Source organism: Juglans regia, chromosome 4, assembly GCF_001411555.2.
Source record: "Juglans regia cultivar Chandler chromosome 4, Walnut 2.0, whole genome shotgun sequence".
Taxonomy (NCBI): Eukaryota; Viridiplantae; Streptophyta; class Magnoliopsida; order Fagales; family Juglandaceae; genus Juglans; species Juglans regia.
This window is the reverse complement of record NC_049904.1, coordinates 17356729-17428817: the sequence shown is the minus strand read 5'-3', so window position 1 is coordinate 17428817 and position 72089 is coordinate 17356729. Positions and strand designations below refer to the sequence as shown.

At 37.9% G+C, this 72089-nt stretch overlaps 3 protein-coding genes across 3 annotated transcripts in view; 2 read left to right on the top strand and 1 right to left on the bottom strand.

Annotated features, from left to right (window-relative positions):
• Positions 1-9152: 9152 nt before the first annotated feature.
• On the bottom strand, positions 9153-11045 carry LOC108986027 (berberine bridge enzyme-like 21). The gene has a single exon (XM_018958519.2). The coding sequence runs from the start codon at positions 10976-10978 to the stop codon at positions 9356-9358; it is 1623 nt and encodes a 540-aa protein (XP_018814064.1). The 5' UTR covers positions 10979-11045; the 3' UTR covers positions 9153-9355.
• A 40078-nt stretch (positions 11046-51123) lies between these two features.
• Positions 51124-53339, top strand: LOC108986025 ((S)-scoulerine 9-O-methyltransferase-like). Its single transcript, XM_018958518.2, has 3 exons — positions 51124-51879; positions 52280-52344; positions 53017-53339. Exons 1-3 carry the CDS (start codon positions 51150-51152, stop codon positions 53314-53316), a joined length of 1095 nt encoding a protein of 364 aa, XP_018814063.2. The 5' UTR covers positions 51124-51149; the 3' UTR covers positions 53317-53339.
• A 16504-nt stretch (positions 53340-69843) lies between these two features.
• The window catches only part of LOC109018241 ((S)-scoulerine 9-O-methyltransferase-like), a 23720-nt gene continuing 21474 nt past the window's right edge, over positions 69844-72089 (top strand). Inside the window, exon 1 of the mRNA XM_035689197.1 lies at positions 69844-70604. Coding sequence (XP_035545090.1) covers positions 69875-70604 — 730 coding nt within the window. The 5' untranslated portion in view covers positions 69844-69874. The remainder of the gene's footprint in view (positions 70605-72089) is intronic.

Genomic DNA, 72089 nt, shown 5'->3' with positions numbered 1-72089 from the left:
AGTAATTTCGCTGCTATCATTCTTTATGGTATATGATAGATGCACTAAACAAATATAGTAATAATGTTGTTTCTTTATTTTAGCAATGGAGTACTGTCAACAAAGCAAATACATCAAATTTAATGATACACCATCATGTAGATTCTCATTCTTTTCATCGACTATCTAAAAAATTGGTAACGTTATACTAGTCCCCGTTAAATATTAACATATCAAAATTTCTGATTGAAGTTATAATATAGATTTTCCTTTTGCAGGAAGAAGAAAGTACTAATAACTATAATCTGACTCAATTGTATGCTAAATCACATACAAATCATGATGGTATTTGGATCAGTCCCGAAACAGAAGTAAATTATATAAATTTAAGTTTTTTATTTGTATTGTCTAATAATATTATTTTTGTTATTTATACTATCTCTAATGATTTTTTTTATAGGACAAGATGGTATCATTTAAGGAAACTATTGTGGCTCCATCTGATGAATCATCTGTGAATGATGTTCAGATCTTTTCTCAAGTTCATGGACCACGTTATGGATGTTTGAGGGGCTTAGGACGTTGTGTGAAGCCTTTCTTAACATCATCATCCAATTCTCAAGTTAGATTGAATAATAACTCTCTGGAATTAGAAGAAGTAAGGCTCGAGATAAAACATTTGAGGTCCAAGCAAAGAAAGTTGCAGACTCAATTAGATCAAGTAGCAGATATGGAGACGAGATTAGAACAAAACATGCAGAAGAAGCTGGAAATTCAATCCCAAAAAATGTTCGAACATTGGCAGTCAATGATGTCCCAAAACTCTATGCCACCACAATCCTAAAACTTATTTTTTTTAGTTGTCTTTTTATTATTTTGATTTGAACATTTGGACAAATGTGATATTTTAATTACAATATTTAATATTAGTTTCATATTTTGATTTAAGAGTTTACTGTATCATGAATACTGTTCGAACGTAAAATACCCAGTTTGAATGGAAATATGCAATTTATACATTCGAACGCATTTTAGCTTCCGTTCGAACTAGAAATCAAACCATTCGAATGCCTTGAGAACTGTCAATTCTATTCGAATATATAAATTTTCCGTTCGAACAAACAATATATAAAATTTTATTCAAACACATTTGTCATAATTCAAATGTACTATACACCGTTCGTACAAAAACATTGAACCACCTGTTCGAACAGATATTTTCATTTCAAATGTATATAAATCGTGTTCGATCAGATTAATTTTTTCGAACAAAAATATATCTATTTGAACAAAAATAAATTGTTTGAACACTTCATCCATTCGAACGGGATCAAATGAATTCGGTCGTTCGAATCAAATTTCAATAGAGTTTGAACAAATACCCTACCGTTCGAAGAAAAGATATTCAATTTGAACGATTTTTTGGGATGAAAACTTTTCGTCCCAAAAGAACTTTCTCGTTCAAACGCTATCAACCAGTTTCGTCCGATTTCATCTCTAAAAGTATTTTTTGGGATGAAATTCAATCCCAAAAACCTTTTGAGGCAGACCTTTCGGGACAAATTAGAGACGAAAATGTTTCATCTCTAATACTCTTTGGGATGAAAATGCCTTTTTTGGGACGAAATTTATCTTCCCAAAAAATGCATTCTCTTGTATTGAGATTAAATATTGTGGTTTATCTTTTTTCAATTTGATGAACTTTTAATCCCATCCAAAATTAGAGAGAAACGTTATTATTAAAAGGATAATGCTATTTAGCCCCATGATTTTGCTCCCCATTTTGACTGCTGGTGTATTTTATTTTATTATTTTTCTTAATAGTTAAGGAAGTCACTACTAATGAATTTGAGTATTAAAAAAAATGTTTAAAGAAATTACTCTTTGAAAGAAAAATGATAAAAAAAAAAAAGTGCAATTGCACTAGTAGTAATTTTGAGAGGGCAAAATCATGGGATTGAGTAGCAGCACGCTTATTAAAATTACAAAAATGATGTAATCATCTTATGCTTTGTCCAATACTTTGTCCCATTGGACAGTAGTTATATATTTTTTATTTATTTATAAGTACTAGTAGTTTTAATGGATTAAGTCATAATCATTTTTTTGTCCATGTTTTTAGTTTTTGAATTGGTGTTTTCTTTTGTGCACATTGTATGCACTTGGATTATGAAAAATGATTTGTGCAGCATTAATTAGGATGTGTAAGTCTCATGTAGTTCTTTTGAAAAAAATAAACTATGCAGAACTTGCATACTAATGACTGTGTTTAGCATCACTCGTTAGGCTATAACCTACTAATAGAACTATTATATATAATTATAAAATAGTAATATATAGTATTAATATTCTATTATATATTGTCAATAAAGTTTGTTTTAGTTATAAGAAATGTTAGAATATTACCATACTTAGAATATATTCACAATATTCTAGTAAATATGGTAATATGACTTATTCAGTATTCTCTATCAAACCTAATTTATTGTGTAAATCAATAAATATTTTTATTATTTCTCAAGTCTTATTTTCCTATAAATAGTGACATTTTTTTTTTTTTGATAAAGAGCTGAGAATCACCTGTTCACAAGTGACCCCATCACGATTTTATTAATAAACCCTCACTTATGGCGGAGGAAAACCGTGGTTACATGCCAATACCTGGAGATACAATATAAAATTTCGAAACCAGGCATAAAAAAAACCTGGTTTTTTCTAGCGAAAAAAAAAACAACAAATCCTCACCTGCAAAAAAAACCATTAGCACAACAAGCATATACAATAAAAGCTAACCAAACCAACACAACAACCAAACAGCACATGATTCTTAACTCTGATAGCACCGCAAAGATGGTAAACCAAGTTTATCCAATCCAAGTAAACCTCGAGGGATCCTAGGCAAATCTCCAACAAAATTTCATTCCATATTAAGACCAGCTGCCCCACTTCGAGCCAACCAGTCAGCAACTTTATTACCTTCCCTATAAACGTGCCTAACTACGCAAACCATCGAATCCATAAGAACAAGTATATCCTCCCAAAGATCTTCCAAATACCATACGAAACATCTTCGCCTATTCCACCAAGAGATTACCACTTGAGAATCTAATTCTATTTCCACAAAAATAATCCCTAGATTTTTACATGCTTTAAGACCTTGCAACAACGCTAACAACTAAGCTCTATTATTAGAACCGAAACCAATATAAGAATTAAACGCATGAACCAAGTGGCCTTGATCATTTCTAATAATACCACCCACCCCTGAAGATCCTGGGTTTCCTAGGCTACTACCATCTGTATTCAATTTAAACCACCCTGGAGAAGGTTTTTGCCAAGCCACAATTTTTAAAAACTACCTCACGAGGACTTTTGACGTAATTTGCAAAGCATGTAAAATCTGCAGTTCATACGTAGAACATTTCTTAACCTCTTTCATGTCTTGACAAATAGAGCTCATCCAATTTTTAATCGTATGCCAAACCACACTAGCAGATTGAATACGCCCCTCCATACGGGCAGTGCATCTTCTACGCCAAAGATGCCAACTAATAATCAACAGAAGTAACCCCACAAGAATCCCCACTTGAGAATTAGTTGACGCACGTCTTAACTAGGCCGTCACCGTTTCCATCCAAGTATGACCAAGAGGTAGACCAAAAATATTACCACAATAACGCCATATGTTAAAAGCAAACTCTCCTCCAAACAGAACATGATTTTGATCCTCATACTTACCTACTTCACAACAATCACAGCGAGAAACAATTGGGATCCCAATCCGTCTAAGACTATCATCAACACTCAAAGCTGTATTCCATGCTCTCCACATAAAAACTGAAATTTTAAGAGGCAACAACCTATGCCATACCCAAGGATGCCAATCCAAACTTGAACCTCTTATTCTAATACAATCCCATGCTGATTTAGTAGAAAAATTACCACTCTCGTGTTTAGTCCAGATCAACACATCAGACCCCTCCTTACAACCAGCCAAAGCTTCAATAATATCATCCACATTATCCTGACCTACAAACTAGATCAAAAGGTCCATATCCCAACTATTATTCAGCATACACTCCTTTACTTTAAGCCGCGTATTCCCCACCATCTAGAATTCCTCAAATAAAGGACCCCTATCTCTCCATTTATCATACCAGAATAAAATATTCCCCTCCCTCACTTTCCATTTTGAATTATTTAGCACATCAGGAATACTCTTAATTATCATTTTCCAAAATCTCGATCATTTTTTTGTATCAATGAGAGACCAAGGTGAAGATCCCACATATTTTCCTTTAAAAAAATTTGCCCATAAGGATTTACCTTGAATTAAATTCCATGCAAGCTACATATGCAATGCTTTTTGTATATCCTCTAATTTACGCAAACCTAGGCCCCCTTCCTTTTCTGGCTTACAAATGTTGTCCCATGCCACCCACTTTTTTTTACCTTTACCATTTACCTCCCCCCAGAAAAATGTATCGTATGAGTTAAAACTTTAATAATAAATTGAGGAACCTGCAAAACAAAAAATAAATTTAAAGCCATACTAGAAAGCACGTGCCGAAGAAGTATTAGACGGCCACCTGATGAGAGTAGCTTCATTTTCCAGCCACTAATTTTTTTCCAAACTTTGTTAACCATCTCCTCCAAATGTACATGTTTTAGACGCCCCAATACAATCGGAACCCCCAGATATTTAAAGGGAAATGAGCCTTCTAAGAACCCTGTCAATCTTTTTAGAGCTCTCTTACTAGCAACAAAAATTTTTGAAGAGAAAAATATGGCTGTTTTTTCTTTATTAATCATCTGGCCCGACCATGCTTTATACTTTTCAAATACCAATAAAAGTTCCCTAACAGATTTCTTACTCCCATTCAAAAAAATCACAATGTCATCTGCGTACATAAGATGAGAAATCTGAGGAGTACCTCGATGTTGGGAGAAATGCCCAATCTTGTTTGCCGCCACACTCTGCTTCAAAAGACGAGAAAGGACTTTCTGAATAATAATAAAAAGATAAGGCGATAATGGATCCCCCTGACGTAACCCACGACCACCTTGAAAAAAACCTCTCATTGTTCCATTAAGCATTACAGAGTACCAAATATTCGAAATGCAAGCACGAATTAAATCACAAAAAGAAGGAGGAAATCCAAAACAACGACAGACCTCCAACAAAAAATTCCAATCTACTCGATCATATGCTTTAGCCATGTCAACTTTAATCATAATATTTCCTCCATGAGAAACCTTGTTAAGGGAATGAACCATTTCTTGAGTAATACTAATGTTCTCAAATATATTCCTCCCAGGTATAAAAGCTCCTTGCTCATGGGATATCAATTTGGGAAGAAAATCTGTCAAATAATTTACTATAATTTTTTAACAAATTTTATAGAATACCGAACACAGACTTATCGGCCTAAATTTATCAAATCCCGTTGGCACATCTGTGTTCGGAATTAGCACAATAAAAGAAGCCGAATAGAACCTCAGAAGTTTTTTAAAGATAAAAAATTCAGAGACAACTGCCAAGACATCCATCTTAATCACCTCCCAACAACTTTTAAAAAAACCTGCTCCAAAACCATCTGGCCCAGGAGAACTGTTTACAGGAATCGAAGAAAGAGCCTCCTTTACTTCATCCAATGAAGGGATACGACAAAGACATGTACAATCCTGTACATCAATAACCGGCAAAATCAAATCTAATAAATCTGGAAGTGCTCTTGACTGGTTAGTATTTTTAAGAAATTCCGCAAAATACTCAACAGCACCATTATGAATTTCTTCTGGTGATTTGAACTCAACTCCATCCGGAGTTCTCATTTCTTTAATTCTTTTACGTCTTTTATTAGCTAACCACACATGAAAAAATTTAGAATTACGATCACCTTTCATGTTCCATTTTATTTTAGCCATTTGAGCTAATCTAATATCTTCCCTACGTCTCCAAGAGGACAACTCAGCCGCAGCCACCACAAGCTCCCTCTCGACAACTATATCCCACTCTCTTTGCACGCACCCTTCAAGACCCTCAACCTTCACTTCCAAAGATTCAATATGAGCATTGGTCCTACCAAACACCCGCTTATTCCATTCACGAAGAGCCACCTTAACCTTTTTAAGCTTACAAGCAAGATTAACAAGCCCCGTCCCAACCACCGGCACAGACCACACTTGCTTTACAAAATCTATAAATTCTGGATGCTCAACCCACATTTGCTGAAATCGAAATGGAGGAGGACCATAGGAATAAGGATCCTTAAGAAATTCAATCAACATAGGACAATGATCTGAAATCGTCCTTGGTAAATACGAACAAGACGCAGTAGGGTACAAAGACATTAAATTTGCATCCAATAAAACATGATCCAGCTTAGCCCAAGCTCTAGCTAATCCACTCTGGCCATTACACCAAGAAAATTTACTACCTTGTGCACTTAAATCAATTAAACCACTCTCATGGATCCATCGGTTAAAATCATCCATCGCCGTTATTGGCCTAGAACGACCACCCATTCTTTCCAAATTTGTACGAATAATGTTAAAGTTGCCAGCAAACAAACAAGGATCCTCATTCATACTATTCCACCTCAAGTCCTCCCATAAAACCCGCATGTCCATCATATTACACTTTGCATAAATAAAGTTACCCAAAAACTGAAACTAACCCTCAACTATACTTAAAGACAAAAACTGCGAAGTCATCCGAATAATTTGTACAGTTAAATCATTCATCCACAAGACCCATATTTTCCCACCAACTTCTTCGTTAGATATTACATTATCAAAGTGAAGAGCCCGCATGTAAGATTGAGCTTTAACAAAATTCTTGAAAGGCTCCAACAAAACTACCATCTTACATTTCAACTTTCTTTGCAAACTTTTTAAACGTCCCATAGATGACCCGAGTCCCCTGATATTCCACACCAAAATAGAACCTATCATAAATACAATTTTGTGGCTCGAGTAATCACCCGATTAGAACTCCTAATTTTCTCAAATTTTTTTTTCCTATATTTCCTCTTCCCAATTTCTTCCTCTATTTCTGATTGATACTCCTTGTCCTACGGAAAAACTTCCGCATGTATATCAGGCTCCGAATCCGATAATGACCCTTCTTCCAAACAAAACGCATCATCTTTCCTCTGGGCCTCCTCTTTATGCTCTGTTTCCACCTCCGTAGCATTAATATAAACTTCCTCAACCAACATTTCCGTAGCCTCCTCTGCCTCTCGCATCACGGCATTTGTTTGCAGTATTACCTTATTTTTCCTCACCTCTGCAGAACTCTCCGTATTAACAGCCTCACCATGTTCTGTATCCACTACCAACTCTTCAATCAACAAAACAGATGTAGAGGCCCCGATTAACAGATTAACCTCCGAATTAATATATTATGCATCTTCTTGTTCTCCAGTAACTATAGGTAACGTTAAAACCTTGGGCTCCTGAACCAACTTTGTTTGGTCGTCCACCCCAGGTTCCTCAATAGCTGGTTCTTTAGGCTCTTCCATTTCCGGTTCTTGATCACCAACTGTTTGTTGTTGCCAAACCCAAGTTTTATTTTCTAGTCTTTTTTCCAAGCCCGACAAGTACGCACTTTGTGCCCCTGGATTTTACATTTAGAACAAAAAGCAGGCAAAGTTTCATACACAATATCTTGCTTACGACTAGATCCCAACCCCGGCGTTCCAATCCAAAAATGAGAAATAGGTTCAATGGTAGCATCCATCTCCACACAGATATGCGCACCATCAGTACGAGTCGCACAATGCGTAGGATTATCAAGCCTAATAAATCTACCTATAGGAGCTGTCAAGATTTTAAGCAAAGATTCATGATAAAAGTTAGGAGGCAAACCTGTTAATACAATCCACACCGGAACAATTGATGGTTCTTCCTCCTCCTTAAAATCTAGTGTCCAGTGGAAGGCACGATATGGTATTCCATCAATATCGCAAACCTCCCTTGATAGTGCTTTCATGCAATCGTCCTCCGAAGCCATACATACAAAAATATGTCTCGGACGCCTCATGGTTGAAATGACTGGAGTACCTTCCAGGCTCCATCGATTTCGAATGAAGCTTCTGATAGCATCCAAAGACGGCCGATTGCGGAGGAACTTCAGTACTATCGAGAATCTGAAAGGTTCTGCCGAACGAATTATCTTCTCCTTGGAGAACTGAAAGAAGAGTTCTCCATCCTTAGTTTTTGGCGCACGATGAGACACAGCCAACTCAGGAAGAGGCTGAGGGACCATAGAGACTAAATCCACAAACCGTTGGCCAACGTCTTTAGCGGTTGCCATATAGCCTTACGTGAAACTGGAAACAGATCCTTTCAGAAGTTGCAAGAAGAGTTTTCAAGAAGTCCGCACCATTTCTTGGAGCATTTCTTGGAGCACTAGATGCGCGTACTTACTTGATAACTTTTTATATATAAATAGTGACATATATTATCTATTCGATCAGAAAGTTGGAAAATAGCAAACATGTAGTCTACTCCTAAAAGTGTCACTTTCCTTCTCCCTTTCCCTTCTCTTTTTTATATTTTATTTTATTTTTATTTTCTATATGATAGTTGAGCTCTCTGTTTTTTCTTTTTGAACGGACAAATTCTTTGCTAGCTTCCAAAGGCATGATGATGGAAAATACTCAATATTTTTTTTTGTAATACTATACCATATTATAGAGTTTAACTGATGTTAATCTCTGTTTTCTTTAAAGGTAATGCTAGGTTGCCGCCAGCAATGACGGTTGGGCGTGCCGCCTAGATAAAATTTATTTTTTTTATTTTTTTTTATTTTTTCTTTTCATATTATTTTAACATCTTTAAATATTTTAATATATATATCAATACATTAATTGTCATTTAATTAATTAATAATTAAAAAAAATAAAATATATAAACGATCATAATAAAAAGATAAAATAACATTATTCTTTCTTTAAATGGGTAACCCCGAACTTTTATGATCGTCTGAAACCAATGATAAATAAATCATTATACCTTACAAACTGACGTAACAGATATGCATCGGCCAATAAAAGAAAAATTAGATGGTAGCCTGCTTGACACATCCATTGCATTCCACGCTGGAAAATTAATATATTATATATATTTAGTAGGAAAAAGAAAGAGAATGACTTGTAACAAAAACATTGAGAAGTCAACAAACAAGTTCCGTATGCATTTATTATTGATGTTTGACGACGAGAAATACAAAGACAATTCGGGAGGTGATTTTCATGAGTTGGGACATTGAAAAATGATTTTAATTATCATTGTAATAGCAAATTACATAGGGACAATACATATCTGGAATATGATCTGAAGATCTGTGTGAATGATCACATCCTATGCCTTACCTTGGAAGAACTGGAATGCTCTGCTCATTCCAGAAGAAATTTTCTGGATCAACTGCAGTCTTAACTTTCACCAATCTATCAAAGTTTTCGTTGAAGTACTTGACCCCATAGATCTTTCCATCTTCATAGCTATTCTCATCATTCTTTTGGGTACCAATGTCAACGTCTCTGTAGTTGAGAAATGCACTTCTTGGGTTCTTGGACACAAATGGAGTCATGTAACTAAAAAGCTTCCTTATCTGAGTTGTGTAATTCTTGTCTGCTTCAATCCCCTCCACTTCCCAATTTACAGAGTACTGGATCTTAAACAGATTTCCAGCACGGTGTGGAAAAGGCGTTGCAGAAGAAGGGATTTCACTCATTTTTCCGCCATATGGGTTGAAAACCAAGCCTGTTTTTCCAATCTGAATCATCTTCTTCCATAACCATTCCAACCCATCTTTGGAAATCGGGGTCTGCACATAATCCGACTTCCTCTTCAAGAAATTAGCAGAGTCAGGATTTCGATCGAGCAGGATATCCGGGGATGTCCCAATGTCGTAATTTGCCCACCAAAGAACAGATTGAATCCAACTCGTTTCATTGACATTTTCCTTCTTCAAACCCAATTCGGGAAAGTCTTTCTCCAACAATGACACCAGTTGCTCTGCATTTCCAAGAAATAGGGTCACGATTGAGGCTCTAATAGTCATGCTTCCCCTCTGCACCCTGGAACGCACGGGCTGTAGAAGCATTCTCATGAAAAGGTTGTCGTCTGTGATGGGAGCAACCTGCTGCCACTTGTAAACAATGTCCGTAGCGTTCTGTTCCAAGGTCCTCTCTACCCGGAAAACCGTTACCGTTTCAGGAACAGGAACCAGATTAATCTTGTACGAAAGTATTACTCCAAAGCTTCCTCCTCCTCCTCCTTTGATAGCCCAAAACAGATCTTCCCCCATCGAATCCTTATCAAGAATTCTACCTTTAACGTCGACTATCTTGGCGTCAATGACTAGATCCACGGACAGTCCATATTTACGCAACATGTTACCGTACCCTCCACCGCTCAGGTGCCCACCAACGCCTACAGTAGGACAAACACCGGCGGGGAAGCCATGCACTTTGCTCTTCTCCCAAATTCTATAATAAAGCTCTCCGAGTGTGGCGCCGGCTCCTACCCAAGCAGTCTGTTCCTCGATGTCAATACTGATGGACCGGAAATTGAACAGATCCAGGATGATAAATGGCACGTCGGAGATGTAAGATAAGCCGTCGTAGTCATGGCCGCCGCTCCGGATTTTCATCTGAATGCCAATGCTCTTGGAGCAAAGCACAGCAGCCTGTACATGGGACTCCTGTGTTGGGGTCACAATGGTCACTGGTTTTGGCGTGTAGGAGGTGTTGAATCGGGAGTTTCTGATGTAAGCTCGCAGCACAGACGTGTAAGAAGCGTTGCTTGGAGCATACACAATCTCAGAGACTTGGTCTGGCTGGTCTGTTTGCTTTGATAGGCACTGGATAAGCGCATCATAAACCGAGTCCGAGGTTGCCTGCAGTGAGGGAGAGACAGAAAGAAGAAAAAGAAGCAGAGAAATTACGAGAGGCGCAAAAACATAATTCGAAGAACCTGATTTTCTCATCGTTATAACCAAACTGTTCTTGTTTCTGTCTTTGAGCTTGAGAAATGAGAACTATACAAGGCATTATATACAGACAATGCAATGGAAACTGCAGAGTTTCTTCCTGCTGAGACTTACCGCGTTTTGACCGAACATATCAACGTTGCGTTTCCATTCGGCAAGTCAGCAATTGTCATTTTCTTTACTTTTCCAATGTTGAGGGTTTCGACTTTTCAATTCACGGCATAGGCTCTGAATTTAAACTGTTTACAACCATAAGATACAAAGCCGACATTAGGCCAAGTGCTACGAGAACGTACGACTTTTTGCTTGGTGAATCTGATTGAATGATTTGGCTAAACCGTTACCACTAGATCAGTTTCCTCCAACTTTTGACAACGTTTTATGTTTCTTTTTTTTTCTTTTAATTTTTGCTGTTATGACATCTTTATATTAATACGTTTAATTGGTCAGTTCATTTTTATAATTCATTTCAACTCATCTCATCTCATTTCATCTAATTTAATAATAATCATTTTTATAAAATTTAACACAAAATAAAATAAATAATTCAATTTTTTTAAATCTTAAAATAAAATTAATATTAAAAAATATATTTTAATAATATTTTATTCAACTATTAACTTTAATTTCAACTCATCTTATCCCATTTACGAAAATAAACGAGACAAATTGTTTGATCAAATTTGATGATTATATTTGAACGAGATGTAGACATATAATGAAGGGCTATAGCATTTAGGGAAATTTGAACATAAATCCCTTGTGTTATTGGCCATTTGAGATCCGCCAATGTGCTTTTTCATGTTTAGGATTAACGCTATTAAATCATTTGGATAAAATATTCTCTCTATCATATTTTTTGTAAACATGACGTTAAGCTATTTTTTCTTATTTTTAAAATTCAAAATGAAAATAAAGAATCTAATAATATTTTTATTAAAAAATCAGAAAAAAAATTAAAAAAAAAAAAACAAATTGGTAGTTTGCGCGAGGGGAGACCTCCCCTGTGTTGGCTAGCCAAGAAAAACCACTGTGATGGCCGAATCTGACCAACTTGGCCATGTCAAAGTTGGCTGACAACCACTACGTGGCTAGATTTGGCCCCCATGCCACCACGAGATGGCCGAATGCAGCCAGCCCGGACTGGCCCCCACCTACAAATACAAATACAGAGAAAACAAATGTATAGAAATAAAGGTCAGCTGTTACTTCTTTTGCGTAGAAAAGCAGATCTATCTTCGGTGCATGCTCTGTCCCCCCTCACCTATACAGAGAAAAGTAGAAGTTGACAATTCTAAAGTTTTTCTAACGATAAAATGCATTGCACTCCATGCTGAGATAGTGAAGAAACGGAAAGGGATATAAAATTGACTCGTAAAGAATATTATATTGAGAAGTCAATAAACAAGTTGTAGTACATACTTTTTTTTATGCTTACTATTCCAATAAGAAACACAAAGAAATGGTGTACTGCGTGAGTGGAGCTATGGAATACTGCGTGAAACATATTTTTTCCGAAGAAAATGTGGTGAATGATTTTCTTGCCAAGAGTGCAGCTGATAGTCTAGATTTGGATTGGACAGGTGAAAGAAATAGATTGCCCAACAATTTAAGAGCCATTCTTTGCATAGATAAACTTGGTTTTCTTTATTTGTGGATCTTGTAGTGTTTTTCTAATAAGTTGCATTTGGTTTATTTGTGTATTAACTTTATATACTTGCGGTTTCCTTGTTTTTGTTTTCTTTCAGGTTTTTAGATTGGTTTTTTATATGTTGATGTAAAAGGTTGTTGGCTAGGATTAGATGATTAGGACCTATTTGAATTATTAGATGAATGTAATTTATCTTTATCTTTACTTATAAATATTTAAATTCAAAGATAAATAGATTAATAGATAAATATTTGTCTTTATCTTTATGAGACAAACCTTTATCTATGAATATTTGAATTTAAAGATAAGTAGTTAAATAGATAAAGGTTCAAGAGACATTTGATCAATATTGAATGTTCGAAAAGAAATGAGATATTAAGTGCTCTGAAAAGAAGATTCAAAAAGAAGATATCAAGCCTAAAGAATTTTGAACTATAAAGAAGTTATCCAAAACATAAGCTGAATAAAAATCAGTTACTGCAGAGAAGAGTTATCGCAACATGTCAACAATCCATTAGGAGACATCTTTGTGACACATTCTATCCGTCAGTGGAATCCGACTGAAACTGGAACTTTTTCCTATTAGTTTATTTAATGGATTCTACTGGTTAAGATTATTAGAGATTCAGATTTATATATTTTCTATAACACTTTCTAGTGCATTGTTTGGTGAGAAAATTCCTTAGTTAATTTTCATATTTGTGATCTCTCTTTGAGTGTGATCGTGCTTCGAGCGTGGATGATAGTGTGATTGGACTTCAGCCCCTATAGTTCTAGGAGGAAAGACAATATTTGAAGATCGCCAGAGGTTCTGGCTGCTACTGCAGTAGAAGACAAACGGGTCGTTTGTCTGGGCAAGTAAGAGAGTCAAGTTGCAAAGGTTTTGTAATTGATGAGTACTAGTAATTGATTTTCAAATAATAAGATTGACATTCCTGGATTTGGTTGTCCCGTAGGATTTTACTTCTATAGAGTTCTTTAAAGGGTTTCCATTCTATACCAATCTTAGTGTTATGAAATTTATTTATTTTATGTTATTGTTTAATTATTAAATTAATTGCATTCTTGAATACTAAACAATTTGTTGAGTGATTTGATAGATATTTATGATGTATTACAGGAGTACTTGGGTTCATTATATATAATTGGTTAAGTACTTTCAATTTGGGTATTGTAACACCCGGACCCAATCAAGCCCAATTTTTTTTATTTATTTTAGTTCATTTTATTTTATTTTATTTCCTTTTTTCTTCACACGTTTATTTTTTTTTCCCGCATGTTTTATTTTGTTTTCTTCTCTTTCCGTATTTATCTCTTAATTCCCGTAAGTTTCCTCTCGTCCACTCCATGCACACGCACAGCACATCCGCGCACACGTCTCTCCCTCATCCCTCTAGGGTTTTCTCATCACATATATACTTACGCACAGATACACTTATCCCTCGTGCATGATGAAGCCAAGCTGCCGCCGCCCTCTATTCATGACCTCAGCCAACCAAACTTCCCAGAGCATCTGCCCTCCTTTGTTTACCACGGTCATCACCCAAACTCCTCCTCGAAACCATTTCCAGCCACTGGGCATCAAAGTGAGCCCAACCCGAGAAGCATTTGGTTGTTGTTCTGTGCTTTGTTCCTTAAAAATCAACACCCGTGTGACCTCGCCATCTGTGGAAGCAACCTGGGTCGTCCACCGCGCGTAACCATCTACCCAGACCGCCACAACCGTAACCAGCCTTGTAACCACCGTGTTTGAAAGCCACCAAGTCACCTGCAGTCACACGGTGAGCCTATGTTTTCACAACTAAAAACAGAGCAATCCTCATTCACCCTCCCACTGTCCAACTTCAGTGCTGTCCTCACCACCGCGTGAAGCCTAGCAGCCAGTTTTCCTTGTGTCAACCACGGGACCACCGTGGAACAGCCATTGCCTCCACGTCCAGGAAACGCCTAGCAGCAGCAGTGCACCGCAGCAACGCCTCACGTAAGACTCTGTTTTGCACCACCGAAAGCAGAGCACCTACTTCCCTCCATAGTGAACCGCAACGCCGCCGCCCAACTGCTCAGCCTCAAGTGGGAACCTCCAAAACACGCCGGTTGTGCACCCAGGTCCGCCGCGTCCCGCTCGGTAAGCCACCGACAGCACCTCCATGTCACAGTCTCTCGGCTTACTCTATGACTTTCATTTTTTTCTCCTCTTTTCGTTGGTCTCTCTCTCTCTCTCTCTCTCTCTCTCTCTCTCATGTCCGGTGCTCTGCCGAGATCACCGCTGTCTGCCTAGTCCCTCGCTTACGTCGCACGCCACCGCTTGATTTTCCTCCGTGGGTAAGCTTTGATGTGCATGCTATGTGATTTACGTAGTTTTCTTTTGTTAGTTTTCAAAGAATTAAATGAAATTACTGTAATACCCTTTACTACATGCTTTATTAATGGGCTTTTAAACTTTTATTATGTTTTAGTACGTTGTTATCTAATTATGGTTACAGAAAATTATTTTAACATGTTATTAAGTAAAATTTTATTTTTAAAGTAAATAATATTGGAGTAATGTTGTTTTTACACTTTAGATATGATTTAGTCTTTTCAAAAAATAGTTATGGTTTACTTTCAAATATTTTGGGATAATTATATTATCTAGTATTAAACTTTATAAGTTGTTTTTATTAATAAATAAGTTAGACTTTTAAATGTTTTTGAGTCGAAGTTATCAAATGGACATCAACGATTTTAGAAAGGGATGATATATTATAAGGTTATGAAATTTTAGGTTTTGAGGAATTAAGTAGGTTATTTTAGAAGTTTAGGATTAAATATCGTAATAAGTGGTTGATTGGAATTTTACGGGAATTACTTGATTATTTTATAGGTGACGATTGTTAGTTGTTCGACATTTTGAGGAAATTTCTGAAAAGCTAAGAAGTTCAGGTAAGCGGGGTTCCTATACTAGACTTTGCATTAAAATAAAATGAGCTGAGGTTATTTTTGAAAAATATACATATTTGATTTTGAAAAGAATTGGAACTACCTCAGTTATTTGTTCTGCATTATGCATGAGATTCTGTTTAAGAAGAAAGTATTTTCTATCATGAATGGTGTATACATGAGTTTATTTTTGACATTTTGTTTCTGAACTTTGAAAAAGAGAGCGAATATGAAATTTGAGCATAAATTATGGTGTGATATGATTTTGTTCTGTTTTGAAGATTTTTGTTCAATACTCTGTTTGGATAAGACATGATTTCTGAAAACCTTTGGCATGACTCTCTGATTCTGAGTTTGATCTGTTTCCGCTCTGTTCAGTTATGACCTTGCCACGGGTGATAATAGTGGCATACGGCCCAACCACAGGTTACAATAGTGGATACGGCCCAACTACGGGTTATAATAGTGGATACGGCCCAACCACGGGTAATAATAGTGGATACGGCCCTGCCACGGGTTATAGTAGTGGTCTCTGTTTTGAGTGCACAACTTGGTGACAGAGTGTTTTATGTTCTGCTTGGCTATCCGCAGATGCACAATCCTACCACGAGGGTTATACATGGCCTCTGTTCTGATGTGATGTTCTGATGATGATGATGATCAGTTATGCTATGCCAAAGAATACTTTTGAATGAAATTATTTCTAAATCTTCGCTCTGATATTTTGATAACATATTTTGCTTCCGCACTATGAAAATGAAAATGTTTTGTTATGCATTCTGATTTCTGTAAATGCTCATGTTTACACACTAGTATATGTTCTCTGGTTACTGAGTTTTTGATAACTCACCCCTTATCTCCATATATTTTTCAGATAATTTTGATGGTTCAGCTGGAGAACAAGTGCATAAAGTTTAGTAAGGTGTAATGATCGTAGTGGAATAAGTATTTGAGGGTACAAATGCTTATTTGAGGGTCGTAGTTAGTAAACTGATTTATTTTATGGGATTTTCTGAATTTTATAGTTGTGTTATTTAAGTTAATTTTAAGTATTAAGAGTTAACTCTCCGTGATATGAACCCGCGGGTATGAAATCCCTTGAACCCACAATCAATTTGAAAACTCCCCAAGAAAGCCAAAATCAAGTCAAGGATGGAGAATCTAGACTCGATGAGAACTCGTTTCAACGGGTCTAGATTTTAGTTTATAAAATTTGATGAATTTATTCATTGTGAGTTGAGTTTTACTCCTCTTGTTCTTAATTGAACTTTTGAACTTATCAAAGGTAAATCACAACCTTTGTGGCGTTCCTCCTTTGTAATCTGGGTTCTTGAGACGGGTTCTTCAATGGGTCTAGATTTTAATATAATCTAAGTTCTTGAAACGAGTTCTCATCGAGTCTAGATTCTCCATCCTTGACTTGATTTTGGCTTTCTTGGGGAGTTTTCAAATTGATTGTGGGTTCAAGGGATTTCATACCCGCGGGTTCATATCACTCCGGACCTTCCGGAACGGGGCGTTACAGTTGGTATCAGAGACAGGTTTGAATTCTGCATTCTATAAACCTTGGAGGTTTAGATATCTATGGGTTCGTAGGATGTAAAAATTTCAGTATAGGAATTTAAGGACTATAAGGATGATTATGTGGATATTTAAGATTTTAGATGTTGTAAGACTTTATGTTTGAGTTTTGAGATTTTGATGTTTAGGGATTTTAGATCTGACAAGCTACTTTGGGAGAATATTGGAAATAATTTTTATAAGATTAATTCAAGGTTTAGGTTTTTGAGGTTAGATTCTAAAGACGTAAGCTAGTTTGAGCAATGTCGGGTTTACAATTATAGATGGTAGGAAGGACTATATTAGTTGGTTAAAGAAATGGCTAAGAATGGTTAAAACAAGTTCAAGATCTTATTAATTCATTTATTTATTTTCTACTTGTTTTTAAATATTTTAGCTGGTATTTATATTTTGTTTATACATGTTTTGTTTTCTTTCCCTATAATGTTTAACTGAGTTTAAGATCTTAGGATGACTGCTTGTCGTCAAGTTTGAAACTTTGGAGATTTGAGATTCTTTAGATTTTATGGACTGAATATTTGGAGGTTTGAGGTTTAGAGATGTTACATACTTTAAAAATGATTTTGAGGAGATTTAAGGTCGTAGAATTCTGCGGGTTTCAGGATACGATTTTGATGATATGTATGGTTTTAGCCCTTGCAGACCTATGGAATGAGTTCCACAAAATCTGAGGTTTTAGATTTTGCATAATTTAGGAAAACAATTCTTATGACATTTGAGATTTTAATTTCAGTAGGCATATTTTGTGGACTATAGAAAATAATTCTGACAGGTTTTAAGGTTTAGATTTTAGGTTGACTTTGTGGAACGAGTTTTGATTAGGAATTGAAGATTTAGACTTGTGATATCGATGTATTAGAGTTTACATACACGTTGGGAGACTTTGCAAAATTAAATCTGAAAAGTGTACGGACTGGTTAAATGTGGCGGTTAGTTCTTTCCAGATGTACTTGATTTGAGATACAATGTGTTTAGGATTATAAGTTGTTAGAGTGCGCAGCGGAAGCATGGTTTTGGTGATATGATAGCGAGTTTATTTCGTTACTCATTTAGGTTTTATATTAGGTGGAGAATTCGAAATTTATTTTTGGGTCTTTAATTGTATTATTGAGGTTCATATTTTAGACTTGAAATGGTAGTGTGCAAGATCGTGAATGGCTAGGAAAAATATGGGAGAATATGATCGACAATATTGGAGGGTTAGAAGTTGGAATATTGGGTTCGACAATTTTGGATAATTAATTAAGTTCGACAACATGATTGACGTTCAGGATAGGCATTGGATGTTTGTAGCAGAAGAATATTTGGACGTTGCTATAGGTGTAACAAATTTCGAGGACGAAATGTTTTTTAAGGGGGGGAGAATGTAACACCCGGACCCAATCAAGCCCAATTTTTTATTTATTTTAGTTCATTTTATTTTATTTTATTTCCTTTTTTCTTTACACGTTTATTTTTTTTTCCTGCATGTTTTATTTTGTTTTCTTCTCTTTCCGTATTTATTTCTTAATTCCTGTAAGTTTCCTCTCGTCCACTCCATGCACACGCACAGCACATCCGCACACACGTCTCTCCCTCATCCCTCTAGGGGTTTCTCATCACATATATACTTACGCACAGATACACTTATCCCTCGTGCATCATGAAGCCAAGCTGCCGCCGCCCTCTATTCACGACCTCGGCCAACCAAACTTCCCAGAGCATCTGCCCTCCTTTGTTTACCACGGTCATCACCCAAACTCCTCCTCGAAACCATTTCCAGCCATTGGACATCACAGTGGGCCCAACCCGAGAAGCATTTGGTTGTTGTTCCGTGCTTTGTTCCTTAAAAGTCAACACCCGTGCGACCTCGCCATCTGTGGAAGCAACCTGGGTCGTCCACCACGCGTAACCATCTACCCAGACCGCCACAACCGTAACCAGCCTTGTAACCACCGTGTTTGAAAGCCACCAAGTCACCTGCAGTCACACGGTGAGCCTCTGTTTTCACAACTAAAACTAGAGCAATCCTCATTCACCCTCCCACTGTCCAACTTCAGTGCCGTCCTCACCACCGCGTGAAGCCTAGCAGCCAGTTTTCCTTGTGTCAGCCACGGGACCACTGTGGAATAGCCACTGCCTCCACGTCCAAGAAATGCCCAGCAGCAGCAGTGCACCGCAGCAACGCCTCACGTAAGACTCTGTTTTGCACCACTGAAAGCAGAGCACCTACTTCCCTCCATAGTGAACCGCAATGCTGCCGCCCAACTGCTCAGCCTCAAGTGGGAACCTCCGAAACACGCCGGTTGTGCACCCAGGTCCGCCGCGTCCTGCTCGGTAAGCCACCGACAACACCTCCGTGTCACACTCTCTCAGCTTACTCTATGACTTTCATTTTTTTCTCCTCTTTTCGTTGGTCTCTCTCTCTCTCTCTCTCTCTCTCTCTCTCTCTCGTCCAGTGCTCCGCTGAGATCACCGCCGTCTGCCTAGTCCCTCGCTTACGTCGCACGCCGCCGCTTGATTTTCCTCCGTGGGTAAGCTTTGATGTGCATGCTATGTGATTTACGTAGTTTTCTTTTGTTAGTTTTCAAAGAATTAAATGAAATTACTGTAATACCCTTTACTACATGTTTTATTAATGGGCTTTTAAACTTTTATTATGTTTTAGTACGCTGCTATCTAATTATGGTTACAGAAAATTATTTTAACATGTTATTAAGTTAAGTTTTATTTTTAAAGTAAATAATATTGGAGTAATGCTGTTTTTACACTTTAGATATGATTTAGTCTTTTCAAAAAATAGTTATGGTTTACTTTCAAATATTTTGGGATAATTATATTATCTAGTATTAAACTTTACAACATCATTGGGTTAGGAGGGAATTGACAATCTATCTATTCCCAAACAAAATTATTGAGTTCGAGGAAGAGATTAATAGATTCTTAGGTTTTCATAAACTTTTATATATTTTGTAAAATATTATTTAAATATAGAATATTTTTTAATTTGTTAATCTAATCATTACAATTTTCTTAAATATAAATTTTTAAAATTTTAAAACAAAAACTACATTAAAAAATTATATTCCAATAATATTTTAACTTTTATAATATTTTTATTTTAATTTTTTTCCTCTAATTTTCTGAAATCAAATAAAACATCTTAATCCAAATAATTTTATATATTACTATTTACAAATCATGTCACTACTATTAATACATCGATCCAAATCATATCTAAGGATATGATGTCTACGTGTGTTGTTTTTTGAAGGACGAGGCTGCTGCTGGTACATTAAAATTTTTAAGATTTAAATCCAACCCTTCATTTTACCACTTCTCATTTTTTTTTCTTCAATTGGATTGCTTCGATTTATGCAATGAAGTACTATCACTATCACAAAAATTCTCCACATCTCTTTTCACTTGTTAGGTGCAGAAATTGAGTTTATAAAAAATTCTCTATATACTATTTATTTTACTTATGATTATGTCTTTTTTTTTAACCCAAAATATATATATATATTTTACAAAATAAGTTGTTTTTCAACCGGGCAAATGTGCCTCGCACATTGTCCAACCGCTAGTATATATATATATATATATATATATGTCTGGGTTTGGATTTCTTTGATTATTTATACCCCATGTATTAATGGTTGTAATCACGATTTTCCTCCTTCACAAGTGAAGGTTATCAATAAAATTAGCATACCGTCATCTTCTTAAAAAAATGTAAATAAATATTCAGAAAACAATTTTAATGAATTAGGTCGGTATCATGTTTATTAATAATACAAGACATTCAATGAGTTAGGTCCATCCCATATTCTTTAGCATTAAGTAAAATTACTATCTTTTAACAATCATTTTGTAATAGAATTATTTTATTTTCAAGTTGGTGTATAGAACACATAATTCACATAACTTAAATAGTAAGATAAATTTGATTGATAAGATTTATATTTTAAAACTTATCTTTCAAATTAAATTATGCTATATATGCATTTTATTATGTGTGCTCAACACACCAACTTTAAAATATAATTTTTCTTTGTGATAAGGTGAGCGGTTGAGATTAAAAAAAAAAAGTGATTGTCAAGGGTTCTCCTTACCATTTTACTTAGAATTTATATCTACTTATATATAAAGTGCGAATGTTGGATGAACAGTAATTTCGTCTAACATTTTTGTTTCCAATTTTACCCTGCTTCTAATCCCAAATTTCGGTTTTGCCACTCGTATTCTTTCCATTTTGCCCCCGGTTTCTCCTGCGCGAGCCCTTCCTCCCCTCTCCCCCGTCCGTTTCTTCATCTCGTACAGCGTGACGCCACACGCCGTTGTGGTCCACACCGCCTGTCTCATTCTCTTCCCCTCTGACCGGCGTCTCTTCCCTTCCAATCTCAGCCCCTCTCGTGTCATCTTTGACTGCCACGAGCAAATCCAAGCCACGGCCCGTCAGTTTCTTCGTCCTCTCCAGTGCGCCGCCGCACGCCGGCGTGGCCAACACCACCCTACCCATTCTCTTCCCCTCCGTCCAGCGTCCCTCCCCTTCCAATCTCAGCTCCTATCGTGCCGCCGTTAACCGCCACGAGCAAATCCAAGCCGTGGCCCTTTTAACCCAGTACTGGATCTCTAACCCGTACCCGGAATGGGTTGGTCCGGGTTTTACAACCAGGATTTGAACAGTTACTTAAAATGGGGTCGTTTTATCCAATGAGGACTGGATTTGTCTTAAATTAGTTTTCGACGAGTCTCTACTTCATGAAATTTTAATAGGCACCCCTTCTTTCTATGATGTTTTACAACCCGGGTTTGAACAATTGCCGACTGTCCCTAGAAGAAGTGTTTTAGAATAACCCAACGCAAGCAGTAATTTGCTCATACGAGCTAGACTCTTGAGAGCCTTTCATTGTGCCACTCCCATTGTAATTTCGGCCATAATATTAGCCAAAACAGCTAACCCATTGTGAATATTCTTAGCCTGGTTTGGTTTCCAAATCTTTAAAACAATCACATTCTATCTCATCAATATTATACTCTGTTCAATTTGTAATTTTATAAATGCTTGTCTTGTTCATTATGTTTGTTTTCATTCTTAATTTTTTATTATAGCGTCATTCAATAATTAGCATTTTAATTTAATTATATTCTGTTTCTTTATATGTTCTTTGTCATGGATTAACTGGTTCAATTCTTATCTTCGTCGACAACATTTCACTACCTGTTCATTTGCGCTATTCTTACTGTTCATTTATTTCTCCTCTACTTTTCAGTATTTTTTATCGCTTTTACTTGAAGTATATTTTTTATTTTACTTTTTTGTAATATTTATTTTGTTTATTCATATGGCATATTTAGATTAGTTAATTTAATGTCCCATTCAGAGACTTTTTTTAAAATAAAATTTTCATTTTCTTGCTTTAAATATAAATATTTACTATATCATCTATGTTTATATTCTTGTATATATGCATGTATATCTGTATGTTTGATACATTGTTATTTAATTCTTATATTTTACTGTTAAATTCATGTAATATCAATAATTTACCGTAAAAAACGAGATTTGGTGAAACGATATTGTTAACATTTATACTTAAAATTTTCAAATATCATCATTATTAACTCTTATGTAAATTTTTCTATAAAAACCATTTTAAAAATTTAAATGAAAAAACTTCAAAGAGAAATTGATATATTGTTCAATTGAAGGAAGAAAAAGAAGACATTTACCAGAAAAAATCACTTAATATGTTTGATGTAAGGTTATTTAATATAATTTAATAATAAAGAAATTATTTTAGACACCTCATGTCAATTAATAAATATCAATTAATATATTAGTAAAATCCCTTATAATTAAACAAATTTAATAATTTTATTAATATGATTATAAATTTGTGTCAAAACAAATTGAACGTGCTATTTGTTAATGCCGTTCGTAAGATGACAAATTGAATGTTTTAAATATCTCTTTTAAAACTTGTCGCTCTTGTAATATATACTTTAAAAGTATCTGTATATAATTGTGACTTGATTCTTGTAAGTTGTTATATTATAATTATAAAAATTATGTAGATCATATGTATAATGTGTTCTAAACAGGAAAAAAATTCTAAAAATATAGATAAAATTATGTCCGTTTATAGTTAAAAATTTGAAACATGACAAAATTGGTCAACTGGGCAAACGTGCAGCGCACGTTGCCCCTGCTAGTTAATAAAAAAATGTATATATCTTCTTTCACAAATACACAAATAACTTCTCAAAACGGGTAATTTATTTATTTATATTTGAGAAATAAAATATTTATAGTCTTAAAATATGAAAATATGGTACATTATTTTTAAAAAAAAAATAATAAGTGTTGATTTGGATTCAGAGATGAGATGAGATGATTTTAGATGAAAGCTGAAAGTTGAAAGTTGAAAAAAATATTATTTTTCTAATATTATTATTGTTTTAAGATTTGAAAAAATTAAATCATTTATTATATTTTGTGTGTAAATTTTAAAAAATTGTAATAATGAGATAAAATAAAACACTTTTTAAATTTAAATTCGGCTTAAATCTGAGACCCAAAGATTATTATTTTTAATTATAGATCCTATTTTTATTTTTTTTTAACAAAAGGTATTAACAGAGTTTAGGATTGGTCAATATGCTCAAACCATGCGTGCCTATGACGCGCCTACTCTGCGTTGAACTTTTCAAACCTATTAAATACAATTTTAATAGAATTCCTCAATCTTACCGATTAAAAAAAAAAATTAATTAATAAATAAATGAATAGATAGAGTTTGTTCACGTCACCACAGTGCGGCAATGATTGGGCCATCCCAATTACCTCATGTCATGACAACCTTATGCTGGTCCCATTTTAGGGGCATGTGTAAGTGAGAGGACCATGTATAAAAGATATTCAGTGTTTACTTTACTTCCTAAAATATTTTAAGGAAAATTAATTAACTATTAAGTTTAAACTAGTTGAAAGGGCTTTAACCCTTTCCTCTTCCGGCCTGCTGGGCCATGTCATGGGTCAGGACAAATTGACAATAGCCTAACCCAATAAACCTTAAATATAGGCTAATTGGCCCAATGGAAGGATATAAGTTGTTATCACCGAAAGGATAACTACCCAAGAACCTCAAGAGAAAGGTTAATAGTTTAGGCTTACTAAGTGAAGCTTGTACATCTCGCAAATTGAATTTCAAATAAGTGATCAGGCGGTTATCACATCCAACATAAGACATCATGGGCTCTATTTATATCACCCATATATGATAATGAGACCCAACTTCTTCTACGGCGAGAGAAATCTCCATTACGTTTACTGACTTAGGCATCAAAGACATTCTCACGAGCCCCTAAGCCCCATTTCTTTTTGGTTGCCGATGATTGTATTTGTGGTGCTGTGAAACACGTCCATAATAGTTAGCTCCATTTGTGAGATCCTTTGTCCTACAACTAGCATGCTTTTCACATGCCCACTACCACTTGATCTCAAACAACCAAAGACCAGGATGTGTCATCGAGAAACATGGAAGGTAGACTCACAAAAATGGAGGAAATTGTGAAGAAACTCACTGCTAAGGTAGAGTTGCTGGGGAAAGAGAATGTGATCCCCAAGGCGAGGAACGGACCGTTAAGGGAGGACAAAATGCCTAGCAAGGCCGATAGGGTCTAGACAGAAGCACATAGCACAGGAGTAGGAAAACCTTCCCAGGAAGATAAAGAGACGAAGAAGATGTATTATGACCTGCACAACTTGATGGATAAATACAAGGAAATGACCAAGAAAATAAGGACATCTTCCTCAGTCGATCAATTGATGACAAGCACCAACCTACTGTACAGTGCAGAGATCATGGCGGTGCCATTGTTGCCAAAGTTCAAGGTTCTTGTAATAGACATTTAAGACAAATCTAAGGATCCCATGGAATATTTGGAGATCTTTAAAGCTCACATGACGCTTCATGGGTTTTTTTGGCAAAATCGCATGGCGGGCTTTTCCTTTGACCTTGAAGGGAATGGCCCAAGGATGGTTTGGAGTGCTATAGTCGGCTTCCATCGACAATTTTGAGGAATTGGATCGACATTTCCTGACTCAGTTTAAGGTAAGCCGCAAACGAAGGAGACCGGCAACCTACCTAGATGGTAAAACAAAGGGAAGAGGAAAGTCTGAAAGCGTATTTGGCACGATTCGAAAGAGAAAGGATGATAGTTGACGACCAAGATGAAAAGATCATGTTGGCAACTTTGCTCGGGGGTGTTTGGCCAAGGAGTCCCTTTATGGCCGAGCTGGCAAGGAAGACCCCTTCCACTCTATGAGAATTCATGGACAGGGCAGACAATTTTGTCAACACCGAAGACACTACTTACCTTAATGGGAAGGTCAGAATGAAAGGAGGAACAAACGGTAAGAGGGGAGTCGAAAAGAGATTGAGAGGGAAGCTTAAAGGCGAGGGGAGGTCAAGATGAAGGAAGGTGAGACACACTAATTCAAACAGGGCATCACAATGGCCCCCATGTGCACTACTCCAGTGTGCATGTCCAAGACAAAACTAGAGAAGCCCGGTGTGATGAGGAGCATGGGCGACAACCCAGAAGTTCTGCACGTATCACAACACGAGTGGCCACAGGATCAAATATTTCCATATGTTAAAACAAAAAATTGAAGAGATGAAGGGCAGTGGCGAGCTGGAGTGCATAGTCACCCGGAACGCTACTCCACCGCGTTGTCCAGGTGATAGGAGGCAGGAGCGCAAGCACCAACGAAGCGAGAGCTAGAGAGGGAGTGGTTCACCAAGAAGAGAGAGGAGGTCCCAGGAACCGCAGGATAGACCACCTAGGCGGAGTGCAGACAGAGGGAATCCATCTTTAGGCGAAATATGAATGATCGCCAGGGGGTAGCAAGTGGTGCCCCCACTAGGCGAAAGGTGTATGCTAGGTGGGCAAGGTATGAGGAAGCATACATTGTAGGAAGACCGATAAAACAGCCTCGGATACTCGCCCACCATCTCCTTTATCGGTCTTCCCTTAAGTCCTTCAATTTTATTTATTTAGAAAATGGCACAATTAATCTCTACCATCGGATTGGTAGGTAAAAAGTATTCTTGAGGTGGATTCATCTCCACCATCCATCTTCCAAGCTTAGATGATAAGCTTTGACCAAGACAAAAGTTTCCCCCACCCTTTCACCCGTATAAGGCTTCTAAGGAAAGCCATTAAGCCTTTGACTCATAAGCTTCCCAAGGAAGCTATTGAATTGACTTTACCTCACACCTATCGTCCAAAGCAACACCAAAAGGTAAGAGTTGAAAATCAATTTCCTTTCTTCCCACTTACCCGTCGATCTACACCCAAGGAAAATGGAAAACTTCATCTTCCTCTCCAAGCAAGCCATAGCCAACCTTCACCTATTTCCTTCCTCTTCTCTTTCCATCTTCAAGAAAGCAAGTTCATCTCATCACCTTCAAGCCTTGTGACTCCATGGCAAGGGAAGAAGAAAAATATTTTCTCTCATCCTCTTCAAGCCATACGAGTATACTCCCTCCCTACTCATTTTCGGGTTTTGCCTCAAACCTTGGAACTAAAATTTTATTTCATCTTCTAAATGGTGAAATATTGAAGGTAATAGACTTTTAAATTATTCCCTAGTATGATTTACATGTGGGTTTCAAATTTCACCATTTCTTACCCATGATGTTTTGGTTTTGGGGTTTAAAACAGTGATATTGTGTTGCTCTTCTTCCAAACGGGTTTACCACTATTTGGTCCTCCATCTTGCCTCTTGAAAGGGGCTAAGAGCTTAAGGTAAAATACTAATTTGACTCATTTGATTTTAGTGTGATTTTGGAAGCTTACTATGTTGTTTTAGCTTATGTTTTGATGTAGTTAATTTCCTATATTGTAAATAAATATGTATGCCCTCTTTTTGATCCAAACCGGATGGTATTATAGTTGTTTTGCTATGTATTTTCCTATATTTCGAAAATGTTATTTTGTTATTAAACTTGGTTTAATCATAGGAGATGATTATAGTGATTTTAAATTATATATGTTGGTATCATGTGCCTTGTGTTGAGATTTGGTTGGTAATCTATTTTAGGATGCTAGAGGTTTGATTTAAAAGTTTTGCTTGGTCCTATAATTTTATATCTTGCTTTTAAAGGTATTAAGTGAGTAAATCATAAGTTTAAGTGTTTAAAGGTTTTAAAGTTTCTTAATGGGTAACTTTGCTATATTTTATGCAACTTTAATTTGAATTGGGGGTTTTATCTAAACTAATTAATATATTGCTTATGTGAATAGGTTATAGCTTAATTAGTTTAGATATAAGGGATTAATTGTGCATGAGGTAGTATGATATGCAAAGTTGTCCAAGTATTTCTAAGTCCATGTCATGCCATGAAAATAGCCCATTTATGTTGTCCCTCGTTTGGTTAAATTCTACCTAACTCAATGGTCTAAAATATTGATGAGCTAACCTTTTTATAATGAGGGACTACAAGTTGATTAAAGGGCATGTTCCCTAAGTTTGTTTAGCCTACTTGAATTGCCTAAATCTATTTTAAAGCTTATTGTCGAGAATTCCAGATTTTTATCTCCTAATGACCATAACCCAAAGCGAGTTTGAACCAAAGAAACCTTGCTCGAAGCCTATAAGTTCTTAACTACTTTTCCTATAAGCTTTTAAAATAGCCTTTCCATGGACAGCTAGCATATCTTAATACTTAAGTTATTTCTCTTATAAGTTGAGGTGAGGAGTAGTCAATTGGGTTAATGTTAAGCATAGAAATGACGTTAGATTGTAATTTCGTGGCTTTCCCTTTTAAAGGGAGGGCTAAAGAATATTGTACGAGTATTAACAAGCTTATGTTATTTATTGGAATAGGAATATTGATGAATGAAAGTATCGAGGAGCATAGAGGTAAGTAGCTATGACCATGGTTCTTACACCAAGTTCTCTTTATGAAAGAATGTCTCTCTCTCTTATTGCAAATGTTCTTCTAAAGAAAAAGTAAATAAATATAGTATGTACAAGCCCTTCCTTGATAGCCCATGTTAAGCACCCTATTGATTATAATTATGTGTATGTATAAGGTAATGCATGCACGTAAGTTCTAAGTCATGAGATTTCCATACATGCTCTCAATAAACTTATTGATTATTCTTATATGTAGTGTATCATGAAAATATATCTTTTTCATAAAAATGCACGTGCATTGGAATAAGAAAGATGATGAAAATGTTTTGATTGCAAAAAGGGAAGAAGATAAACGTCTCATGCCTTATGCTTTATGAGATGCTCTAAATGACGCGAAGAAAACGTTTTAAAATGCCCCTCTGAACTCATGTTTTAAATAATGCGAAAAAAACATTTTAAGATGTCCCTATGAACTGATGTTAAATTGTCCCTATGAACTGACGCTTAATGGATGCCATGAAAAATGATGTTAAGCTCATGCTTTAAAAATGATGTTTCTTCATGAATGCACTATTAAATAAAAAGATGATGTTAAGTTCATGCTTTAAAATGACGTTTTCCATTAATGAACTGTTAAATGATGAAAAGGACTGACATGAATGAATGTAAGAAAGGATTGAATGAATGAATGAATGAATGTAAGAAAGGATTGAATGAATGAATGATTTAATGTATGAAACTATGTAACGGCCATATGAATGAAAAGGGTACCAAAAAAATGGGCAGATTGCAATGCCGGGTAAGTAGTACTGGTAGTGCACCCAGTGTTGCCCCCTGACTGAAAAGGGATTCCCAACCTGTGGCCACAGGCGGAATCCAGGTCCAAAGGAAGACCGCTAACCCCAACACACGAGGCGTAATAATGTGTATCGGCCAAAGAAAGTGAAATGTAAAGTAAAGTTATTTCTAAGAAATGTTTATGCATGAAAGCAATGAAATGTTATGCATGAAAGTATGACTTATTCCTTAAACTATTATGCATGAAAGCATTGTCAAGAATAGCGAAAATGTTTATGTATGCATGTTTCAAAAGAAAAGAATAGATGCCTAGTATGTTTATTGCATGGTGTACTACTTATTGAGTATTCGATTCATTTCTGTGTTAAATGTTTTAAACGTCCAGGTAATGATGAAAAGGTTGGGGAGCAAGGCATTACTGTAGAGGGAGAGGCAGACGCTTAGGACCTTCCCTAACGAGGACAGTTATGTTTCGAATGATGGGTTATGTTATGTATAGATATTTTAATTTGGGATGGACTCTGAGAGTCTCTTATGGATGAATGTTAGAATAGAATGTCCATTAAGTGTTCCCTTTTATTAAATGAAAAATTTAGAGTGCATGTGTGTCATGTACATGCCGATCGCATGTTATTAGAAAAAGAAAGAAAAGAACAGCCATGTAAGTCAGGATTCCGTCCTTCCTGGGACGGGGTCGTGACACGAGGCCTCTATTGCTCCAACGCAATGCCATTCAGTCTAAAAAATATGGGTGCAACATGCCAGCGATTGGTGAACTGGATGTTGAAAAATCAAATATGGAAGTCTACGTAGATGACCTTCTAGTTAAAAGTAAGGAACCAGAACAACACCTTGGTGATCTCTGAGAAGCTTTCGCAGTACTCAGAAAGTACAAAATGAAGCTCAATCCGTTGAAATGTGCGTTTGGCGTAGAGTTAGGGAAGTTCTTAGGCTTCATGGTCTCCGAGCATGGAATCAAGGCCAATCACCAAAAAGTCAAAGCAATTGTGGATATGTAGCCACCTCGGACGATCAACAAAGTCCAAAGACTGGCCGGAAGGGTGGCCGCCCTGAGTCGTTTCATTGCAAGATCAACCAATCATTGCCTTCCTTTCTTCAAGGTCCTTAGAAAGGCATGGGAATGGGACGACGAATGCGGACAGGCATTCAACAAGTTAAAGGGTACCTAGCCCAAGCACCGCTTCTCAGTCAGACCAAACAAGGAGAGGATTTAACCGCTTACCTTGCGATATCACCAAATGCTATATCCGTCGTGCTAACTGGAAGCGAAAAAGGAGTTCAACAGCCTGTCTTCTACATAAGTAGGGCCTTTCGAGGAGTAGAACTTAAATATCCCTGAACAGAAATGTTAGCATTCGCATTAGTCATCGCCGCCAGACAACTAAGACCATATTTTCAAGCTCACCTAATAAAGGTACTTACAGATGTCCCACTGAGAAAAATATTGCAAAAGCCTGATATATTTGGTCGGATGACTAATTGGGCGATCGAACTGAGCGAGTTCGAAATCGAATACCTCTCCTGTACTACGATTAAGGGGCAGGTACTAGCGGATTTTGTAGCTGAATTCTCTAACTTTCTAGAGGAGATAATCATTACGCCCCAAGGCAAACCTTGGTAGGTCTACGTCGACGACTCATCCTACCGGGCTAGAGGAGGAGTAGGGGTGCACATATTTACAGAGTGGAGAAAAGATGGACTATGCAATCAAGCTAAGTTTCAAGGTCACCAATAACAAAGCCGAGTACAAGGCGCTTTTAGTAGGTTTGACAATTGCCAGGTCATTAGGTGCAACTGAGGTTGAAGTAAAGGTTGACTCCCAGGTGCTAATCAGTCAAGTAAACGGACAGTTTATGACTAAAGGAGAGAATTTGAAGAAATATCTCTAGCGGGTAGGAGAAGAGTGTGACCTCTTCCAGTATTCTCACATCTAGCAAATCCCAAGGGGAGAAAACCATGAAGCAGATCGCCTGGCAAAAGCGGCTTTAGGACAAGAAGAAACACCTCTTCCAAATCATACCATAATTCAGACTATTAAAGTAGCAGCTGTCGGGATCGGAGTTTCCACAGTCCAAATGACTGGGAAGAAGAAAGAAAGATGACTGGGAAGAAGAAAGAAAGATCAGGAACAGAGCAGCTCACTTCACCCTGGTGGAAGGAATCCTGTATAGGAAAGGTTTTGCCAAGCCCTTTCTGAGATGCATCTTGTCTTAGCAAGCTCAATACATCATGGCTAAGGTACAAAAAGGTGTCTGAGGAAACCACTCTGGTGGAAGAGCTCTAGCAACACGAGCAGGATATTATTGGCCTAGCTCCCTTAGAGATGTGAAGGATTTTGTGAAAAATGTTCTAAGTGCCAAGTACACGCACCTATTCACTATTGTCCCCCCAAAGCGCTTACCTCCATCACTTCCCCCTGGCCTTTTGCACAATGATGGGCTTGACCTTATTGGTCCACTCCCTGGAAATAAAGGAGGAGTAAAATTTGTTGGCAGTCAATTACTTTACTAAATGGGTGGAGGCAAAAGCCCTAGCAACGATCACATTGTGAACAATAACAAATTTATTTTAGAAATCTATAATTTGTCGTTTTGGGATTCCCTAAAGTTTCATATCAGACAATGGATAGCAATTCTATTGCTCCCATTACCGAGATTGGTGTTTGAAACTTAGAATCAAGGCTAAATATTCATCTCCAGGACATCCGCAGGCAAATGGACAAGTGGAAGCTACCAACAAAACACGACTCAATATTTTGAAGAAAAAGCTAGGAAGTCAAAAAGGAAGATGAGCTGAAGAACTTCCTAGCATACTATGGGCCTACTGAACATTAGTAAAAACCCCTACGAGAGAAAAGTCCTTCGCCCTCGTTTTTGGGATCGAAGCCGTGATTCCCGTAGAGGTGGCCATACCCACATTCCGTGTGCAACACTTTGACCAAGAATGTAATGACAAAGGACTGAAAAAAAAATGGATTTCTTAAAAGAAAGACGAGAAAAAGCGGCTAGCATAACAACAACCAATAAAAGAAAGGTTGAACAATACTTCAACAAACGAGTCCGGCCTTGCACATTTATGGTAGGAGATATGGTCCTAAAACAAACGGGACTCACTACACAGGAAGAGGGAAAATTAGGCCCCCGATGGGAAGGGCCTTACCTAGTAGCGGCCACTAGAAGGCCTGGCTCTTATCGGTTTAAGGATCAAGAAGGCCGCGAGTTGCCTCATCCATGGAATGCTGAGCACTTGAGTAAATATTTTGTATGATGACCGAAAAGCAGTCCAACAGTGTAAGAATGCAATTTTTTGATAAAGTTTCTTTAAACTAATTTCGAATGTTGCATCACCCTGTCTCTTTTTAGAAAGATTCAACCAAACAAGTCCAGTCTCTGATTGGCTTGAAGTATTTGCTAAAGACCAGAGCCTTGAGCTCTGCCTGGACAATAGCCACTCAGAACACAAGTCCCTTGACTTGTCGACCTTTGTGCAAGGTTGCTGCCTGCGATGCATTGGCTAAGGACTAGAGCCCTCGAGCTCTGCCCTAAACAACAACCAATCAAAACACAAGCCAGTCTCTAGATTGGACTTGTCGGCCTTCGCGAGGTACAAGCCCAGTCTCTTGATTGGCCATAAAGTATTGGCTACGGACTAAAGCCTTGAGCTTTACCCTGATAATAGCGACTTGGAACACAAGTCCCTTGACTTGTCGACCTTCGTGCAAGGTTGCGCCTGCGATGCATTGGCTAAGGACCAGAGCCCCCGAGCTCTACCCTGAACAACAACTAGTCGAAACACAAGCCAATCCCTAGATTGGACTTGTCGGCCTTCGCTGGGTACAAGCCTAGTCCCTTGACTAGCCACAAGGAACCAACAAGGAAAGAGTCAAAGCAGATAAAAGAAAGCGAAAGGAAAAACGGCAAAAATGAAATACAACAAGGAAAAGGAAGAAACCAGACAACTAGGTACACAAAATTGCATCATAAAGTCATTTTATTATCCATATAGGATTACAACAAGAAGGTTACATCATCGAGTCGCAAGGAATCAAGAAGATAGGGAGAAATTTACATCAAGATTACAAAGAATAAAAAAAAAACTTGATTCGGCGAGCATAACTCCAGGTTTGCGGCATTCAGACTCTTCCCAGCAAGGAGGAGAAGCGTCCATTGGAACCCCACCCACATTCCTAGAAGAGCGAAATGGGTTTGGGGTCTACAGCAGCGGGCAATTTGGATAGGGCAGGTAGTTGTTGAAGCAACTGCAAAATCAACTCCAAAAAGTTGATTTCCACCTTGAACCGTTTGTTCCTGCCCTCCTTTATCTCCACCATCATGCCACCTTCCTGTGCCTGATCTGCTCAGAGCTAACAAGCAGCGAGTTCTAATGCGACAGCTTTAGGAGCTAACTCCCGTAAGCAAAAGGACAGGAACAAGCGGGGCACCATAAGCAAAAGGGAAAGAACAAGAAGTAGGGGTGACACAACTCTCCGATGCTCAAACCGCCATATCCAACGACAGCCTGAACACCACAAGAGGATGCATCACCCCCTAGGGCATAAAGATACTATCAAAATCATTCGAAGAAGGATAGAACAAAAGCAAGGTAGAAGGAAGACACGAGAAGCCATAGAACATGGGAGGAAATACATAAGCAAATCGAATGAATTCCTCAAGAAAGGGAGAAGCCCTTTTATAGACAGGGTTGGTGTTTAGTATGCCAAGGCATCATAACTCCCTAAGTCATCCTGAGTAGCCACGTGTCACCACTGGGAAGCCATAATCCCTTGATTATCAGAAAAAGCAGAAGTTACGACCAATACACCGCACAGAGTTAATGGAGAAGTTAATGCAGAGTTAAATGCAGGATTAACGCACAACCATCAAGTTAATAGCATTCAAATACACAGAGACCGAAAAGACGTCACTCAAAGTGACCACGAAACCGGCAAAAAGCCAGCAATAAATCCAGCCATAGCATAGGAATCGAAGAGACGCCATTTAATGCAAAAGCATAACAAATGCTAAGCCGCCACGTATGCAAAATACAAATGGATGCTCGGCACGTGGTCAGACAAATATGAAACTCGACAAGGTAACAGTAAAATAAAAAATAAAAAAAGTGGGGGAAAGAGAAGAAGGAACAAACTTTTCCCAGACACACCCAAGGAAAGTTGATCCAAGCAACTGTTAGGAATTATTTCCATCAACTGGAAGGTGCCCTGCTCGGTTCCATCACCTGGAAGGTGCCCTGCTCGGTTCCCATCAACTAGAAGGGCCCTACTCGGTTCCTATCAACTAAAAGGTCCTTGCACGATTTCCATCAACTGGAAAGTGCTCAACACGGTTGAGCATGAATTTTTCGAAGGCAGAGCTCATTCTCCTCCAGCAAAGAGTTACGCTCCACGGTTAGGTCATGGGGGTCATCACTCATCTTCTTCCCGTGCAGGTGCATTAGGTTGTTTAGTGCCTTGTGAGCCCTAAACTCCTCCTCAAGAGCCTTCTGCTCCCTGGTAACTATCTCGGCAAGTTGGTCTACAGCTTGAAAGATCGAAAAAAAATAAAAGTTATGAACAAATGGAGGTTAGAAACCAGATGACAAAAAGAAAAACACTTACAAACAGGGGTCTGAACTTCTGAGCCTATGCTGCAATTGATTCTGCCCGAGCCTTGTCAAAACTAGGCCCCGTCCCCTGTGGCTTAGCTTCCCCAGAGGGGAGAAAAATTTCTACACATGCCAATGACAGAACAACTTGAGCAAGTACGAAGGATGATCCAGACACCTCTCCACCTTGAGCAGAAGCTTCTTTTTGGGGAGGCACAGACGGTGAGCCTTACTGCTCCCCACCCCGAGCCGAAGTTTTGCCCTAAGAAGCCTCAGAATGGTCCAAACCATTCCTAGCCGGGGGGAAAGCGGACAAAGAGCTATCCTCTACTAAGATAACATCTTCGCGACTTGGAGAAACTGCCTCGGCTTGGGGGATCACAGATTCCTAAGACAGATGATCGACACGACAATAGATAAATGTAGAGAAAAGAGGAATTTGAGCAAAGGGTGCAACAAACAACTACCTGAGAGGCTGAAGGAGGCGAGACCACTTTTGGAGCAATTGGAAGGGTCAGCTCGGAGACTGGAGAAGGATTGACCACAGTAACGGCCGACATGTCCAGCTCGAGAACAGGTGGAGGGGTTGGCTCCAAGATCGTTGAGGAGGTCGGGACTTCTAGGAAAGTTGGCTCCACAACTTCCTTGAAGGACGGTTCCACAATCTCCGGAGGGATTGGTTCCACAGCTTTGAAAGAGGTAACCTCCATAGTAGTTGCAGAAGATAAAGTTGGAATGGTGTCAGGACCAGATGACTCAGGAACTGTAGAGAAACTCAAGAGAGTCAAACCCAAGGGCTCCAAAGAAGAAACAGAATGTGCCGTCAAGCATTCACCAAATGCAACTTCCACCTCGGCGAGCATTTCCTCAGAAAGAGTTGGCCCACTAACTGATGGCCCGCATTAGGGAAACCCCTCCTGGCCAAGCGTCTCCTCGAAGGAAGGAAAAGCTCCCATCACTAGACCAGAATCTCGAGCAGTTGGACGGTCAAAAGTTTTAGAAAAAAGGAAGGCAATGGCAATATCACTTGCCTCGTCTTCCCCAGTAGAACCTAAGAAGAAAAAATTATATTTTGACTTACAGAGCACAACAAAAAGTAAAAGTGTCGCAATTCATCGAGTCTAAAAAATCTTACCTATCAGTGGGTTTTGTGCTGGGACATGACGAGAAGAAAAGAAACTGGATGATGGAGCGGCTCAGTGGGAACTGCTCTCCCTGGCTCTACGGGAATTGCTCTCCTCGTCTTGGTGAGAACCACTCTCCTCGGCTCGGTGGGAACTGCTCTCCCCCCTGCGTGGGGCACCCAATGGAGATGGACACAATGGGCTCACAGGAACCCTTTGAGCAGGAATCTTAAAACCCGGGTTAGAACCCTCGGGGTTCCTGTAACCTTGTGCCTGGGATGCCAAGAGAGGAACACCATAATTGCTGAAGGGAGACCCCATTGGCAGTCGGTATGAAGAATCAGAATACTGGTTGCGACCACGGGCAGACGGGGCAGTTTGGGATGGCTTGGATGGGCAAGGAGGAAGGCCCCCAGCCCCAGGACTAGCAGACCCAGAACTACTCTCATCTATTCTTGACCGCTTCCCATGACCACCTTCTAGTGGAGAGGTGGCCTGGCGTTTTTCTCTGGGAAGGGAGGGGGGAACCATCACTTCCGGCCAAGTACATGCGAACGACAGAGAAGCATTATGTAACACTGAATGTTCACGTCAGTCAGCAACATGTCAGACTTGGAAAGGGTGGGGTGAGTCACCGCCTAGGACATTACGATCGCAACCCTAACTTCTTCTCTCTCCGATAGCTTGATAGAAAGAGATTTGGAATTCGGTACTTTACCCCAAACTACTCAGGTAGGAAACTCCTTACTCTCTAGTTCCTCTTCCGGGAATTCCCAGCCCGAACCCGAGGCAAAAAGAAGCGCCACTACCACTCTTTTACCGAAGAATAGTGTTTCTCCAAGGAGACAAAATGTTTCTCTGAGGATTGCGACTGGAAACTATAGATGTTTCCAGAAAGCCAGTTGATGCGATACACCATCAGAAACTCCCGAGTGGTCAAGTTGGGATAATCCTCCAAGGAATCACCGAGGGCTATTCAAAAGGTAATGCAACTGGCCATTATGAAACGCCAAGTATTAGGATTGAGTTGTGCCAGGGCTAGTCCCTCACAGGATGGCAGAACGACAATCGCAGTTCATTGGAGAACATGTGGGGGAAAAGTGCAACTCGTGTAGTCAATCCATCAACATCTACCACCGAGGCGCGAGGACCAGGAACATCCAGAACAGTATCAAGAGGTATATGGTATAAACTATGGTATGAATGAAGGTCGTCATCAGTCAAGGTGGACATCCACCATTTCCCTACAAAAAAGTTGAAACGGGCCTCACTATCACCTCGGTTAGTCATAGCAGAAGAAACAAAAAGGCTAGAACTTTGAAGTTTTAGGAACGAAAGAAGACAAAGGACCAAGGAAGAAGACGAAGAAGAGGGTTGAAATAAAAAAGGTAGAAGAGATAAGAAGGAAGAAGAAATGAGATTATATAGTGCGACGGGACAACCAGACTTCTGAAGCGGTAGCACATAATTCAAAGGGAGGCGTCGGTCCTGGGAAATCAGATCAACAGTTGCCAACAGCACACGTACGTAGCACAAACCAATCCCGAGTGACGCGTGCAGGAACGAGAGTCAATCCGAGGAGACAACTTCAATTAATAAGGGCAAAGACAAATCATTAGCTCTATTCATAGAAGGGGAGACGCGTTTAGGGATCCGTTCGCATCCCTATAACTTGGAGAATGTGAACGGAAAAATGTATACGAGCAAAAACCACTGTCCACCAACATTCCAGCATAGGGTGGAAACTCCCCTGAAAACCCTCTCGGTTAAAAAAAAAAAAAACTTTTCATAATTTCTAGCCCACGAATGTGTTGAAAATTCACGGAGTAGTATGAAGAGAGTAATTCCTTTGGGCCATATGAGAGGGGTAATTCCTTTGGGTAGACTAGGAGAAAGGCCCAATTCAAAACCTAGATGGAAGGCCTGGGTAAGGACGAATGGGCTAGGAAAGGATTGGGTGGGATTCGGGGCTTGGAGCCCATGCCAGGCCATGCACACGTCAAAAGTCTAGCTTGAAGACATGAGAAAGACTTAAGGAAAAAGGGATGCCGCATTCAATGCAACCCAGGAATATCCAAGACAATTCGAGACAATTCACACTATACATTAATGGAACAGAAGACACTTAAGGAATAAGGCTCGCCACATTCAATGCAAGGAAATGCAGCTTAGGGAGGAAGGCACGCTACATTAATGAGATGGGGGTAACTTAGAAGATAAAAGCATGCTGCATTCAATCTAGCATGAGCTTGAAACACTCACATTAAGCCTAAGTGCCTTATAGCCCGGCGAGTAGGCAGCATGAACACCCAATCTCCTATAGAGCAACACTCCACTACCATGGAGACCAGGTCGGCAAGTATAAATAAATGCTTCCTGCAACTGACAAGAAGGCTAACTTCTACACTTATCTTTACTACCATTTTCTCTTCATCTCCTACATCAAAACTAACTTAAGCATTAGAGGTACAACAGACCTCGAGGTCCCCTTCTCCACTGTGCTGGTAATAGTCTGAGCATCGTCTGCGTAGAGTTGTCCAGCCTGTGAAACACGATATCAACTGGTGCATAAAATTTTCCTTCATAAAATAATTTATGTGCCTAGACTGTGGTGTGATGGACAGATAGATCACATGATTGATTGAGGACGAATTAAATTGATGGGGTGAGAAGTTACGATATTAGGATGAAATTAGAGGTTATAATTTATCTTGGTGGGGCCAAAATTGTTATTTGGGAGGCCATTTTATGAGAGATTTTAATATCTCTCTTGGGGGAGTTGAGAACGTGGTTATGGGACATGGTAATTAAGGACTCAGGAGTTAGGACCACATGATGTCGATGGTGGTAGGGTGAGATAGCCCAATCTGAAAGATTTGAAGATAAGGAGGAATCCAATTGTTTGGTGAGTGTGGCGCATGGCCTTGGAGGCACGCCAAGTGGTCCATAAGTTTGTCATTAGGCAGCACTTAGGGGTAACCTGAGGCCTTTCCGCCACTCTTCAGGGGTGCTGGTGAGCGTCTACCCCTTGTGAAACTGGATTCATTCAAAGGCTTCGCTCCCAAATGAGCCTTCTTCTTCTTCTTACCTCCTATCGCCGAAGGTGGACCTCTTTCCAAACCATCTGTCAGAAATTGACGACCGAAAACATGTGCCCTGCTAGGCGCCATCACAAATCTATCAATATTGGAGGGGATTAGAATTACCTTTGAGCAGGTCGAGCTATTGTTCTTATCTGCCTAGGCTTGTACCAACCGAATGCGAGCCTCCTCTCGGTCAAAAAGGATAATCTCCAAGCCACGCTCATCGGGAAATGGATTCCACGAAGCCTTAATGGGAAATTCTTGGTTTGCCGACTTGTCTTTAGGAAATTCCAAACCATCGCCCAATTCGAAGGAGAATTTCTTTTGCCAATCTTTGGCGTGAGAATACTTGCATTCTAGTTGGATCAATTTATTGTGAGCCCTAAAACTGCAAAGATTCCCTTCGAAGCGCCTGAAATCGTGCAAAGAAAGAATTCACAAGTGATAATGTCAAGATACTCATCACCTGTGGGTTCCAAAGCTCGTCCCAAAGAACGCTTCAATCCATCAGAATCCTCCATACATTAGGCACAAGTTGGGCTAGAGCAAGACCCAAGAAGTCTAGCACATCATGCACCGGATGGACAAAGGGAAAAGGAGTCCCAACGAGAGCATGGCCAAATACAGGGTCACGAAAACAACCATTCCCCTTATATTGATGTCTCCATGGTGTTGCTTAGGCAAGCCCAAGGCCACAAAATTTGGGATGTTGTAGCTATCCCATGCGAAGTCCAACTCGCGACGGGAGACAGTCGAAGACTATCGATGGCCTTCAAAGATTGAATGAGGAGCAACTACCCCTTCAGAAGAAGGGTTAATGGCCACATTCTCAGAGTGAGAAGGAGGGTCGCATAGTCATAAAGACCTATCTCTGTGGGATAAAGAAAGGAAGTTGGGTTTGGAGGAAGCCATTGATTCAAGAAAAAACTTGGAGGAAGCACAAGGAAGTAGAGTATTTGGGAGAAGGAGAGAATACAAAGAAAGGAGAGTACCGAAAAGAAGTGTTCGAGAAGAATAAGTAACAGAAAAGGGGAATGCGAAGGGGCGTGAAAGGGAAACAATGTCTTGACATGGCAGTATGAAATGACGGAAAACCTTTGTAATGAAGTGTCACCATGATTACATGTCTCATCACACTTCGCCTGATGAGATTTAGCCTTAACTAGAAGGATATAAGCGGTTATCACAGAAATGTTAGCTACCAAAGAACCTGGGGAGATAAGTTATCAGTTTATCCTTATTAAGTGAAGCTTGTATATCTTGCAACTTGAATTTCAAAAAAGCAATTAGGCAGTTATCATGTCAAACATAAGACATCAGGGGCTCTATTTATATCACCCAAGTATGACAACGAGACCCATCTTCTTCTATGACTAGATAAATCTCTATTACTTTTATTGATTTAGGCATCATAGGCGTTCACACGAACCCCCGAGCCCCATTTCTCTTTAGTTGCAGGTGATTGAGTGTGTGGTGCTGTGAAAAATGTAACACCCCGTATTTTAGTGTATTTTTACTGAATGAATTATTTTTATGGATTCAAAATTTATTCTCTTATTTTAAAATTATTGGATTTTTAATTGGGTTATTTTTAGGATTTTTAATTTGGTGAAAATTAATTTTTATGTGCTTTCTTAATATTTATTTATTGTTATGCATTTAAATTACTTTTCATATTTAATTAATTACTGCGGGATTTAATTATTTCAATTTGACTTTACCATTACGTTTAAATTATTTTATTTAACTTGAGGTTTTGAAATCGTTTCCGTTAGATCATTTTTGTGACCCAAGTTATGAGGATTGGACCTCATTTCTTTTCCCTCTATTTTTCTTTCCCTCCTTTTCTTTTCTCTTTCTTTTCTTTTCCTCCATATTTCTTCTTCTTCCCGCGCGAGCTACCTCCCTCTCTCTCTCCCGTGCGTCCGTCGTTCACCCTCAACCCACCGCCGTCGCGCCGTCGCGCCGCCGTGGCCTGCACCGCTCAGCCCAGCAGCTCCCCCACCGGCCGGCGACCACCCCCCATCAACTCCAACCTCCCTTGAGCTACCGTGAGCCTCTACGCACGGATTGAAGCCGTGGCATTCTTTCCGCCGCTGCGCCGCCGTCGCACCATCATTGGCCGCCATCTTCACACCACTTCATCCTCGACCTCTTGGCAACCCATTGGACCCAACCCCACCTCTGATCCGTTACCGGTGAAGCACAACCAACCACATTTCCGTTTTGGGTATTTTTGGCCTTAAACCACCCCTTGTGCCGCCACCCACGGCCAACCTTCACCACCACTCGCTTCACCGACTTCCCTAGGCCCTACTCTATCAATTTTGGGTCTTCGTTTGTCTCCGTTGAAAAGTGGGTATCTGTGACCTATGACCACAGTGTATTTTACACTGTTCTGCAGCTATTTTTCCATTTCTTGCAGCTTCATGATCCTTCAGAAATTGATATATAGCACGGTAAGTATTTTTCAAAGAATTCTTGTGAATTTAATGTATTTTTGCACTAACATATTACATTGTATTTGAACTGTTGATTGGTTTTGCCGGACTGAGTCCGAGTAGTACGGGGGTTGGATAGATTGGTGATTGAAGTCGTTTGGTTGGTTTGATTGGGTTGGTTATTGATGGTTGTTGATTAGTGTCGGTACATGTACATTTCATGATTTCATGCATGATCATGTTTGTAAAGGAAACTGGGTTTTCGTGTATTGCATTCATGTTCATGTGTTTATGAAAACTGGGTTTTCATGTGAGAATGGAATTTGGGTGCGTGCGTATCACGACCCCAAGCCGAGATGGGGCATTATCTCGGTGGAGCTCCTCTGGTTACTCGGGAGCGGAATATACTGAGTAACGTCCCCTAGATTGTCGCTGGGCGAGAATGGGATCGAACGAGAGATTCGTGCCGACTCTGTGGTCCTTCTGCTGGCGGGGACTAGAGGATGCTTGGCTACGTACGCGCTGGGCGCAGAACTGGGCATCGCTCGTTGCGTAGTGGGTGCTTGGCTACGAACGCGCTGGGTGCGGAACTGAGCATCGCTACGAAGCCAGGACGTGCGGATGGTCCCTAGGGGAGGCCATGGTGCATAGGGTAATAACGGATTAAATGGACTATTTTCTGGGAAAATAGCGTGTTGGATTTTGTGTAAACCATTTTCTGGAAAAATATTTTACGGATTATTTTTGGGCCTATTGGGATTTTGGCGTGTGTTGGAAAATTATCATTTTCGGGAAAAATGATGTTTTGAGGAAAATGCATATTTCTTCATATGCATACATGTTGGTTGCATTAAATGCATTTTATTCCTGAGGATTATTTGGGTTATACTTACCTGCGGTACCATTCTGTGGTAACGTAGATTTTGATGCAGATGAGGAGGAGGAGGGCAAGCCTGAGGAGACGGCTCCGGCCGAGGAGTGATCTGGGATCACTGGCTTAGTCATCTTATTTTATTGTATTGTACTTTATTCGGGATGACTGTATAACTTTTTAAACCCTTTTACTGATGTTTACTTGTATTTAAATTCTGGTACTTAGTTAACTAATCTGCTGCGTTGTTTTTGTACATTGTCGCTTGTACACACACTTGACACTTTCGTTGGGATGCGTGACCGTGTTGTCATCATCCCGGCGTCTCGATTCACGTGTTTCCTTACATGGGGGTCGGGAGCGCCACAGGTGGTATCAGAGCAGTTCGGCTCTGGGTAAAACCACACGTCCTATAGGTGTAGTACCAGTAAGTTTTAAAAGTTGTGATTTGAAATTTTTTAATTTAAAGTTTGTGGTTTTTATTGGTTTTATTTAGTTTATTGTATACTAATTGTTTGTTTATGTATTTTATTGCTTTTACTTTATGGTTGGTTATTTTATTGTTTTAATTATTTTACTGTGAACTACTTTATTGGTTTTATTCATTTTGTCGTATGTTATTTTATTTATGGAATTTTATTTTATTTTGTTTTGTTTTGTTCGGAATTGAAAGGCGGGTTAAGGGTTACGCTATGACAGGAAGATAGTATGACTGAGAAGGCCATTGTTAGGCTTGAATATTTGGTGTAGTAGGCCTGAACTCTTGGTGATTGGTTTGTTTTAATATCGAGGCTTGAACATCATTGTCATGGTCAACTTTTTGGAGTAGGAATTCGAATTGCTGCTGAGGAGGGGAATAGTTTTAAATTGCTTAGGATAATTAAGGTCTTAGGTTCCGTAGAATTTATGTAATGAGTCATTGGGTTAGGAGGTTGTAAGTTCAACGAATTTCAAGGTTAGATTTATGATAAGTTCATCTGAGGTTTGAGGCTTCATAGTTTTTAGGAAATAAGTTATGAGATTTAAGCTGGTAGGTTCAACAAGCAATTGGGGGATTACTTAGATTAGAAGTTTTTGATCTTGCTGACCTTGTAAGCAATTTGATAACATTTGGGATTTTAGAATTTAGAAGTTTTATAAGGTGAATGTTCTAGATTTAAGGTCATCGATCTTGAAGATTTCGGGGAATGATTTTTATCTGGGTTAAGGTTTTAGAATTGTAGAACTGAAGGGCTGAATTAAAATAGGATGATGTGAGTTGAGTTACTGATATGAGATTTTTTTTTTCAGGAGAGAATTTCTTTGGAGATGGAAGGTAATGATCTAGTTCGTGTATTTTCTGAGGATTGAAGATGTTGATCTAGTTCGGTAAAAGATTGTTTGTAGCTCGAGGTTACAGTGATAGGTTAAGGATTTAATCCATATCAATTTTAAGGATAATAGATGGTGCGGATTTAGGAAATGATTCTTGTTGATTTCGAGGATATAGGTCTAGATGATGGAAATATTAATGATAATCACTTGCATGTTTGGAGGATTATTGGTTTTGGCTAATGGTACCTGAGATTGATGTGTAGTAGTGGTGAGTGTTTATGGATTTCGGAGAGTGCAGGTCCTAGTCTCATTTTGGTTTGGAAGAAGTGGTTTTGGTAGGTGTGGAAGAGGAGTCGACACAATAGTAGTAATTCAAGAGACCTTGGCTTGGAGTTCTTGGTGAGTTGATCGAAGTGTGTAGTCGAGTGGGTTACTCGATGAAATCATGGTTGGGAATAGTTATTGTGATTATCTTTAGGAATTAATTGTGACTTGAGGTTACCTAGGAATTTAAATTTTTGAGGCTATACTTTCTTTTGGAGATTGAGCACCCAGTTGGTTGAATTAAGGACATTGTTATTTAACTGGAAGAGAGATTGTTGGGACATCATGTATGGTGTATGATAAGATTTTCGAAGTTGAAGCTTAGGCATCATGATCAAGTATGTGAGTTTATAAAACATTAGGATCCTTGGGTGCTTTGCAATGACTTTTGGTGGATTGAAGATTTGAACAGTATGGCTTGCTTTGAGGTTTAATAGTGATGTACTATTGAAGGAATTAGTTGTGTTAATGCTAGCTTGTAGGCACAGAGATAGGTGGGCGAGTTACCAAGAAGGTTTTGATAATGTTTTGGTGTAGTGAATGGTGGTTCGTAGTGAGTTTAGTCACCGCTAGATTAGATGTTGTTAGGTGATGATCTTTTGGGTTTAGGTTGTTAGGTAGAAGTTTATAGACGCTCTTATCGGTTCGCCAGGTTGGAATTGAGTCTTTTAAAGTATGTTTCTTATCTTAGAGGAGATGAGTGTATTTTGGATTGAGGTTGCTTGTTTTCAATTTGGGATGCTGAGGTTGTTTGATATTGGTTTTCTGTCAATGATCATGGATGTATTTTATGGAATTTGATTTTGATCAAGGCAGCAAGAGTTAATTAAGGAATTTGAGTTATTACTCTTGGTTTTGGGAAGGAGAGTATTCTTCTACCAAATTGTGATAAGAGTTTTGGTTGATAGGAATGGAGCCACCTTGTACTCGATGGTGTTAGTTTCATGAGGACATAAATTTTGTGCATGTGGCAGATATCAGAGTGCGCAGTAGAAGCATGGTATTTTTGTTGTAGTCAGGAGTTCAGATTGTGATGATTTTGAGGAATTAGTGGTGACTTGAATTTTGAGAAGATACTTGTAATTGGAGATTAATCATTTGGTTGTGCAATTTGTTATTGATGGTTAACTTTGGAAGTGGCTATTAGGTTACCAAAAGTAGAATTCAATGGAGGTTTAGAAGTTGTAGCATAGGAGTTGATTGAGGTTGGCACATAGTATTGTAAGGGCTTTTGATCATTGGAATTTTCTAGATGTTGTATTAAGGTTCTCGAGGAAATGAGATTTTGAATAGCATAGTCACCCCAGGAATACTGGTCGTGATGTGCTGTTGGGGGACTAATACGAGTATGTTGGATATCGCCATGTTTATTGAGAAATGTGCCGCGTGCCGTCAAGTTAAGGCTGAGCATCAAGGTAGACTTCAACCTCTCCCTATTCGAGAGTGGAAGTGGGATGATATTGATTTTGTTGTGGGTTTGTCGAGGACCGCTAGTGGAAAGAATTCAATTTGGGTGAGTGTTGATCGGTTGACCAAGAGTGCTCATTTCTTGCCTATTAATAATGCTGACTCTTTGGGTAAGTTGACTCGGTTATATGTTAAGGAGATAGTCCGTTAAGGAGATACTCCGTTTGCATGGAGTACCCAAGAGCATTGTGTCGGATCGGGACCCGCAATTCATGTCCCATTTTTGGAAGAGCTTGCAGGCAGCTTTAGGCACTAAGTTGAAGTTTAGTACTGCATATCACCCTCAAACAGACGGTCAATCAGAGCATACTATTCAGACTTTAGAGGATATGTTGCGGTCTTGTGTCATGGAATTTCAAGGAAGTTGGGAGAATCATCTGCCGCTTATTGAGTTCTCTTATAATAACAGTTTTCATTCCTCCATTCAGATGGCCCCGTATGAAGCTTTGTATGGAAGGAAGTGTAGATCGCCCTTGTGTTGGGATGAAGTCGGCGAGAGCAAATTGTTTGGGCCTGAGATAATTCAAGAAATGAAGGATCAAGTTCAGTTTATATGGACTAAAATGGCGGAAGCGCAAAGTCGCCAGAAGAGTTACACATATACAAGAAGAAGAGACTTATCCCTTGAAGTAAGTGATTGGGTTTATCTTAAAGTCTCTCTTATGAAAGGCGTTAAGCGCTTTGGTAAGAAATGAAAGCTTAGTCCAAGATATATTGGCCCTTTTCAGATCGTAGAGAAAGTTGGGCTTGTTGCTTATAGAGTGGCCTTGCCGGACTATTTTGGTGGTATGTTCTTAGTCTGCTCGTAGTTGAATCTTATTCCTGTCTTAGTCTTAATGTTGACCTTGCCAATTTCGAGGACGAAATTTTATTTAAGGGTGAGAGAATGTAACACCTCGTATTTTAGTGTATTTTTACTGAAAGAATTATTTTTATGGATTCAAAATTTATTCTCTTATTTTAAAATTTTTGGATTTTTAATTGGGTTATTTTTAGGATTTTTAATTTGGTGAAAATTAATTTTTATGTTCTTTCTTAATATTTATTTATTGTTGTGCATTTAAATTACTTTTCATATTTCATTAATTACTGCGGGATTTAATTATTTCAATTTGACTTTACCATTACGTTTAAATTATTTTATTTAACTTGAGGTTTTGAAATCATTTCCATTGGATCATTTTTGTGACCCAAGTTATGAGGATTGTAACTCATTTCTTTTCCCTTTATTTTTCTTTTCCTCCTTTTCTTTTCTCTTTCTTTTCTTTTCCTCCTTATTTCTTCTTCTTCTCGCGCGAACTGGCTCCCTCTCTCGCTCCCGTGCGTCCGTCGTTCACCCTCAACCCACCGCCGTCGCGCCGCTGTGGCCTGCACTGCTCAACCCAGCAGCTCCCCCACCGGCCGGCGACCACCCCCCATCAATTCCAGCCTCCCTTGAGCCGCTGTGAGCCTCTACGCACGGCTTGAAGCCGCGACATTATTTCCGCCGCTGTGCCGCCGTCGCACCACCATTGGCCACCATCTTTACACCACTTCATCCTCGACCTCTTGGCAACCCATTGGACCCAACCCCACCTCCGATCCGTCACCGGTGAAGCACAACCAACCACATTTCCATTTTGGGTATTTTTGGCCTTAAACCACCCCTTGTGCCGCCACCCACGGCCAACCTTCACCACCACTAGCTTCACTGACTTCCCTAGGCCCTTATCTAGGGGAGGCCATGGTGCATAGGGTAATAACGGATTAAATGGACTATTTTCTGGGAAAATAGCGTGTGTTGGATTTTGTGTAAACCATTTTCTGGGAAAATGTTTTGCGGATTATTTTTGGGCCAATTGGGATTTTGGGAAAATAGCGTGTGTTGAATTTTGTGTAAACCATTTTCTGGGAAAATGTTTTGCGGATTATTTTTGGGCCAATTGGGATTTTGGCGTGTGTTGGAAAATTATCCTTTTCGGGGAAAATGATATTTTGAGGAAAATGCATATTTCTTCATATGCATACATGTTGGTTGCATTAAATACATTTTATTCCTGAGGATTATTTGGGTTATACTTACCTGCGGTACCATTCTGTGGTAACGCAGATTTTGATGCAGATGAGGAGGAGGAGGGCGAGCCTGAGGAGACGGCTTCGGCCGAGGAGTGATCTGGGATCACTGGCTTAGTCATCTTATTTTATTGTATTGTACTTTATTCGGGATGACTGTATAACTTTTTAAACCCTTTTACTGATGTTTACTTGTATTTAAATTTTGGTACTTAGTTTACTAATCCGCTGCGTTGTTTTTGTACACTGTCGCTTTTTCACACACTTGGCACTTTTATTGGGATGCGTGACCGTGTTGTCGTCATCCCGGCGTCTCGATTCCCGTGTTTCCTTACATGGGGGTTGGGGGTGCCACAAAATATGTTCATAATACTAGTGCTAATTGTTTATTTTAAAAGGAATTATCATATTCACAAGTCGGTGTGTAGAGCACTTAAATTATAAGATTTTTTTAAAGGATTTAAATTGTAAGATTCAAATTTTAAAATTTATCTTTCAAATTAAATTATGACAATTAAGCAGTGTGTAGTTTAGTGGTACAAAAATAGCACTTACTCTTACCTAAATTAAGGAGGCCAAAACAAGCTGTGAAAAAGTCTTTTTTACTATTTGTAGTTGTTGGGACACTTTGACTAGAAAATTCACTTGGGTAAGAGTTGTGAGTATGGAGCCTATTATGCTTATAAAAAGCTAAAACAAGAATATCTATTTCTCTTAGAAATGTGATAAACTTTTTACGGTTATGTTTTTGGTATGTCCATAAGAAATATTGTAAATAGATTTTTTCTACTTAGATCATGATATTTTTGCAACGTGCATGTCAAATTACCTACTTTGATGCATTACATCATTAATCTATTTTGAGCACCCTATTTTAGAGTTGTTGCATTAATAAATTTTTACAAATTTGTGCACGTACATTTTGAGGGGAATCAAGCCTTATTCTTCCGGCCACTTGCTAACTGGTAAGGAGGAGAAAATATTTTTTTTTTCTAATTAAGCTTGCATTAAAAATAAAAATTGAAGATACAAGAGGAGAGGGTGGAGGGACAATATATAAAAACATCATTATAGAAAATGCATTGCATATATACAATCAAAACAAATAAAAATAAATGGGCCAACGTAAGGAATAAAGCAAAACTATGACTTCACTAACTTTGGTAGCTACCAAATTAATATCCAAATCATTTTTTACAATATATGAATATATAAACTTTGTTACTTGACTCTCATTTTCCCATATTTTCTTAGTAACCAAACGGAAAAGTAAAATCAAAACAATAGTACTTTAAAAACAACAAGCTTAATTGAAAACTGATCCGTATGAGTTCCATCCTTCCCATGCAAGCTGGCGATCTCCAAGTAGAAGTTGTCGACTTGGGTAACAAGACAGGAAAAAAAAATTGAGTTGTCATGAAGGTCCAAATTAGGGGTAAAAAATAAAGAGATGTGTATCGTGACACATTTTAAGTTATTCTATTATGTAAAATGTGACAAATAATTTATAACCAAAGAATCATCCAATACAAGAATATTATCTAATTGTGATAAATGTGTCGCATCTTACATAATAAAATGAAAGTGAGATGATAGTGTGATGCATATAATTTTTCCTTACAATATAAGTGATGTGCCTAGACTAGTGTGGTGTAATGGAGAGATAGATCACATGACTGATTCATGAGGGCGAATTAAATTGACAAGGGGTGAGAAGTTACAATATTAGGATGAAATTAGAGGTTATAATTTATCTTGGTGGGACCAAAATTGTTATTTGGGAGGCCATTTTATGAGAGAATTTAATATCTCTATTGGGGGAGCTGAGAACATGGTTATGGGACATGATAAACACTCAGGAGTCTAGACCACATGATGTCGACGGTGGTGGGGCGAGATAGCCAGATCTAAAAGACTTCAAGATGAGGAGGAATCCAATCGTTTGGTGAGTGTGGCGCATTGCCTTGGAGGCACGTCATGTGGTCCATAAGTCTGTCGTTGGGCAACATTTCAATCGGAGTTTTGGCGGCTGGGAGCACAGTGGTCCACATGTAGGATGTAATGAGTTCTTTTTTGCAACTCCCCACCACCCTTATTATCATAAATTAATTTGACTGAAAATGGTGTTTCTTTACCGAAATACGAGAAATTAATTTTATATAGCTCTCCTAAGTCCTAGGGCATCTTTTTAGCCTCCACCTCTGCACAGAGAATTTAAAAAAGTGTTTATTGCATGCGTTGACCCATCAACACACACACACACACACACACACACACACATATATATATATGCTAGTTTAACTCAAATCATGCCTCTAGTTTGATTCATAATAATTTAGTAATGATTAGATGAAAAATTTAAAGATTTAAAATTGAAAAGTATTTTATGTTTAAGTGATTTTGAAAAAAAAAATCTGAAATTTTTTAGCAAAGTATCCAAAGATAACCCAAATCCTAAATATACATATATACTAACCTAATAGGAAAAATTGTTTATCAAAATTCAACCCCGAGATGCCTTGAAAAAATTAAAATACATTTTCGAATAAGCGTTTCGTCTAGAAACTAAAAATGAGTTCATTACTCCATAAAATCTTAAATATTCAAACGAAACTAATGGCGTAGACCTTGTCCCATTCTGATACTTCCAACTACCTCAAATAAATAAAATTTCATTTTTGGCCCTTATAAGGAGTGGCAATACTAACTATGCTAACATACTAAAACTTACGCAATAAGTTGACTTGTCACAAGGTTCCTAAAAGCCAATAGAAATTCCACCATTAAATTTCTAGCGGGCTGTTACATCTTGTATGGACGTTAGAAGAAGTTCCTCTAACCAGTTGGTATTGTGGTTCCATCTTTACAGCTACACTATCAAAGCTGAAAGTTGATGGACAATAGAATCTGTTTGTCTTTTTAGGGCTAGCATTTCAATTTATATATTCTAGTATTACGAATTTGTCTGTCTTTTTAGGGCTAGCACTCCAATCTCTAGATTCTGGTATTGAGAATGTGTAGCATTCTTAAGGGCATTGAGCCCATCTTGCGACTGAGTTAATCTGGTTGCTTCAGCCATAAAATGTAATAATGTATGCAACTAGATCACTGAGATTAGTGTCTCTATGATACCAACTTGTTACACACTCCAAGTGTTTGACAGAATGCACAAAAGGACTGCGCTCTTTGATGGGAGTTCTCTGTGTGAATAGGGAGATGAGAGAAAAGGATAGAGAAAAAAGAAATTTTCTATTATGTTCTAGAATGAATTACGCTGAATAGCATTTGGATACCTAGCTATACCGTTATACCCTCAGGCGAAACTACGGAAACTTAGTAAAGGCCTTGGGCCCTCCAGTCCACTTAAGCCACAAAACATAGAAGGAAATACAAACAAGTAGGCCTAAACATGGCATAGCCCATTTAAGGAAATGCATCAGAAGAAATAAAAAGGTCTCTGACTTACTGAGCCCGTAAAAGTCATTCAGCCCAGTCCAGCCTCAACTCAAGCACTTTAGTTCAACTCAAGTCTGGATGCATGGAAGATTCCTTCTGTCTCGAACCCCATCTCCTTTCCTCTCAAATCCTAGATGATCTAGCTAGGGTTGCGATATGAAATCATTAACTTTATTTGAGGGTATGAAAAAACAATTAAAACTGAGCTGATTTGATTTTCGATTCCACTTATAGGTTGGGAACAAATGAATATAAATGGTAATCTCTAACTTTAGTCATTAAGGATTAAAAAAAAAAAAACTGACCATTCATTTTGAGGCATAGCGTAGATTGCCTGATGAATAGTATAGCAGTTTCCAAATTCGCAGTTTGGTATAAATATACCAACCCTAAGTTAAACTCTATAGCTAGCCAGGATAGGATAGCTAGATAGGATAGGATAGCTAGCTATTATTATCTACCGGAAATTACTGTCTTCGATTATATATACATGCATATTGCATATGCTAATATTGATAAGGAAAGATATCAAAAGATAGAACAAGTCCAAAACATGGAAGTCCAAGAAGATGGAGACCATTTCATAACCTCGCAGTTGGGAGGTTTGGCTAGCACCCAAATGGCTCTAAGAGCTGCAATTGAGCTGAAAGTGTTCAGTATAATCGCAGATGCAGGGCCTGATGCTCATCTTTCTGCAGCAGAGATAATTTCAAAGATCCCAACAAAAGATCCAAGTTCTGCAGCATGGACTTTGGAGAGGGTGCTAAGAGTTCTTGGTGCAAACTCCATCTTATCAATAATATCTCGAAAGCCATTAGGAAATAATGGAGAACATGGACGCCATGAATGGACCTATGGCCTGACGAAGAAAAGCCGATGCTTAGTGAGTAGCTGCACTACCGACGAGCTTGCAACTTTCACAACTTCCATTATCTTATTTACTACTGAAAGGGAGGTGCTGGAAAGCCAATATATGATCAAGGATGCGGTGCTTGATCCTGGAAGCTCGCCATTCTACAAGGCCAATGGAGTGAACTTCTATGACTACATGGGAGAGAAGCCAAGATTGAGACAAGTGTTCGATGAGTTTATGGAAGTTAGCTCTAAATTACCGTTTGAGGATGTGTTTAAGTTGTACGGTGGCTTCAAAGATTTGAAGGAGTTGATGGATGTGGGGGGCGGCATTGGAACCATTCTTGCAAAGATAACCTCTACGTATCCGCACGTTCGTGGATTGAACTTTGATCTGCCCCATGTAATTGATGCTGCTCCCAAGCTCCCAGGTTAGACCTACACCTTTGATCTACGGCATAGCTTATTGCCGCAAATACTTATTTTTGATTATATTCTTAACTTGGTTGATGTGGAGTATGTTGTGTGTTTTCCAGCGGGTCATAACTTGCCGCAAATACTTATTCAAACCAAAATATATATTACTTGCGAAAGATAACATCATGTCGAAGTCCTAATCTGTATTAATTTATGGGTAATGATACTAACATTTTATATCAGTAGGGACAAAGAATCAATTAGCTCTATGATCTCTCTTTCATATTAGTTGGTGAGAACATGTATACTAGTTAATCTAAATATATGTACATCATTCATAATTAATTATTATCATGTCTAGTACTTCTTACTTACGATATTAATCAACTCCAAATATTATTCATTTGTCTTTAGGTGTAAAGCATGTGGCTGGAGATATGTTCAAATCGATCCCAAATGCCCAAACAATTTTATTGAAGGTTTTCTTCTTGAGAAATGCTACAAAGAAGCCTTACACCACACGCTCTCACCTAATCAATATGTGATTTGTTATTTTTAGCCCTCTATTTAAACGCTTGACATATTTAAGTATTAAGATAGCTAGAAGGACAAAAATAACAAATCACATATTGATTAGATGGAAGTGTACAGTAGCGTAAGGCTCCCCGATAGAATTTCTCTTCCTTCTTATTCTCTTATGAATTCTTTTTTTTTTTTTAGGTATCCTTTTATTCATGGATTCTTGGGGCCATATGGTAATTCAAATTAGAGGGCAGGCAAGGGAATTAAGCATGATGTATTAGGAATTGAACTTGTAGTATGGTCTTTGAAACAAGAATGGAAAGTTAATTATTAGGGCCTAGAAGAACGAAGAGGGATCCCAAAGCTGCAATTGAGATACAAAAGTATATAAATGAATAAATAAAAATAGCTTATAATTAACTAGGAAAAAGCCAATAAATTAGGTTCTTATTGAAAGAATTAAGCTATACAGGAAAAATGCATGAAATGTGTGTGTATATATATATATCTATACACGTATATACGTACGTGATCATAATATGAATTAGTGTATAATATAAATACTTCCCTATATATATTAATAATGCAATATTGCATATATGTGTGCATTTTGATTTGTACATAAGCAGTGGATACTCCATAACTGGGATGATGAGCATTGCAAGAAGTTGTTGAGAAATTGCTGGGAAGCATTACCACGAGATGGAAAGGTGATAATCGTGGAAATGGTAATCTCTGAAGAATTGGGAAACAATCTCGAGGCAAAGGACGTTATAATGGAAGACTTCTTTATGATGCTCCTAATGACTGGAGGTAAAGAGCGAACACTAGCAGAATTCAAGGATCTGGGAAAAGCTGTAGGGTTTACTAAAATGGAGATCTTCCCAATGCCTCATTGGTCGGTTCATGTTATAGAGTTTCATAAGTAATTAACAGTACTACTCATGTGTGAGTTCCAATCTGCCAGAATAAAACGAAATGGTTGAGAATAAAATTTAAAGCAATGCAGAGCAAACAAAAACAAAAGGAAGAGAACCTAGTGTACCTTAATTTCTTGTTTTAATTTCTTTATAATTAATAATATAACTTTATGTTGCTTTGTATGTTTCTCCTTAGTTTAATTTATAACATATTTCTCTTTTGTTTTATATTAAATTTATTGTAAGATGTTGATCCATCAAGAATAATAAGACATCACGCAAGATATGTTTACAATAGTAGTGCTTAATGTTGCCCACAACATATTTAAAAAAGAAAATGATTTAGCTATAAAGAGATTTTATAAAAGTAAACTCATAAAATGAGCTGCCTTGATGTGGTACATTAGATTGTAAAGCTACTTATATTACAAAATATATCTAGGTATTATATAAAGCTATGTCAGCTTGTAAGTTTACTTTTGTGAGATCTTTTTGTGGCTGTAACATTTATCTTTTACAAATTTACTCTCAATCATCTCGTATATATTGCCAACGAGATCATGTAGATTGAAACGTAAATATTAGATACTTGATACTCTCTTTTCTTTCTTCCTTTTCTTCTTTGGGCTTCAACAATAAGCAAATCGTACAAATTAGTTATGTAACACCTAGGCTCAGCACCAAGCTTGCTTTCTAAATATTTTTGGCTTAAGCATATGGAAAGCCCAATTGAATTTTACGACTACTATTTTACGAGCCCAAATTGGTTTTTAATGGATATCAAATTTTCTAATGGACTTGCCATTATAGTTAAATTCTTTGAATATTTTTGGATTTGGTTAAAAATATTTTTATGAGCCGAGAAAATTTATAGGACAAGTCGTAATATTATAGACTTTTGGATCAAGGCCCAAAAGTCAGAGAAAAAGCCCATTTATTGTATCATACCCATGAGCCCAAATACATGGAATGGACCAATAAGCCCAAGCCACGGCAACCAGGGAGTAGTTTTCACTCCCATATCCCATGCACATACATAATCTACTCCCTATAGGGTTTTCAACAGCAAGCTATATATACCACTACTTTGATCAAACAACCATATATATCTTCTCCCGATTTTCTCTCCATTTGATTTTTAACTCCCCACAATTCAAGGTCGCGATGACCTTGCCCTCATCCATGTTAACGTCATCATGTAGGGCCATTGTGTACGGGGAAGTCTGTGGAGCAACCTTGGGAGGATCACTAGGCGACAAGGCAGACTCGACCTTGATCACCAACACCAGATCATCCTCGGCCTATGAAATAATCGCGTCGAAGGAGTTTGTTGTGGGCACTTGGGGGTGACCTGAGGCCTTTCCACCACTCTTCAAGGGTGCTGGTGAGCGTTTACCCCCTGTGAAATTGGATTCCTCCAAAGGCTTCGCTCCCAAATAAGCCTTCTTCTTCTTCTCACCTCCTATCGTTGAAGGTGGGCCTCTTTTCGAACCATTTGTCAGAAATTGACAACCAAAAACATGTGCCCTGCTTGGCTCCATCACAAATCTAACAATATTGGAGGGGATTATAATTACCTCTAACCAAGTCGAGCTACTGTTCTTATCTACATAGGCTTGTACCAACCGAATGCAAGCCTCCTCTCAGTCAGAAAGGATAATCTCCAAGCCACGCTCATCGGGAACTGGATTCCACGAAACCTTAATGGGAAATTCTTGGTTTGCCGACTCATCTTCAGGAAATTCCCAGCCATCGCCCAATTCAAAGAAGGATTTATTTTTCCAATCTTTGGCGTGAGAATACTTGCGTTCTAGTTGGATCAATTTATTGTGAGCCCTAAAACTGCAAAAATTCCATTCCAAGCCCCTGAAATCGTGCAAAGAAAGAATTCACAAGTAGTAATGTCAACATACTCATCACTTGTGGGTTCCAAAACTCGTCACCAAATAATGCATCAATCCATCAAAATCCTCCGTGCATTAGGCACAAGCTGGGCAAAAGCAAGACCCAGGAAGTCTAGCACATCACGCACCAGATGGACAAAGGGCAAAAAGAGCCCCATCGAGAGCATGGCCAAATACAGGGTCACAGAAACAACCATTCGCCTCATATTGATGGCTCCAAGGCGCTGCTTAGGCAGGCCCAAGGCCACAGAATCTGGGATGTTGTAGCTATCCCTCATAGAGTCCAACTCATGACGGGAGATAGTCGAAGACTATCGATGGCCTTCGAAGATTGAACGCTGAGCAACTATCCCTTCAGAAGAAGGGTTAACGGCCACCTCCTCAAAGTGAGAAGGAGGGTTGCATAGTCGTGAAGACCTGTCTTTGTGGGATGAAGAAGGGAAGTTGGGTTTGGAGGAAGCCACTGATTCAAGAAAAAACTGGGAGGAAACACAAGGAAGCAGAGTATTTGGGAGAAGGAGAGAACACAGAAATGAGAGTAGCGAAAAGGAGTGTTCGAGAAGAATTAGTAACAAAAAAGGGGAATGCGAAGGGGCGTGAAAGGGAAACAATGTCTTGACATGGCAGTATAAAATGACGAAAAACCTGTGTAACGAAGTGTCACCATGATTACAAGTCTCATCACGCTTTACCTGATGAGATTTCGATGGGGTAACTAGAAGAGCTTTAACCTTTCCACTTCGGGTCCTACTGGGCCATGTCATGGGCCCGAACAATAGCCTAACCCAATAAGCCTTAACTAGTAGGATATAAGTGGTTATCACAGAAATGATAGCTACCAAAAAACCTGGGGAGGTAAGTTATCAATTTATCCTTATTAAGTGAAGCTTGTATATCTCGCAACTTGAATTTCAAAAAACCAATCAGGCTGTTATCATGTCAAACATAAGAAGACATCAGGGGCTCTATTTATATCACCCAAGTAGACAACGAGACCCATCTTCTTTTACGACTAGAGAAATCTCTATTACATTTACTAACTTAGGCATCATAGGCGTTCACATGAACCCCCAAGCCCCATTTCTCTTTAGTTGCAGGTGATTACGTGATAGGAGAGAGTTGTGAGTATGGAGCCTATTATGCTTATAAAAAGCTAAAACAAGAATATCTATTTCTGTTAGAAATGTGATAAACTTTTTACGGTGATGTTTTTGGTATGTCAATAAGCAACATTGTAAATAGATTTTTTCTACTTAGATCATGATATTTTTGCAACATGCATCTCAAATTACCTACTTTGATGCATTACATCATTAATCTATTTTCAACACACTATTTTAGAGTTGTTGGATTAATAAATTTTTGCTAATTTGTGTACGTACATTTTGAGGGGAATCAAGTCTTATTCTTCCGGCCACTTGCTAACTGGTAAGGAGGAGAAAATATTTTTTTTTCCTAATTAAGCTTGCATTAAAAATAAAAATTGAAGATACAAGAGGAGAGGGTGGAGGGACAATATATAAAAACATCATTATAGAAAATGCATTTCATATATACAATCAAAACAAATACAAATAAATGGGCCAACATAAGGAATAAAGCAAAACTATGTCTTCACTAACTTTGGAAGCTACCAAATTAATATCCAAACCATTTTTGACAATATATGAATATATAAACTTAGTTAGTTGACTCTCACTTTCCCATATTTTCTTAGTAACCAAACGGAAAAGTAAAATAAAAACAGTAGTACTTTAAAAACATCAAGCTTAATTGAAAACTGACCCGTATGAGTTCCATCCTTCCCATGCAACCTGGCGATCTCCAAGTAGAAGTTGTCGACTTGGGTAACAAGACAAGAAAAAAAAATAGAGTTGTCATGAAGTTGCAAATTAGGAGTAAAAAATAAAGAGATGTGTATCGTGACACATTTAAGGTATTCTATTGTGTAAAGTGTGACAAATAATTTATCACCAAAGAATCATCCAATACAAGAATATTATCTAATTGTGATAAATGTGTCACATCTTACATAATAAAATGAAAGTGAGATAATAGTGTGGTGCATATAATTTTTCCTTACAAGATAAGTGATGTGCCTAGACTAGTGTGGTGTAATGGAGAGATAGATCACATGATTGATTCATGGGGGCGAATTAAATTGACAAGGGGTGAGAAGTTACAATATTAGGATGAAATTAGAGGTTGCAATTTTTCTTGGTGGGACCAAAATTTTTATTTGGGAGGCCATTCTATGAGAGAATTTAATATCTCTATTGGGGGAGCTAAGAACGTGGTTATGGGACATGATAAAGACACAGGGTTCTGGACCACATGAATGTCGACGGTGGTGGGGCGAGATCGCTACATCTGAAAGACTTCAAGATGAGGAGGAATCCAATCGTTTGGTGAGTGTGGCGCATTGCCTTGGAGGCACGTCATTTGGTCCATAAGTCTGTCATTAGGCAGCATTTCAATCGGAATTTTGAAGATTGGCGGCTGGGAGCACGGTGGTCCACATGTAGGATGTAATGAGTTCTTTCTTGCAACTCCCCAACACCCTTATTATCATAAATTAATTTGAATGAAAATGGTATTTCTTTATATATATATATATATATATATCAGATAACTATGCAAATCTGACATCACTTAACACACACGTATACCACTAGAATCTATAACCTCAAAGTTCCAAATTCAATTCCTAACATCAGCAAAATCTAAAACCTCAAATCCCATCAAAATCAATCATAAGGTTCTTGGAACTCAAACTTAAATATCTACATGGCTATCCTTATAATCCTCCAATTCCTATATTGAAATTTCCACATCTTATGAACCCACAGATATCTAAACCTCCAAGGTCTACAGTATGCAGAATTCAAACCTGTCTCTGATACCAACTGTAACGCCCCATCCCCGAGGGTCCGGAGAGTTAACTCATATAACCTGATAATTAACTCTAACAAGGCTAGAGTACTTCCAAATTCAAGGATATATATATTTTCCCAAATCTCAAATCAAACGTAAATACTTCAATTAAATAAATCATATAAACTCATCTATCTAATTTTCAATCCAGCAACTCAAATAAAAATCAACTCTTCTTCATGTCTCAAATAACAAACTAGAAATAATGAAACATTAACATAAGTCTCCATAAACCGTCTAAATCCACTGAAACAAACTTAAGAAATATAAATAACTTCCAACATCAACATTAATACCACGAAATACCCAACAACCATTCACTGTTAATCTTCTCCATAAAATCTAATACTGATCCTCAGCTGAACCATCAATGTCATCTGAAATATTATGGAGATAAGGGGGGGTGAGTTATCAACAACTCAGTAAGCAGAGAACATATACCAGTGTATAAACAAGAGCATTTACAGAAATCAGAATGCAGAACAATACATTTTCATTTTCAGAGTGCGGAAGCAGAACATGTTATTAAAATATCAGAGCGAAGATTTAAAAATAATTTCATTCAAAATATTCTTTGGCATAGCATAAATGATCATCATCATCATCAGAACATCATATTAGAACAGAGGCCATGTATAATCCCCGTGGTAGGGTTGTGCATTTGCGGATAGCCAAGCAGAACATGAAACACTCTGTCACCAAGGTGTGCACTCAAAACAGAGACCACTACTATAACCCGTGGTAGGGCCGTATCCACTATTATTACCCGTGGTTGGGCCGTATCCACTATTATTACCCGTGGTTGGGCCGTATCCACTATTGTAACCCGTGGTTGGGCCGTATGCCACTATTATAACCCGTGTCAGGGCCGTAACTGAACAGAATGGAAACAGAATCAAATTCAGAATCGGGGAGTCATGCCAAAGGTTTTCAGAAATCACGTCTTTTCCAAATAGTGTACTGAACAAAAATCTTCGGAACAGAACAAAATCATATCACAACATAATTTATGCACAAATTTCATATTCGCTCTCATTTTCAAAGTTCAGAAATAAAATATCAAAAATAAGCTCATGTTTACACCAGTCATGACAGAAAATACGTTCTTCTTAAACAGAATCTCATGAGTAATGCAGAACAAATATCTGAGGTTGTTTTAAAATTTCTTTTCATAGTAGAACATGCACATTTTCCAAAAAGGACCTCAGTTCATTTTATTTAATGCAAATTCTAGCATAGGAACCCCACTTACCTGGACTTCTTAGCTTTTCAGAAATTTTCCCAAAATGTCGATAATTAACAATCGTCACCTATCAAATAATCAAGTAATTCCCGTAAATTTTTAATCAATAACGTATTTCGGTATTTAAGCCTAAACTTATAAAATAACCTATTTAATTCCATAAAACCCTCAAAAGCCCAAAATATAACATCCCTTCCTAAAATTGGCAATGTCCATTCAATAACTTCGGCTAAAAACCTTTAAAAGTCTAACTTATTTACTATTGACGTGTAATTATAAAATCTAATACCAGCTAATATAATTACACCAAAATATTTTAAATTATACAGCGATCATATAATAAACTAAGTCATTGTAAAAATACAACACTTCCAATTATTCCTTTGAAAGAAATAACAATTTTAAAGCTTTTAGGAAACTTTTTTTTTTTTTACTAACATAATAAAATACTTATCTGTATCAAAACCCTTCTTAAATTTCAACCCAACCCAGCCGAAAAATAAAACCCATTTTAGAAACAAAATACATTCACATCCTATTGGCTTAAGGGCAAAATGGTAATCTCGTAAAAGTCTTCCCCTACCCACTAATTTACGTAACTGCAGTACTTATAACCATAAGTTCCGACCGAAACTCACGAGTGAGGGAAGACGTGCGACAGGAGCTCCCGTGAGGGAAGGAGATCGTGGAGGACCAGAGTTGAGGTGGGCGGAGGCTGTCCCGACGGCAGCGCACTGAAAGAGAGAGGGAGGAAGAGAGATTAGCGAGAGAGAGACAGAGAGAGAGAAACGAAGAGAGAGACGGAGAGGCAAGTTGAGTTCGGGGGGCAGCTTACCGAGTGGAGAGTGACGAACTTGGATGGAATGCAGCGCCCAACGATACACGCTGTGCGGCGACGCTCGGCTGGTTTGCGTCGAACAGCAACAAACAGAAAAGGAAAAACAAAGATACTCTGTTTTCGGAGACAAAAACAGAGGCTCCTTCAATGGCTTGAACGAAGGTTTAGGGCGGGACGCGACGGCAGCGATGAGGCTGATTCGTGGGGTGCTGCTACGGGAAAGACGCTGGCGGCAGCGACTGGATCGTGATGTGGAAGAGTTTGGCAGTGAGACTACCCTTCGGTGGTGGTTGTGCGGTTCTCGTGGGGCTCGGGCAGTGGTTATAGCCTGGTGGTAAGCAAGGCTGTGAGCGTGAAACAAAGGTTTGGCGCGGCAGGGTGATGAACGAGCCAGAGGGCGAGCGCTGTTTGCCAAGAGGAGAAGAAGAAGAATAAAAGAATAAAATAAACAATCAAGATCTCCAAATTAAAAGAAAATCACTACTCAAATTCGTAAAAAAAAAAACAAACTTAAAAAAAAAATATATCAAGCTCCAATAAATAAATAAAAATCTAAAGTCCAACCATACCAATTTTGGATCCGGGTGTTACAGAAGAAGTTCCTCCAGCCAATTGGTATTGTGGTTCCATCTTTACAGCTACACTATCGAAGCTGAAAGTTGATGGACAATAGAATCTGTCTGTTTTTTCAGGGCTAGCGTTTCAATTTATATATTCTAGTATTATGAATCTGTCTGTCTTTTTAGGGCTAGCACTCCAATCTCTAGATTCTGGTATTGAGAATGTGTAGCATTCTTAAGGGCATGAGCCCATCTTGCGACTGAGTTAATCTGGTTGCTTCAGCCATAAAATGTAATAATGTATGCGAGTAGATCACTAAGACTGGTGTCTCTATGATACCAACTTGTTGCACACTCCAGGTGTTTGAAAAAATGCACAAAAGGACTGCGCTCTTTGATGGGAGTTCCTCTGTAAGAATAGAGAGATGAGAGAAAAGGATAGAGAACAAAGAAATTTTCTATTATGTTCTAGAATGAATTACGCTAAATAGCATTTGGGTACCTAGCAATACGGTTATACCTTCAGGCCAAAAAACTGGAAAAATTCGCTTCCAAGAGCCTGAAATCGTGCAAAGAAAGAATTCACAAGCGGTAATGTCAACATACTCATCACCTGTGGGTTCCAAAACTCGTCGCCAAAGAACGCACAAATACATCAGAATCCTCCATGCATTAGGCACAAGTTGGGCAAAAGCAAGACCCAAGAAGTCTAGCACATCACGCACCAGATGGACAAAGGGCAAAAAGAGCCCCATAGAGAGCATGGCCAAATACAGGGTCACAGAAACAACCATTCCCCTCATATTGATGGCTCCACGGCACTGCTTAGGCAGGCCCAAGGCCACAGAATATGGGATGTTGTAGCTATCCCTCATAGAGTCCAACACACGACGGGAGATAGTCGAAGACTGTCGATGGCCTTCAAAAATTGAACGCGGAGCAACTACCCCTTCAGAAGAAGGGTTAACGGCCACCTCCTCAGAGTGAGAGGGAGGGTCGCAAAGTGGTGAAGACCTGTCTTTGTGGATGAAGAAGGGAAGTTGGGTTTGGAGGAAGCCATTGATTCAAGAAAAAATTGGGTAGAAACACAAGGAAGCAGAGTATTTGGGAGAGGGAGAGAATACAAAGAAATGAGAGTAGCGAAAAGGAGTGTTCGAGAAGAATAAGTAACAGAAAAGGGGAATGCGAAGGGGCGTGAAAGGGAAACAATGTCTTGACATGGCAGTATGAAATGACGAAAAACCTGTGTAACGAAGTGTCACCATGATTACAAGTCTCATCACGCTTCGCCGGATGAGATTTCGATGGGGTAACTAGAAGAGCTTTAACCTTTCCTCTTCGGGTCCTATTGGGCCATGGCATGGGCTTGAACAATAGCCTAACCCAATAAGCCTTAACTAGAAGGATATAAGCGGTTATCACAGAAATGATAGCTACCAAAGAACCTGGGGAGATACGTTATTAGTTTATCCTTATTAAGTGAAGCTTGTATATCTCCCAACTTGAATTTCAAAAAAGCAATCATGAGGTTATCATGTAAAACATAAGATATGAGGGGTTCTATTTATATCACCCAAGTATGACAACGAGACCCATCTTCTGCTATGACTAGAGAAATCTCTATTACTTTTACTGACTTAGGCATCATAGGCGTTCACACGAACCCCCAAGCCCCATTTCTCTTTAGTTGCAGGTGATTGCGTGTGTGGTGCTGTGAAATATGTTCATAATACAAGTGCTAATAGTTTATTTTAAAATGAATTGGCATATTCACAAGTCGGTGTGTAGAGCACACCATCTACATCACTTAAATTGTAAGATTTTTTTAAAGGACTTAAATTGTAAGATTTGATTTGTAAGATTCAAATTTTAAAATTTATCTTTCAAATTAAATTTTGACAATTAAGCAGTTTGTAGTATAGAGGTACTAAAATAGCACTTACTCTTACCTAAATTCAGGAGGCCAAAACAAGTTGTGAAAAAGTCTTTTTTACTATTTGTAGTAGTTGGGACACTTTGACTAGAAAATTCACTTAGGAAAGAGTTGTGAGTATGTAGGCTATTATGCTTATAAAAAGCTAAAACAAGAATATCTATTTCTATTAGAAATATGATAAACTTTTTACGGTGATGTTTTTAGTATGTCAATAAGCAACATTGTAAATAGATTTTTTCTACTTAAATCATGATATTTTTGCAACGTGCATCTCAAATTACCTACTTTGATGCATTACATCATTAATCTATTTTGAGCACCCTATTTTAGAGTTGTTGGATTAATAAATTTTTACTAATTTGTGTAGGTACATTTTGAGGGGAATCAAGCCTTATTCTTCCAGCCACTTGCTAACTGGTAAGGAGAAAATATTTTTTTTTTTTCTAATTAAGCTTGCATTAAAAATAAAAATTGAACATACAAGAGGAGAGGGTGGAGGGACAATATATAAAAACATCATTATAGAAAATGCATTGCATATATACAATCAAAACAAATACAAATAAATGGGCCAACATAAGGAATAAACCAAAACTGTCTTCACTAACTTTGGTAGCTACCAAATTAATATCCAAATCATTTTTTACAATATATGAAAATATAAACTTAGTTACTTGACTCTCACTTTCCCATATTTTCTTAGTAACCAAACGGAAAAGTAAAATCAAAACAATTGTACTTTAAAAACAACACGCTTAATTGAAAACTGACCCGTATGAGTTCCATCCTTCCCATGCAAGCTGGCGATCTCCAAGTAGAAGTTGTCGACTTGGGTAACAAGATAGGATAAAAAATTTGCGTTGTCATGAAGTTGCAAATTAGGAGTAAAAAATAAAGAGATGTGTATCGTGACACATTTTAAGTTATTCTATTATGTAAAATGTGACAAATAATTTATCACCAAAGAATCATCCAATGCAAGAATATTATCTAATTGTGATAAATTCGTCGCATCTTACATAATAAAATGAAAGTGAGATGATAGTGTGGTGCATATAATTTTTCCTTACTTGTAAGTGATGTGCCTAGACTAGTGTGGTGTAATGGAGAGATAGATCACATGACTGATTCATGAGGGCGAATTAAATTGACAAGGGGTGAGAAGTTACAATATTAGGATGAAATTAGAGGTTATAATTTATCTTGGTGGGACCAAAATTGTTATTTGGGAGGCCATTTTATGAGAGAATTTAATATCTCTATTGGGGGAGCTAAGAACGTGGTTTTGGGGCATGATAAAGACTCAGGAGTCTGGACCACATGATGTCGATAGTGGTGGGGCGAGATAGCTAGATCTGAAAGACTTCAAGATGAGGAGGAATCCAATTGTTTGGTGAGTGTGGTGCATTGCCTTGGAGGCACGCCAAGTGGTCCATAAGTCTGTCGTTAGGCAACATTTCAATCAGACTTTTGAAGATTGGCGGCTGGGAGCTCGGAGGTCCACATGTAGGATGTAATGAGTTCTTTCTTGCAACTCCCCACCACCCTTATTATCATAAATTAATTTGACTGAAAATGGTGTTTCTTTACTGAAATATGAGAAATTAATTTTTTTGAAGGAAGAGTACCTAGTGTACCTTAATTTCGTGTTTTAATTTCTTTATAATTAATAATATAAGTTTCCATTTCTTTGTATGTTTCTCCTTAGTTTAATTTATGACATATTTCTCTTTTGTTTTATACTAAATTTATCGTAAGATGTCGATCCATCTAAGACATCACGCAAGATATGTTTACGATAGTATAGGTAGGCTTAATGTTGCCCACAACATATTTAAAAAAGAAAATGAATTAGCCATAAAGAAATTTTACAAAAGTAAACTCTTAAACTGAGGGGCCTTGATATGGTACATTAGATTGTAAAGCTACCTATTTTACAAAATATATATAGGTATTATATAAAGCCATGAAAGTTTGTAGGTACACTTTTGTGAGATCTTTTTGTGACTGTAACACCTTTCCTTAAACAAATTTATTCTCAATCATCTTGTTCCATTGCCAATTATATCAAGTAGATTGAAACGTAAACATATGATACTTAATACTCTCTTTTCTTTTTTCCTTTTCTTTATTGGGCTTCAACAATAATATCAAGTAATGTCACTATGAAATCTGGATGGGAGTTTTGCCGATCCAAGTATAAGGAAGTCATGTGCGCAAAGTCTGTTTGGGATACGTTCATTCCTCTCAGAATTTCTTCTGTATGCTGGAAAGGGTTACATGGGGCTTTGAGCGTAGACATCAATGTCCAACGCATGGGCATTTCCTTATGTTCGGCATGTGTATGCTGTGAGTAGCCAAAGATTCAAACAATGGACCATGTACTAGGAAAGGGGGAGCTTGCGTTGAAGCTGTGGACAAAGGCATCAATTATGCCTGAGGTTGAGTATGAACAACAACAAAGTTGGAGAGCATGATTGTGGACTTGGGTTTCTATAGAAAAACGATCATCCCAAATGGAACATCTAAGGGTATCACGCCTGTTTTTTTTGTATGGATTCTTTGGATTCGCCAATGCAGGTTTCGTATGGAGGATAGAAACATGTCGATCCAAGCTTGTTGGGAGTAGATTCTTTTTTGTTCAGGAACATATCTATCAAAATGAAGAGGAAGAAAAGACTAAATATTGCCCATATTGATATTTTATAGAGGTGTCAGATTCCTGTAGTAGAGGTGTATTGTCGTATTCATAGGCCAATTATGTAACTTGTTTCTTAGCTTTGATAGACCCTTTTGATAAGCAGTGAATTTTTTGTTTCCACGGTATTACTTCGCCATAAGTGAAGATTTTTATTAATAAAACTGGGGAGGAGTCACTATTGGACATGTGGCCCTAACTTTTTCTAAATGTTTTTTTTTTTTTTTTTAAATGGAGGAGAATCAATTCTTATTCTTTTTTTACTATATATGAATAAATTAACTTAGTTGCTTAACTCTCACTTTCCCATATTTTCTTAGTAACCAAATGGAAAAGTTAAATCAAAATAGTAGTTTAAAAACAACAAGCTTGAAAACTTACCTGTATGAGTTCCTTCCTTCCCATGCAAGCTGGCGATCTCCAAGCAGAAGTTGTCAACTTGGGTAACAAGACGGGAAAAAAATAATAATTTTGACTTGTCATGAAGTTCCAAATTAGGAGGAAAAAGTAAAGAGATGTGTATTGTGACACATTTTGAGTTATTCTATTATATAAGATGTCACACATTTAACACTAAAAAATCATCAAATACAAGATTAACTAATTGTGATAAATGTGTTGCATCTTACAGAGTAAAATGAAAGTAGGATGATAGTGTGGTACACATAATTTTCCTTTATAAAATAATTGATGTGCCTAGAGTGTGTTGTAATGGAGAGATATAATGGAGAGATAGACACGATTGATTGAGGATGAATTAAATTGACAGGGGGTGAGAAGTTACAATATTGGGATGAAATTAGAGGTTACAATTAGCCTGGTGTGACCAAAATTATTATTTGGGAGGCCATTTTATGAGAGATTTTAATATCTCTATTGGGGAGCTGAGAACGTACGTGGTTATGGGACATGGTAAGGACTTTGGAGTCAGGACCACATGATGTCAACGGTGGTGGGGCGAGATAGCCAGATTTGAAAGGTTTGAAGATGAGGAGGAATCCAATCGTTTGGTGAGTGTGGTGCATGGCCTTGGAGGCACGTCATGTGGTCCATAAGTCTGTCGTTAGGCAGCATTTCAATCGGAGTTTTGAAGAATGGCGGCTGAGAGCACGGTGGTCCACATGTAGGATGTAATGAGTTAATCTTTCTTGCAACTCCTCACCACCCTTATTATCACAAATTAATTTTGTTGAAAATGGTGTTTCTTTACCGAAATACGAGAAATTAATTTTATATAGCTCTCCTAGGGCATCTTTTTAGCCTCTGCCTCTACGCAAAGAATTTAATTAGAAAGTGTGTCTTCCAAGCGTCCACCCATCACCACATAGATATATGCTAGTTTAACTCAAATCATGCCTCAAGTTTGATTTATAATAATTAAGTAATGATTAGATGAAAAAATTAAATATTTGAAATTGAGAAGTGTTTTATGTTTAAGTGATTTTTGAAAAGGAAATTACGAAATTTTTTTAGCAGAGTATCCACTTTGCAAATCAAGAAAGGTTAGACCCCACGCGTGTCCCCCCAATTGGTTGATATATAGGGGAAGAAACTTGTGAGATTAGCAATGTGTGAGAATGTTGGTTGCTGATCCTAGTTGGCTCGGTTTTGTTGGGGTCAATGAAGACAACCAACGGATGCATCTGATCAGATTCCTAGATCAAAGGCTTAGAATCATCTAATAAAAAAAATCAAAGTCATTGGAGTAAGATTAAACCACAAAAGATCCAAACTTTCTTAAAACATAAACTATTTTTCTTCTTCTAGTTTCTAAGTTTCTAGATCTGTGAAAATTTTTCATCAAAAGCTTTTATCAAGCAAAGAATCCTTAACAAACATTTATATAAACATGTTAGCAACACTACATAAACATTTCAGACCAAGATCTATCCATTAGCTTGGTCAGAAACTCTAAAATACAACATACTATCCAGTTTATCGCTCAAATAGATATTTTCATGGTTAAAATAACTTTTAACCAACCAACTTTCCATGAAATCAAATAAAAAAGGTACTAACAGAACCTAGACTTATGGAGGAACAACTTTCATGAATGAAGCTTTGTGAGATAATACATACAAAGGCTTCAAAACTCAAAAGCAAGAAAGCACAGAATGTAATGAGTTGGTCATCTAATCTCATTTCATCTAATTTCATTTCATCTAATATAATCATTACAATTTTTTTAAATTTTCACACAAAATAAAATACATAATTCAAAATTTTCAAACGCCAAAACAAAAATAATAATGAAAAAAATATATTCTAACAATATTATATTCAAATTTCAACTTTCGTCTCAACTCATCTTGTCTCATCTGTGAAGTCTTGAGTGATGGACGTCTTGGCCAAAATGTGATACCCCATATTATGAGGATAAGGGTAGGTGCTGAATGAGATCCCACATTGCTTGGAAATGAGAAGTTCTTGCTCTTTATAGGGTTCCAATGGGGCTTCAATTGTATCATTGACTAGTCCTTTTAGAATATATGTCATGTGGTTTGAGCCTTCTGTTGAAACGTTATAAATGGTATCATAGACTATCCCAACTAGAAATTTGGGACTTGAGTTGTGCCACCTACGGTGGACTGGCCAAAGAAAGACGTCGGGAATTTAAGGAGGGAGATTGTGATATCACATATGGTAAGGATAAGGGTAAGTGGTGAATGAAATCCCACATTGCTTGGGAAGAAGAAGTTATTGCTCTTTATAGGGTTCCAATAGGGCTCCAATTGTATCATTGACTAGTCTTTTTAGAGTACAAGTCATGTGGTTTGGACTTTCTATTGGGACGTTACACAAAACAAGGGGCAAACTGCCCATAGTATGGGCTGCCTTGAGGTGCCTTGTAGGTGGTAGTGGTGGTGAGGTTGCCTTTGCCTTCTCATCAAGGACTATTTGAGAGCTGTCATGAGCAGTGTGAGGTCAGCCTTGGGTGGTTGGAAACTTCTTCTAGAATTTTTGTCAAGGTGACTAAAATTTGTTAGCCTAATGGGCCTTAACTGAATAGGCTTCATTTTGGGGTTTAAAGAGAGTTTGTATAGAGTTTGAGATGCTATCAACCCAAATCCTATTTTTCTTGGCCCAATCAAATTTTCAAGGATTTAAGCGTTGAATAATGATGTTATAACATGAACTGGAGGTATTCATAGCATGTGAAAGTGATTTAATCGAATGATTAAATACAATGCTAAAAATCCGATCCATTAGGATTTTAAATCAAGTTTAGGGTTTGGGGTAATTGTTTAGGATTTCGGTTTCCTCCAAACTTTATAGGGTTTCAATTGGATTATAAGGATTTAAATGGTAAGCCCTAACTTTAGTTATTAAGGATTTAAAAAAAAAAAAAAAAACTAACCATTAATTTTGAGGCATGCACAGCGTAGATTTCTAAATTCCAAAGATCTATTCCTCCACTAAGTTTTCCGGTTGATGAATAATAGTACAGCAGTTTCCAAATTCTTAGTTTGGTATTATACCAACCCTAAGTTAAACTCTATAGCTAGCCAAACTCTATAGCTAGCCAGGATAGCTAGCTATGATACCAACTTGTTACACACTCCAGTGTTTGACAGAATGCACAAAAAGACTGCGCTCTTTGGTGGGAGTTCCTATGTGAGAATAGAGAGATGAGAGAAAAGGATAGAGAACAAAGAAATTTTCTATTATGTTCTAGAATGAATTACACTGAATAGCATTTGGGTACCTAGCTATACGGTTATACCCTCATGCGAAACTATGGAAACTTAGTAAAGGCCTTGGGCCCTCAAGTCCACTTAAGCCACTAAACATAGAAGGAAATACAAACAAGTAGGCCTAAACATGGCGTAGCCCATTTAAGGAAATGCATCAAAAGAAATAACAAGGTCTCTGACTTACTGAGCCCGTAGAAGTTATTGAGCCCAGCCCAGCCTCAACTCAAGCACTTTAATTAGTTCATCTCAAGTCGGGATGCATGGAAGATTCCTTCTGTCTCGAACCCCATCTCCTTCTCCACACAAATCCTAGATGATCTAGCTAGGGTTGCAATATGAAATCATTAACTTTATTTAAGGGTTTGAAAAAACAATTAAAACTGAACTGATTTGATTTTGGATTCCAGTTATAGGTTGGGAACAAATTAATATAAATGGTAATCTCTAACTTTAGTCATCAAGGATTAAAAAAAATAAAAAAGTAACCATTAATTTTGAGGCATGCATAGCGTAGATTTCTAAAGTCCAAAGATCTATTTCTCCACTATGTTTTCCGGCTTGATGAATAATAGCACAGCAGTTTCCAAATTCTTAGTTTGGTATTATACCAACCCTAAGTTAAACTCTACAGCTAGCCAGGATAGGATAGCTAGCTATTATTATCTACCGGAAATTACTGACTTCGATTATATATACATGCATATTGCATATGCTAATATTGATAAGGAAAGATATCAAAAGATAGAACAAGTCCAAAACATGGAAGTCCAAGAAGATGGAGACCATTTCATAAGCTCGCAGTTGGGAGGTTTGGCTAGCACCCAAATGGCTCTAAGAGCTGCAATTGAGCTGAAAGTGTTCAGTATAATCGCAGATGCAGGGCCTGATGCTCATATTTCTGCAGCAGAGATAATTTCAAAGATCCCAACGAAAGATCCAAGTTCTGCAGCATGGACTTTGGAGAGGGTGCTAAGAGTTCTTGGTGCAAACTCTATCTTATCAATATCTCGAAAGCCATTAGGGAATAATGGAGAACATGGACGCCAAGAATGGACCTATGGCCTAACAAAGAAAAGCCGATGCTTAGTGATCCGTAGCGGTACTACCGACGAGCTGGCAAATTTCACAACTTCCTTTATCTTATTTGCTACTGAAAGGGAGATGCTGGAAAGCCAATATATGATCAAGGATGCGGTGCTTGATCCTGGAAGCTCGCCATTCTACAAGGCCTATGGAGTGAACTTTTATGACTACATGGGAGAGAAGCCAAGATTGAGACAACTGTTCGATGAGTTTATGGAAGTTAGCTCTAAATTACAGTTTGAGGATGTGTTTAAGTTGTACGGTGGCTTCAAAGATTTGAAGGAATTGATGGATGTGGGGGGCGGCATTGGAACCAGTCTTGCAAAGATAACCTCTACGTATCCACACGTTCGTGGATTGAACTTTGATCTGCCGCATGTAATTGATGCTGCTCCCAAGCTCCCAGGTTAGACCTACACCTTTGATCTCTAGATCTCTTTCTATTTGTTGAACTTAAAGAGTTCTTCTCTTACAAGTTGGTTTGTAAATACGTCACTTATTGCCGCGAATACTTATTTTTTATGTGGAGTACCTCACTTTGTGCCTAGTGTCATGTACAACATATTTGGCCTTTTGCGGCCACTTGTTTCCAGCGGCTCATAACTTGCCCAAATACTTTTTTTGACCCCTAAGAAAAAATCTATTGCAAATTCGCTTATTGATCAATTAATTTATGATACTAACATTTTATATCAATTAGCTCTCTCTCTCTTTCATATCAGTTGGTGAGAATTACATGTATACTAGCTGTTAATCTAAATATACATGCATATGGGATGATATCAGTATATTAATGGATTCTTGGGGCCATATGGTAATTCAAATTAGAGGGCAGGCAAGGGAATTAAGCATAATGTATTGGGAATTGAACTTGTAGTATGGTCTTTGAAACAAGAATGGAAAGTTAATTAGGGCCTAGAGGAACGAAAAGGGATCCCAAAGCTGCAATTGAGATACAAAAGTATATAAATTAATAAATAAAAATAGCTTATAATTAACTAGGAAAAAGCCAATAAATTTGGTTCTTATTGAAAGAAGCTATATATATAGGGAAAATGCATGAAAAATGAGTGTGTGTATATATATATATACACATATATACGTACATGATCATAATATCATGAAGTATAATATAAATACTTCACTATATATAATAATGCAATATTCCAAACATGTGTGCATTTTGATTTGTACTTAAGCAGTGTATACTCCATAACTGGGATGATGAGCATTGCAAGAAGTTGTTGAGAAATTGCTGGGAAGCATTACCACGAGATGGAAAGGTGATAATCGTGGAAATAGCAATCTCTGAAGAATTGGAAAACAATCTCGAGGCAAAGGACGTTCTAATGGAAGACTTCTTTATGATGCTCCTAACGAATGGAGGTAAAGAGCGAACACTAGCAGAATTCAAGGATCTGGGAAAAACTGTAGGGTTTACTAAAGTGGAGATCTTCCCAATGCCTCATTGGTCGGTTCATGTTATAGAGTTTCATAAGTAATTAAGAGTAATCGTATGTGAGTTCCAATCTGCCAGAATAAAATGAAATGGTTGAGAATAAAATTTAAAGCAAATGCAAAGCAACCAAAAGCAAAAGGAAGAGTACCTAGTGTACCTTGATTTCGTGTTTTAATTTCCTTATAATTAATAATATAACTTTGATCCATTGCTTTGTATGTTTCTCCTTAGTTTAATTTATAACATATTTTTCTTTTGTTTTATATTAAATTTATCGTAAGATGTCGATCCATCTAGGATAATAAGCCATCACGCGAGATATGTTTACGATAGTAGGCTTAATGTTGCCCACAACATATTTAAAAAACAAAATGATTTAGCCATAAAGAGATTTTATAAAAGTAAACTTATAAAATGAGTTGTTTTGATGTG

Bases quoted from the DNA above. Each gene is read 5' to 3' on its own strand.
- LOC108986027 (XM_018958519.2), bottom strand. From the start codon at position 10,978: ATGAGAAAATCAGGTTCTTCGAATTATGTTTTTGCGCCTCTCGTAATT.
- LOC108986025 (XM_018958518.2), top strand. From the start codon at position 51,150: ATGGAAGTCCAAGAAGATGGAGACCATTTCATAACCTCGCAGTTGGGA. The intron at 51,880-52,279 runs GTTAGACCTACA...ATTTGTCTTTAG, and splicing joins TGCTGCTCCCAAGCTCCCAG to GTGTAAAGCATGTGGCTGGA. The intron at 52,345-53,016 runs GTTTTCTTCTTG...GTACATAAGCAG, and splicing joins CCCAAACAATTTTATTGAAG to TGGATACTCCATAACTGGGA.